The sequence below is a fragment of the Arachis hypogaea genome, chromosome 10 (assembly GCF_003086295.3).
Source record: "Arachis hypogaea cultivar Tifrunner chromosome 10, arahy.Tifrunner.gnm2.J5K5, whole genome shotgun sequence".
NCBI lineage: Eukaryota > Viridiplantae > Streptophyta > Magnoliopsida > Fabales > Fabaceae > Arachis > Arachis hypogaea.
In genome coordinates, this window is record NC_092045.1 from 21,653,247 (window position 1) to 21,725,335 (window position 72,089).

Here is a 72,089-nt window from a genome sequence, read left to right on the forward strand (position 1 = left end):
TATATGTACGATCCAATTGTGAAGTACGACAAGTTTTGATGATCGTGGAGTCCGAACCGATGATTAGTCGAAGCCTACTAGTTGTAGAGACAGAGCGATACTTAGCTAACTTAGATGAATGGCTGGGTTCTTGAAAGATAGGGATCCGAATAATGAGGTGGAAGCCGGGTGAATTATATCTAAGGAATTGGAACCGTTGAGAGCTATGCAGAGTTATCGTTTGAAATCCAGTGACGTTAAGATTTCAAGGAGAAAGGAATAGAGCGAGTTCAACCTTTAGTTGTAAATTGATCACGAGACAAGTGGAGGTGAGACTGAATTCCTATACGAGAGAGTTTCCAAGACCGTTCTTGAAAATGTACCATAATTTCCACCTTAGAGAGAGCGTGAGTTTGTCATAGACGTAGTGTCAAGAATTGGATCAGTGTTGATTGCACCACAAGTGAAGATATTATTAGAATCAGTAGAGTTCAAGACCGAGTTAAAGAGAATACTGGGAGAGAAGATCATCCAACTAGGTGTTTCTTTGTGAGAGCGTGCCAACTAATCTTCACGACTTAATCTAACCTTTCTCTTGTAGCCTACATTCAAAGTCCTACCTTGATCCTTCTTTTGTAAAAACCCATTGTTCTTTCGATCGTGTTCCCTACTCGTACAAGATCGTCTCTTTTGAATTTAACTTGAATTCATCCTGATATAATCACGTAATTTTTGAATCCTGGTGATCTGCGGTGCGTGAAATTGCTCCCTTGTGGGAACTCGCATTCCTTTCAAGCCAACTAGAACCTATACAATCCAACATGCCTTATTCTTTCTATTTAAGCTTTGATTCGAACTTCTTTTCTGAAATGCAACTAGGTTTCTCTTCTTGTGCATCCCATTGATTCTGTACAACTCCGGTTAACTGTACATAAGACTTTTTTTAATCCTTATGAACACCGTTCATGCTATTCGTTCATTCCCTTGAACATAATTTTTCCTTGAAAAATAAACTCGTATTGGATTTTGCGTCACGCATAACCCTTAGATGCAATTATTAGAGTGTCAATCCTTTAAAGCAAGACTTTGGAACATGAAATTAAACCAACGACATTACGAGGGAATTCAAAACTTTAATCCTCACCGATCGTATCGCTCGTGACTGAATAGATGCAACGAGATGCACCGTGTGAATAAAATACCAGGATACGCTGGAAGTCTTCAAGCCATGGAAAGAAGATTGATCTTTATGCCAATGCTTGTATTACTTAAGCATAAAGGACCATTTAAGAAATTACTACCATGCATTATTGGGGGACTTGAGAAGCGTGCTGATGTGACATCATGAGGTTGTAGTAGACGCCCTAAGCAAGAAGTTTATAAGGGATTCTTGGACGTTAATTTCAAAGGAGAAAATGTTAGATGAGTTGAAGTTCTAAGTTGGAGAATGAGAGTGTAGAGTGAAAATATCGGACTAAGTCCATTACCAGTTTACAACATGGTATCGACGAGATGCGGGACACATAGCGAGACAATAAGGAGCCGCTAAAGATATCAAGTCTCGGTAAACAAAGGAGAATTAAAAAGAGATTTATATGCCTAATGCAAATGCTGAAATAGAGATCATAGGATTAAGGGCTTAGGGAGCGCAATAGTAGTGATAAGGAGCTACTAGAAGTACTAAAACCTGTTGAATCAAGAAGATACCGAGAAGGATGTTAAGTGTTTAAATCAGAAGTTAAGACGAGGAATTATTGTCTGAAGCTCATGAGAAAGGATTTTCGAAGTTACCATGAAGCTGCCAAGACGTACCATGAATCAAAGAAGATATTTTTGGGTTATTAGAAATAAAGAATAAAGTGGCAATATATTTAATGGCATTTTAAAGCATGAAGAAGTAAAGGAGGACCACTAGAAAACTATTCGAAATCCTGCAACCATTGAAGATTTTACATCTGAAGTAAGGAAGAGTAATTATCGGTTTCGTATTAGATTGTCAAGGACTAGCGGAGAAGATGGAGCTTCACAGAGTGCTAAATACTACCGCATTGATAAAAACTAGAGCATCAAATACCTTAGTTCCCGAATTTAATAGCCGAGGTAGCAGAGAAGAGTTATGCAAATTTGAGTTAACAATCTTACTATAAAAAGCCGACAAAAGGATTACATGAACCAAGGAAGTCCTAAACTTGAGAAGGTTATTTTAACAAGTTGAAATCAGTGAGTGAGTCAAGATGAAGGTATTAAAACCAAAGTGTTTTGGGATCTAGGGTAATGGCAAGGACGGACTTGTCAGATTCTGAAGAGAATTAAACCAGTGACATATCAGATAACCATATCCTATATCTTCCAAACTGGTACCATGTAACACATCTCAACTTTAGGAGTACACTTCTAATATCAATCACATATTAGAACTTGAATCAATGCAACTGAGAAAGGATCTCACGCTTCGAGTAACCTCGGTTAGGATATATAATAAGATACCATGGCCAAGCAGCCAGGCAGAGTAGAAGTTATATACTAGAGAATGTAAAAAGTGAAGCTGGAAGTGGGTAACGTACTCAAGAAACTCCGAATATGCCGAAGGACTACCCACACCTCTTTTAAGATAACTGAAGCTGAATTTTGAGGGCAAAATTCCTAATTAGGTGAGTAGGATGTAAACCCCGCTAAAATCGGTAATTAATTAGTTAATAAATTGCATTTTAATTAGGAAAGCTAAAAATGTAAAACTAATATTAAAATAGGATAGAGCTCGTCAAAACGAGAATTTTGATATCAATTTCGAAAATTTGGTTCAAAATCAGACCCGAAGGGCCAAACCGGTTGAATCGGGGCCCAAACTGAGCCCGTGGGTCCAACCGGACCCATAATATAAAGGAAACGGCAGCCTTCTTCTTCCTCATTAGTTTCTGCAATGCCAAAACAGAATTGAAGGAAAGGGAGAGAAGCTCTCAAACCCTAACCCTTTGATCCACCATAACTCCTCCGTCTGGTCTCCGATCGCCGCACCATTTGCGGCCACGCACTCAACGCGTCGAGCTCCACCTTTCTATCCGAACAATTTCACTGGTAAGCCTCCTATTAAGTTCAGAATCCCTATCCCTCTTTCTTTGGTAAACTTGGAAACCTATGGTGAATCTTGTCCAATTTCTATGTTCTAGGTTCAAGTTAGCTTCTGGAACTTGTGGGCTCAAGCTATTGAGCATATGGGTATGGTAAGAACACCTTAACTCTAGCTCAATCTTATTTTTGGTAATAGAAAATGGAATTGGAACATATATATGTGTATTAGGTGTAGTTTAATAGGGTGTTTATGCATTGGACTTGAATTTGGATTACTTGGAGCTTTGTTGGTGACAAGGCTTGCTTTGGGGCTGTTTGATTGAGCTTGGAGGGGCTGTGATTTTGTGTTGAGAGGCTGCCTTGGGTGAATTAAGTGATTGGCCAAGGTATGGTTTAAGTTTCGCACGTTTAATATTTACGGTGTTGTGAAAACTTAGGTTAGAGGAACAATATGATAAGTTGAATTGTTTGTTGTATTTAATGATTAGCCTTGTAATGTTGTTAGAATAGATTTGTTGGTGGATTTATATATTGGAATTATGAGGTGTGGAAGTTATTAATGGTGTGCTTTTATATTTATTTATGATGGATTAGGATTGGTGTTTGTTAATAAGGATGTAGAGTTATGTTGTGGTGGTATTGCATATGCTGTAACTAGTTATGTAATGATCGGAATTGTATGAGACCAAGTTTGGGATAAACTTGGGAATATAAGAAACTAAACTGAAAAATTTGGGACCTTTTTGTTAAATATATAATTTATGGCAAATTTTTAAAAATTAGGTTGTTAAATCTGTCCTGCAACAGAAAAGGTCAAACAGGGCAGCAACTTGTTTGTCTTGCTGCGACTTCTACGAGTTGAGTTTTGGAGCGAAACTAATTTTTTTTATAAAATTTGATTAACTTGCTTTATTTTTCTAAAACTTTAGAATTTTAAGAGTTGAGGATTGGGAGTTGTGAATTTTTGAATATTGGTGGTCGAAGCTGAAAAGAAACAGATTTCAGCAAGCTATGTATCAACTTCCAATACTTGTAACTCTTAGAATTGAATAGCAATTGGGTTGCAATCAAGACACACTTATCTCTAGATGAGCTAGGAGTTTCCAAATCAAAATTCAGCTTAATTGTTTTGTGATAAAAGTTATTCAAATTGAAAGGTACTAAGCTTGTTGGTTTTAAAAACAGATTTTGACTCATTTTTACTTAACTTCAAGGTAATGTAAATTCTTCATTAAAAATGGTATTAACTCAGAACCAATTGAGAAAGAAACTTAGATGAGTAAAGTTTAACTACATTATTTTTTAAAGTCATTGTATTTAACTTGGATTTTATATTGAATTTTGAATATCACATGCTGCTGCTATTTTTCTGGTTTTATGCACTGCAGCGCAGTCACGATTTTTCCTTTATTCTTGAGGCTAGAGAAATCAGAAAATTATGATCTTTGGTTTGTTAGAAAGCTTATTTCAAGACGAACGCCTGGACATAACGTGTTTTCACCATTTCGAGTTTATTTGTTATATTAAAAACAGAAAAGAAAATAGAGTGTCGAGGATGTCTTAGTGATAGTCATGGGTTCGAGAAGTTAAAGTTTAATCTTCGTGTCATGTGATTGAGTTAATGTTAGAGTTGGGTTGATTTTAAGATTATTCGATATTAAGAAGGATGAGAAGAGTTTGATAAATAGTTTGGTCAGGACCCGGAAAGGGTAATCAAGATGAATTATAAGAGAATGATGATTAAAAATGTGGAAGGGAGGTTGTTAATAAAAGGAGTTAACATGCCATGGCTTGATGAATGATTAAATAATGATTGTGACTATGAAATGGCTTATGAATGATGATATCTAAGATACGAGTTTCCCTGGGTAAAAATCGTGGCTCGCCACCACGTGTTCCAGGTTGATTCTCGATACTCTGTTAACCCTACGTCGTAAGGGTGACCGGTCACGTATAAATTTCCAGGTATGGATAACCCCCATTGAGTGATTTATATGATGATTGAATGTGAACTCTATGCATAGACTCTTGGGGATGCGTGACGGGGGACAGTCTAAGGTTTTCGGACTTGCCGGGTTGGTTGGATAACCGACAGATGGGCCCCATCAGCCATAGGACAGACATGCATCATATGCATTTGTTTGTTTTGATTGCTATGTATTTCCAGGGTTTGCCTAATTGATATATATCACCTGCTATCTGTTATACTTGCTATTTGTACTTTCTGCTCATTACTTGTGTGTGACCCTGTTTGGTTGCTTGTTTCTGTTGCATTGTGGATGATGGAGGGATGGAGGAAATGGAGAAATGGTTTGGTGTTAGATTAGGATTGAAATTGAGTAAGTTAGGTAGATTTAGAATACCTACCCCCTATTTATAGCTTCTAATTAGTAATTAAGTTGGATAATTGTATAACGGAGTTCTAGGATTGCCTATGGCATTCTCAAGACCTTATTTATTATACGCGTGGTACTTTTACCATGTTGAGAACCTCCAGTTCTCATTCCATATTGTATTGTTGTTTTTCAGATGCAGGTCGAGAGGCTCCTCGCTAGGCGTCTGGATCTTGGAAAGCGAAGTAGTCCTTGGGTGTATTTTGATTTCTATTTGTATATATGTATATATATGTGTAGCTTACACTCCAAGTAACTTATGTACGCTGCTCCTCTTAGAGGTTGAGAGAGAGATAGGAGTTCACTCTGATATTTTGGTATATTTTGGGGACACTTATGTATGTTTATATTTATATATATATCCTCTGGCCAGCCTTAGCTTCGCAGGCTGAGTCAGGGGCTAGTTATGCTGTTCCTTAGCTTTTCTTTATCCTTTCATTTATTGTTTTATCATGTTCCTATTAGGTTTCTTAGCACGCAAGTAATCCTTTCCTGAGCGTTGCGTTTTTTATTTTGCGATTTTGTTTTACTCGTTTTTCAAGGCTCCTAGTTGAATAACTTTTTCTTTTTTATTATTATATATATTACTATTCTTAGAGGTCGTAATACCTTACTATCTCAGTCTTATGACTTAAGCATAATACTAAGTATGGTAGAGTGTTACACTAACTAAACTAAAATGCCTCAAAATTATTTTGTTTTTATTCTGATCTATTTAACTTAAAATTATTGTAATATAACTAAACAATAAAAAATATTTTTTATTAAATAAACTCAAAATATAACACCAATCCCAAAAATTCAATGTCTCGATGATGTGTTACATCTCGTTTAGTCAGTTGATATTTCTATATCTTCATAGTCCTAATTATACATTACAAGTGAAATCGAAATCTGGTCAATTTTAAAGCTTATTTATTTCAGATGCATATCACCTAAAATTTATATATTTATTATGCATAATCAATGTATTCAAGAATTATATATATTGGTAAATAAATATTTATTTTATTTATATAAAATATTTTAAATTTTAACGTGTATGCATTTTTTATAGTATACATTATTTTGATATTAATATTTTGTGATAATTATTACACGAACTCTTTTTATTTTACTAAAACATAATTAGTTAATAATAATCTTATTTTAACATAAATATCAAAAGTATTTTTTATAAGAATAATATTATTATTTTGTTTTTATATTTTTCTTAAGTTACTTCCATTTATTTTTTCAGCCTTTTTAAGACGAAATGAAAAATCAAAACTTTTAATAAAAATAAAAATTGATTAATACTAATTTAAATATAAAATAAATAAAAATATTAATTTTAAAAATAGACTATGGTTTAAGACTAATAACAATTATAAAGTTACCGTTTAATAAAAAAAATTAGTAACTTACTAATAGAGACACACACTAATCTCTTGACACATGGTACTTCAAAAAACCACAAATTAAAATATTTGTAAATATATATTATTTGCATCTTTATCATAACACTCTCTCCTTCCAAAGAATAAACAAATTTGGAAAACCCAGTAATCAAACATACTAAATACATGGATGATCCATTCCAACCAATTCTTTCATGCCTAGCACACTTTTTTCTCAAAGCCAATTGTAATCATCATCAACACATCCTGATCCAAATCATCATCATCATCATAATCTAATCTCACTTAGCCTTTGAAACAAGACTTTGTTGTTAGCTTCATCATATTCATATCATAAATAAGAAGATCAATTCATATATTATTATTAACTAAGATCAATTTCACCACTCTCCTTCACCTCTTGGATTCTATTGACAGCTTCTTTGACATCCAATCTCTTTTCAACATTAGCTTCACAACAAGCCAATGCAATCCTTAATAGCTTTGCCATCTCAACCTCATTTTCTTTGCTTGCACCCATTTCTTTATCAAAAACCTCACACTCCACTCTTCAGGAACAACTGAATCAACTCAATTTGCTAAGCTCAACTCACTCTCTCTCCCTTGTTGCAAGAATTTTGCTTGGAATTTTCCAGTTAGGATCTCCAAGATTAAGATCCAAAGGCTCTACACATCAGTCTTCTTTGTAACTCTGCCTTGTTGCAAATACTCTGGTAACTTGTAAATTACCATAATGTATGATGCAAGCTCTTGATTAATCACTGGCACTAAACCATAATCTGTTAGGATTGGTTCATAGTTTTCATTTAGAAGAATATTTGATGATTTCAGATGTCCATGTGGTGATATACTGCTATTAGCCTTGGCATCTCTTTGTGTAGATATTCAAGACCTTGTGCTATGCCTTTCTTTTTCTTTAATCTTGTTGGCCAATCAAGGCTTGGTTGCCCTAATGCTTGGTGTCCTGAATTTTTTTTAATAAATAAATAACTATTCTATATACAATCATGTTATGTATATGCAAAAAATCAATTACCAAATTAAATTAATCATTCATATAGAATACATATTAAAATACAAAATATATTTTTAAAATAAACTAAATAACATCTCTTTTATATATAAAAGGAGAGCAGTAGATGGTTCTTTACTCGACAAGTGTCTAACCTGTCTGAACGACACATGGCACACTAAAGAGTAAGTGTATCAAAGTAAATATATATCTAGAATGACAAAATTTGGACATTTAGCGGCAACCTTTTTCATAGGCTACTGCATTTCAAAATTCAAAAACTCATATCTCTCTCTATCATTCTCTTTGCCTGCCGGTACAGAAGCTCAGCACCGTCTCCGGAGTAAACGCAAGAACTTTGCTTGCAATGCAAACAAAGAAATCGCCGTTAGAGACTTTTCATTGGTTTCCAAAAACCAAGGCTCGATCCCTTTGCAGTTACTTAGCAAAGATGGCTATCGTGGCTTATGGCCATCACCGGGGAAGCAATCAGCGATTGGACTCATCATCGTCGAGCAGCAGAGATGAAGAATAACAATCCAGAAGTGATGATGGCTGTTGATGCAGCAGCGAGAAGAAAGAACAGCAGCAGCGGCGAGTGGTGTTCCTGCCAACAGTGAAGAAGGAGTAACTAGAAGCAAGTTGATGACACAGTGAAGAGAACGAGAGCTCTAAGATCCTACTATCGACGGTGTTGCAGAGGTAATTTTTTAAGTAGAAATTTATTTTATATTTTCTTAACACGATGTGATTCACCCTTATTCACAGATCTGACTTTTACCATCGTTAGCTTTGTGTAGTGTCTTTTAATTTTTTTTAATTGATGCGCTTGGTGCACGAAATTGTGATCATCAACAATGGCGCCAAAAACTTGGTAGCGCTCTCAAACGTGAATCACACTTTGTCACAACTTCACACAACTAACCAGCAAGTGCACTGGGTCGTCCAAGTAATAAACCTTACGTGAGTAAGGGTCGATTCTATGGCGATTGTTAGTATGAAGCAAGCTATGGTCATCTTGTAAATCTCAGTTAGGTGGATTCAAATGGTTATGGAGTTTTCGAAAATAATAATAAATAAAACATAAAATAAAGATAGAAATACTTATGTAAATCATTGGTGGGAATTTCAGATAAGTGTATGGAGATACTTCGTCCTTGTTGAATCTATGCAACATACTGCTTTCTTAATTTCAATCCTTCATACTCCTTTCCATAGCAAGCTGTATGTAGGGCATCACTGTTGTCAATGGCTACTTCCCATCCTCTCAGTGAAAAAGGTCCAAATGCTCTTGTCACAGCACGGCTAATCATCTGTCGGTTCTCGATCATGTCGGAATAGAATCCATTGATTCTTTTGCGTTTGTCATCACGCCCAACAATTGCGAGTTTAAAGCTCGTCACAGTCATTCAATCTCTGAATCCTACTCGGAATACCACATACAAGGTTTAGACTTTCCAGATTCTCAGGAATGGCCGCTAATAATTCTAGCTTATACCATGAAGATTCTGATCAAGGAATCCAAGAGATATGTGCTCGTTCTAAGGTAGAACGGAAGTGGTTGTCAATCACGCGTTCATGAGGATGGATGATGATGAGTGTCATGGATCATCACATCCATCAGGTTGAAGTGCAACGGATATCTTAGAACAAGAATAAGCTGAATTGAATAGAAAATAGTAGTAATTGCATTAAAACTCGAGGTACAACAGAGCTCCATACCCTTAATCTATGGTGTGTAGAAACTCCACCGTTGAAAATACATAAGTGATGAAGGTCCAGGTATGGCCGAATGGCCAGCCCCCGAATGTGATCAAAGATGTAAAATCTCAGATGTCTAATACAATAGTAAAATGTCCTATTTATACTAGACTAGCTACTAGGGTTTACAAAAATAAGTCTAAGTGCAGAAATCCACTTCCGGGGCCCACTTTGATGTGTGTTTGGGATGAGCTTGAGCTTTACACGTGCAGAGGCTTCTCTTGGAGTTAAATGCCAAGTTGTAATGTGTTTTTGGCGTTTAACTCTGGTTTGTGACGTGTTTCTGGCGTTTTACTCCAGAATGCAGCATGGAACTGGCGTTGAAGGCCAGTTTGCGTCGTATAAGCTCGAACAAAGTATGAACCATTATATATTTCTGGAAAGCTCTGGATGTCTACTTTCCAAACCCGTTGAGATCGCACCATTTGAAGTTCTGTAGCTCCAGAAAATCCATTTCGAGTGCAGGGAGGTCAGAATCCAACAGCATCAGCAGTCCTTTGTCAGCCTCCTTATCAGAGTTTTGCTTAGGTCCCTCAATTTTAGCCAGAAAATACCTGAAATCACAGAAAAATACACAAACTCATAGTGAAGTCTAGAAATGTAAGTTTAACATAAAAATTAATGAAAACATCCCCAAAAGTAGCTAGATCCTACTAAAAACTACCTAAAAACAATGCCAAAAAGCGTATACATTATCCACTTATCAGCGCTCTTTCTAATGATAGAAGCTAAGGAGTGCTAATAAGGAAAATTGGAATCGAGCAGAGTAATGTAAATGCTAAATGGTTTTAGTTTTCTTTGATTTGGTGACTCAATGTTGTTGCATCTAGATTCGGATACCATGAATTAAACTTTGTAGTGCTCTTTTGTTTATCTGACATAATGAATTCATGGAGGGTTTTGTTTTCTTCTACTAAATGGAGCTGGAATTTTGAGCAATTAATCATTAAATTCTGCTACATGTGCAGCCTGCAACTGAACACTGTTGGTAAAAAAATAAGTGTCAATAAAAATATTAACAAAACTTGTTTATCTTTTCACAAGTATTGATAGGAGAAAAATGTCTCTCAATATTTTTATCTACAACTATTAATTATTACAGTTGGGCTACATCTCTAAGTCTTTTTGCATCCAAGTCCAACTAAGCAGGCACAACACCAAAAAACCCATTCTTATTAAAGAGAGTGGTTACACGCGCCAAAAATTCCAAATGTTACCACTTTAATTTGTGCTCTAATATGAAAAATGGTTCGTTCTTCAAACTTAAAATTGCAATAAAGAAATTTCAAATTTCTCTTAAAATCTCTCAAAAATCTTCAAAGTCTCTTCGGAAACTACAGCATTTGAATTCATCAACCAAAAACACAAAAAAACAAGAACAAAGATTCCGTAAGGTACTGAGAAAACTATTGTTATTATGTTCAGTTAATTTCTCGCAAATCTCGCATTTCTACTAGTTTGATTTAAGGTTTAGCAAATCGAGTTTGTTTACTAGATCGAGTTTCTCTGATTCCATTTTTTCTTATTTTTCTCTGTAACTAGGGCATCGAATGAAACTGTGTTCTTAGTTTATTGGTTCTAATAAATAACTCAGTTTATATCTTAGTTTAATTGAGTTCACTTGCATGTAAAAATGACTTCAATGTATTTTTCTTGCTGATTGAATGTTTATGACGTTTTGTTCAAATTTGAACTAAATTCGGTGCATTTGTGAATTGAGTGAGGTTCACTTGATACTACTGTTAAGTATTTACCAAATTTGTTATTCCTTAAAAAATTTAGGTTCATTTCTTAGTTTAATTTACGTTCATTTGGTTTGGTTTAGCTTGAATTTGCTGAACTTATTCATGTGGTTGTTTAATTAGTTTTCGTTCAAATTTAAACCAAATTCGATTCATTTGTTAATTGAGTGAGGTTCACTTGATGCTACTGTTAAGTATTGACCAAATTTGTTATTACTTAAGAAATTTAGGTTCATTTCTTAGTTTGATTTATATTTATTTGGTTTCGTTTTGCTTGAATTTGCTGAACTTGTTCATGTAGGGTTGTTTAGTTAGTTTTTATTCAAATTTGAACCAAATTTGGTTCATTTGTGAATTGAGTGAGGTTCACTTGATGCTACAGTTAAGTATTGACCAAATTTTTATTCGTTACAGCAAAAATGAAAAAGATGACCTGTTAAGTATTAACCAAATTTTTTATTCCTTACAGCAAAAATGAAAAAGATCACCATCTCAAAAAAGGAGAAACCACATTACAATGTAAGCATACACACCTTAAATCAACTTTATTTTTGTATTATAAATATATCATAACATAATATTTCAAATCCTTGCAGAAAACTCACGATTTGAGATGCTCAACGAGATCGATAGCGAGGGTGTTCATCGAATTGAGTGAACGAAAGAAAGCTATCGTTGAAGAAATGAAATTCGGTGCACTGAGACATATTCCAGAATTGAATATCTCGCACAAGCTCTTGAGGGAATTGATTCTTTCCTTTGATCTCTATCATGGATTCTTGGACACTTGCTATGCCAACGTCTACATAACCTCTGCCAAGATAAAAGATGCAATGGCCTAAATTCAGGAGGTATTATGCTTTTCATCTTTTGTATTTGTATTTTTTTTATCTTTTTGTTATTTTTATATTAATTTGTTTATATTAAAATATTTCAGTTCATTCATTCGGTATTGACAAAAATTTTTATTCCTTAAGGTATTGTTTGTTTGGACTGAAAATCAACGGAAAGAAAATAAAAGGAAGGAAGTGAGAGGAAAAACATTTATTTTCTCTTGTTTGTTTGGAATGAAATTTTTAGTGAAAAACTAAAACAATTTAAAATTAAGAATGGGTCCCACTCAAAATTTTTCCTCCCAACTATGGACGGAAAACTGAGAGGAAAATGAAACCCAAGAACATTATCCCACATTTTCCCTTTCATAAATCATATACATAAAATACCATTTTTATAAATACAAGGACAAAAATATCATTTACTACTAATTTATTCTTCTTTCTCCCTAGTTTTCTTTCTAACCAAACAAAAAAATTATTATTTCTTTTCTTTTCTTTCTTTCCATTTTCCTTTCATCCAAACAACTCAAGAGAAAATAAAAATACATTCAAATTCTTTCCTTTCTTTTCTTTCTTTTCTATTTCCTTCCTTTCTATTTCCATCTTCCCATCTAAAAAAGTCCTAAGTAATTTCGATTCATTTCTTAGTTTAATGAGGTTCATTTAGATACAGAAAATGAATTCCATGTGTTCTTGTTAATGTTTGAAACTTTTTGACTACTTGTTTAAATCTGAATTGATTTATTTAATTGTTTATATTAAAATATTGTAGGGGATCATTTTCCTGAAAAAGTTGCGTACAACAAACTGAATGAGCAGCAGAAGGAGATTATTGACAACTTCAAAGGTGCTACTTTGGTATCTTTGACAAAATCTATGATTGATATGAGTGTTGAAGGGGAGGAAAACTTGCTGAAATTCAAGACAACTTTCATCGTCTTCATTCATAAATGTTTCTTGTTGCCGACAACAGTAAGTGATAAACCACTATTTTATGGTTTATATTGTGTTTAATTGAGTGGTTTTTATCAAATTCTTGCCCACTTATTCATATGATTTGCATGATTTTACAATTCCTTCCTAGTTTAGTTCTATGGTTGAAAACTTGCTTCCTAGAGATCTTTAAATTACGTATTTTAATTCTCCTTTATACCATTCGATGCTGTGATTTGTGTGTTAAGTATTTTCAGGTTTCATAGGGCAGGAATGGCTTAGAGAATGAAGAGGAAGCTTGCAAAAATGGAAGAAACACAAGAAACTAAGGAGATGACCAGCGAACACTGACGCGGACGCATGGCACACGCGACCGCGCGAAATGGAGAAAATCGCAGTGACGCGTTCGCGTGCCTGACGCGAACGCGTGGATTGGAGTCTGCACAAATGACGCGAACGCGTAGACAACGCGTACGCGTGGCAAGAAAAAAAATGCTGAATGACGCGCACGCGTGAATGACGCGTACGCGTGGCATGCGCGATCTGCAGAATTAACAGAACACACTGGGGCAAGTTCGGGCCGCGTTTTGACCCAGTTTTCGGCCCAGAAACACATAATAAAGCCAGAGAACATGTAGAGACTCAGGATACGGAGAATAAGCAGATAATTCACAATTTTAGGATTAGATGTAGTTTCTAGAGAGAGAGAGAGGCTCTCTCCTCTCTCTTAGGTTTTAGGATTTTAGGATTAGCTTTTCTTATTTAGTTTTCTCGTATACTTTTAATTCTTCTAGTACTTTACTTTATTTACTTTCCCTTGTTGATTACTTTATGTTACTATTTGGTTTATGAATTCTCATATTTAATTTGATTTCTCTATTTATTGCAATTTGAGGTACTTCGTATTTATGATTTTAATTTAGCTTTTTACACTCTTAGCTTTGGTTGAGTAATTGGTGACTCTTGAGTTATCAAACTCAGCTGATAATTGAAAATTGGAATTCTTTGCTGATTGATTTGAATTCCCCTAACTCTAGTCTTTTCTTAGGAATTGACTAGGACTTCAGGAATCAAATTGATTTATCCACTTAACATACCTTCATAGTTAGAGGTTGACCAAGTTGGAGCAAAAGCCAATTCTCATCACAATTGATAAGGATAACTAGGATAGGACTTCCAGTTTTCATACCTTGCCAAGAGCTTTATTAGTTATTAATTTAATTTCTTGCAATTTACTTTTCTTGTTCAACCTATTTAAAAACCCCAAAAAAGATACTTTTTCCATAACCAATAATAAGAACACCTCTCTGCAATTCCTTGAGAAAATGACCCGAGGTTTGAATACTTCGTTTATCAATTTTATTAGGGGTTTGTTACTTGTGACAACCAAAACTTTTGCACGAAAGGATTCTCTGTTGGTTTAGAAACTATACTTACAACGCGATTATATTTGTGAATTTCTTTACCGATAGAAATCCGCTCGTCAAAATGGCACCGTTGCCGGGGAATTGCATACGTGTGCCTTATTATTGGTTATTGTAAATAGTTTTTTTGCTTGTTTATTTATTTTTGTTTTTAATTTTTATTAGCTACTATGAATTCTCACCCCTGTCGTTATGAGTGTGGTTCCAATGTTGTTTTAGGGAATGGACACTATAAGGAGAACATGCATCAAGGATGGAACAATCAAAGATGGGAGGAGCCACAAGAATTTGATCAATCCTCTTGGTAACAACCACCTCCAATGGACTATCAACAACCATTCTGTGATGCATATCAAGGCAATGGCTATGGTGAGCACTCTTTTGATTATCAACAACCACCACCATATGCTTATGAACCACCTCCCCAACCTACCTTTAAACCACCATACTCACAAGCCTCCTACAACCAAACACTCCCATATGACCCTAATCCTTATCCACCATATCAACCACCCTATGAGCCATATGAGCCATACATAGATCCACCCCAATTCCAACCCAATTACTCCCAAGGAGCACCACCTCCATATACACCACATCCATATCCATCAATCCAAGAGCCTTATGACCCTACTTATGATATCCGAGCAGAACAAGAGTCAAGGGATCGTTGACGTTAGGATTTTTGCTAGTAAAGAATTTTACAAAAATAGTCGCGTTGTAGATATAGATTCTAAACCAACTGAAATCCATTCGTACAAACATTTTGGTTGTCACAAGTAACAAACCCCTTTGAAATTGATAACCGAGTATTAAAACCTCGGGTCATCTTCTCAAGGAATTGTAGGGAGGTATGTTCTTATTATTGGTTATGGAAAAACAGTGTTTGGGGTTGAAAAAGGTTTCAAGCAAGAGAAATAGATTACAAAATTGATAAATTAATAACTAATAAAACTTTTGACAAGGTATTAGAACTGGAAGTCCTATCCTTATCAATTGTGATGAGAATTGGATTTTAATCCCACTTAGTTAACCTTTACTAAAGTAAAGGAAAGTCAAGTGAAATAATTAATTTGATCCTCAAGTCCTAGTCAATCCCTGTGGGAAGACTAGCTTTAGAGCGATCTGCCAATTTCAACCATTGCTTTATTTGATAATTCAAGAGTTACCAATTATTTAACTCAAGCCAAGAGGGAAAATTCTAAATTAAATTGAAGACATCATAAATATAATAAAGCAATCATAAATCTAAAAATACCTCAAATTATATTGAATAGAAATATCAAATGTAACATGGAAAAGTTCATAGACAAATAAAAGAGAAAGTAAATAAAAAGAAACATTGAACCTGGGATCGAGAGTCACTCCTAAAACTAAGAGAAGTCCTAAATCCCTATCCTAAGAGAGAGAGGAGAGAACCTCTCTCCAAACTAAACCTAAATCATGGAAAGTAATTAAAATGCGAGCTCTCCCCGAATGGATGCATTTCCCCACTTCATAACCTCTGGTCTATGCCTTCTGAACTTGGATTTGGGCCAAAAAGGGCTTCAGAATTTGCTCTGAGTGTTTTCTGCAATTTCTGGTGCGTGGCCTCTGTCACGCATCCGCGTGGGTCACGCGGTCACGTCGATTAGAGTTTTCCTTATCGCGCGATCGCGTCAGTCATGCGGCCGCGTCATAGGTGTTCTTCTTTAGGTGCGCGGTCGCGTCAGTCATGCGGTCACGTCACTACTTCTTCGCGCTTGGCATGCGGCCGCGTCGTCCATGCGATCGCGTGGAAGCCAGTTTCTCCAAAACTCCGTTTTACGCTTTTCTTCCATTTTTGTATGTTTCCTTTTCCATCCTTTAAGTCATTCCTGCCTTAGAAGATCTGAAACTACTCAACACACTAATCATGGCATCGAATGGAAATAAAGGTAATTAAAATAATTAATTCTAAATCATAGAAAACATGTTTTTCACATACATCACTAGTGCACGAAATTGCAATCACACTTTTGCAATCCCGCACAACTAACCAGCAAGTGTACTGGGTCGTCCAAGTAATACCTTGCGTGAGCAAGGGTCGATCCCACAGAGATTGTCGGCTTGAAGCAAGCTATGGTTATCTTGTAAATCTTAGTCAGGATATCAGAAATTATCAGGATTGATTGTGAAAAGCAAAAGAACATGAAATGATTACTTGTTTTGTAGTAATGGAGAATAGGTTGAGGTTTGGAGATGCTCCATCTTCTGAATCTCTACTTTCCTACTGTCTTCTTCTTCAAACACGCAAGTCTCCTTCCATGGCAAGCTATATGTAGGGTTTCACCGTTGTCAATGGCTACCTCCCATCCTCTCAGTGAAAGCGATTGCATATGCTCTGTCACAGCATAGCGGAATTCATCTGTCGGTTCTCAATCAGGCCGGAATAGAATCCAGTGATTCTTTTGCGTCTGTCACTAACGCCCCGCCTTCAGGAGTTTGAAGCATGTCACAGTCATTCAATCATTGAATCCTACTCAGAATACCACAGACAAGGTTTAGACCTTCCGGATTCTCTTGAATGCCGCCATCAGTTCTAGCTTATACCACGAAGATTCCGGTTAAAGAACCCAAGAGATAACTACTTAATCTAAGATAGAACGGAGGTGGTTGTCAGGCACACGTTCATAGTTGAGAATGATGATGATTGTCACGGATCATCACATTCATCCGGATTAAGAACAAGTATTATCTTAGAATGGAAGCAAGCATGATTGAATGAGAAACAGTAGTAATTGCATTAATCCATCAAGACACAGCAGAGCTCCTCACCCCCAACCATGGGGTTTAGAGACTCATGCCGTGGAAAGTACACAAAGAAAACGTGTAAAGTGTCATGAGGTCATAAGGTCATGATACAATGTCAAAAGATCCTATTAATAGTAAACTAGTAGCCTAGGGTGTACAGAAATGAGTAAATGACGTAAAAATCCACTTCTGGGTCCACTTGGTGTGTGCTTGGGCTGAGCAATGAAGCTTTTATGTGTAGAGACGTTTTCTGGAGTTAAACGCCAGTTCTCATGCCAGTTTGGGCGTTTAACTCCAAGTTTTATGCCAGTTCCGGCGTTTAACGCTGGAATTTCTGAGGGAGACTTTGAGCGCCGGTTTGGGCCATCAAATCTTGGGCAAAGTATAGACTATCATATATTGCTGGAAAGCCCAGGATGTCTACTTTCCAATGCCGTTGAGAGCGCGCCAATTGGGCTTCTGTAGCTCCAGAAAATCCGCTTCGAATGTAGGGAGGTCAGAATCCAACAGCATCTGCAGTCCTTTTTGGTCTCGGAATCAGATTTTTGCTCAGGACCCTTAATTTCAGCCAGAAAATACCTGAAATTACAGAAAAATACACAAACTCATAGTAAAGTCCAGAAAAGTGAATTTTAGCTAAAAACTAATAGAAATATACTAAAAACTAACTAGATTATACTAAAAACATACTGAAAACAATGCCAAAAAGCATACAAATTATCCGCTCATCACAACACCAAACTTAAATTGTTGCTTGTCCCCAAGCAACTGAAAATCAAAATAGGATAAAAAGAAGAGAATATACTATAGACTCCAAAATATCAAGGAAACATAGCTCCAATTAGATGAGCGGGACTAGTAGCTTTTTGCCTCCGAACAGTTTTGGCATCTCACTCTATCCCTTGAAGTTCAGAATGATTGGCATCTATAAGAACTCAAAACTCAGATAGTGTTATTGATTCTCTTAGTTGAGCATAATGATTCTTGAACATAGCTAGTGTATGAGTCTTGGCTGTGGCCCAAAGCACTCTGTCTTCCAGTATTACCACCGGATACATACATGCCACAGACACATAATTGGGTGAACCCTTTCAGATTGTGACTCAGCTTTGCTAAAGTCCCCAATTAGAGGTGTCCAAGGTTCTTAAGCACACTCTTGTTGCCTTGGATCACAACTTTATTTCTTTCTTTTTCTCCCTTTTTTTCGAATTTTTTTTTGTTCACTACTTTTTCTTGCTTCAAGAATCAATCTAATGATTTTTAGATCCTCAATAACAGTTCTCTTTTTCTTCCTTCTTTCAAGAGCCAACAATTTTTTTAACATTCTCAAAACAACAAATTCAAGAGACATATGCACTGTTCAAGCATTCATTCAGAAAGCAAAAAGTATTGTCACCACATCAAACTAATTCAACTAGTTTCAATGATAAATTTCAAAATCCTGTACTTCTTGTTCTTTTGTGATTAAAGCATTTTTCATTTAAGAGAGGTGATGGATTCATAGGACATTCATATCTTTAAGGCATAAAATTTCAATTTTATTAATTATGAATTAAAACAAGACTAAAAAATAGATATAAAATGAGACTAGAAAAACGAAAAATAAAAACAAAACAAAGGAAAAAAAACGCAAACATAGGCTCCTAATGATAGAGGTTTTCACAGAGTTAGGACTCAACAACCTTGATTTTGAGAAGTGGATGCTCCCTCAGCTTGAGAGGAGAACTTTTGGCGTTTCAATTCTTGGAGTTCACGCCCCTGCTTCTCTTGTTCCTTCAGCAATTTGCAGAGCATGCAGTTCTGATTCTGCTGTTCTTCCTTCAGTTGCTCCATAGTCTCTTGCAGCTTGGAGATAGATGCTTCTAGGCTGGTCCAGTAGTCAATTCTTGGGAATTCAGGGAGGAATTCCTGCGCCCTCCTCTTGATAGAGTTGTCTTGCACTTGTCCTTCCATTGACTTCTTGGTGATTGGGTGTTCAATGGGTATGAACTCATCTACTCCCATCTTCACCCCAGCCTCTTTACAGAGCAAGGAGATCAAGCTTGGGTAAGCCAATTTGGCTTCAGTGGAATTCTTATTTGCAATTGTATAGATCTCACAAGCAATCACATAATGGACCTCCACTTCTTTTCCAAGCATAATGCAATGAATCATCACTGCTCTCTTGATGGTGACCTCAGAACGGTTGCTAGTGGGCAATATGGAACGCCCAATAAAGTCTAGCCAACCTCTTGCAATTGGTTTGAGGTCTCCCCTCTTGAGTTGGTTTGGGACACCCTTTGAATTGGTTATCCACTTAGTTCCAGGGAGGCATATGTCCTCTAGAACTTGATCCAACCCTTTATCTACTCTCACCATCCTCCTATTGAAGGAATCAGGATCATCTTGTAGTTGAGGTAGTTTGAAGATTTCTCTTATTTTGTCCAGATGGAAGTACATAACTTTCCCTCTGACCATGGTTCTGTAGGTATGGTAAGCAGTTCCAGTCATTCTTTGCTTATCTGTTAGCCACAGATTAGAGTAGAATTCCTGAATCATGTTCCTTCTAACCTTTATTTCAGAATTGGTCAGAACTTCCCAACCTCTGTTTCAAATTTGCTCTTGGATCTCCGGATATTCATCTTCTTTCAGATCAAATTTAACTTCCGGGATCACTGACCTCAGACCCATTATTTTGTGATAATGGTCTTCATGTTCTTTGGTTAAGAACTTCTCTTGATTCCAAAGATTCGTTGGATTAGTCTCTTTCTTTCCTCTTAAATTGGTTTGTTTTCCCTTAGGAGCCATGATCTTGATGAATCTTGGCTTAGTGATCACGGAAAAGCACACCAAACTTAGAGGTTTGCTTGTCCTCAAGCAAAAAGAAAAGAAAGAAGAGAAGAGAGAGAGAGGAAGAGGAAATTCGAATGGTGTGGTGGGAGGAGAGGGCCAAACGTATATTTATAAGGTGGGGAGGGGGAGTTTTTTCGAAAAACAAGGAGAGATTTGAAGGAGATTTGAGAAGATGCGGAAAGAAATTGAGAAAAGGGTGATTTTTTTGAACAAAATTTGGGAATGATTTGAGAGATTTGAAGAGTGATTTTAGATATTTGAAAATTTGAAAGTGAATAATGAGAGATTGAAATGTATTTTTATAGAAAAATATGGGTGAGAAAAGGAAAGTTTGAAAAAATCTGATTTGAAAACAAAATTGTGGTCCCCCCACCTTTCTGGCGTTAAACGCCCAGAATGGCACTCATTCTGGCGTTTAATGCCCAATTGGCACCCCTTTTGGGCGTTTAACGCCCAGCCAGGTGCCCTGGCTGGCGTTAAACGCCAGAAATCCTTTAGCACTGGGCGTTTTTCTGAACGCCCAGGATGCTGCACACCTGGCGTTAAACGCCCAGAATGGTGCCCATTCTGGCGTTTAACGCCCAAAATGGCACCATTCCTGGCGTTAAACGCCCAGAATGGCACCCATTCTGGCGTTTAACGCCCAAAATGCCCCTTACTGGCATTTTTTCGCCAGTAAGCTCTTTTTCTCTGCTTTTTGAGCTGAATCCTTCTGTAACTCTGTGAATTCCTTCATTTTTGATACTTGCCTCTGTAAGAACAATTCATACAACTTCCTAATGACTGGGTTGCCTCCCAGCAAGCGCTTCTTTACTGTCTTTAGCTGGACCTTCACTGAGAATCACTCAAGTCTCAGTTTTGAGCATTCCTGCTCAAAGTTTCCTTCAAGATAGTGCTTGATTCTCTGTCCATTAACAATGAACCTTTTGTCGGAATCAGTATCCTGAAGCTCAACATATCCATATAGTGACACTCCTGTAATCACATACGGACCCCTCCACCGGGATTTGAGTTTTCCTGGAAACAGTCTGAGCCTAGAGTTGAAGAGCAGAACTTTTTGTCCTGGCTCAAAGACTCTGGTTGACAATTTCTTGTCATGCCATTTCTTTGCCTTTTCCTTATAAATTTTTGCATTTTCAAAGGCATTGAGTCTGAACTCCTCTAGCTCATTTAGCTGGAGCAATCTTTTTTCACCAGCTAACTGTGCATCCATGTTTAGGAATCTGGTTGCCCAGTAGGCTTTATGTTCCAGTTCCACAGGCAAATGACAGGCCTTCCCATACACCAGTTGGTATGGGGAGGTTCCTATAGGAGTCTTGAATGCTGTTCTGTATGCCCACAGAGCATCATCCAAGCTCTTTGCCCAATCCTTTCTTCGGGCTATCACAGTCCGTTCTAGGATTCTTTTTAGTTCTCTGTTAGAGACTTCAGCTTGCCCATTTGTCTGTGGATGATACGGAGTTGCCACTTTGTGGCTAATTCCATATCTAACCATAGCAAGGTGTAGCTGTTTATTGCAGAAATGAGTGCCCCCGTCACTGATTAGCACTCTGGGAACGCCAAACCTGCTGAAAATGTTTTTCTGGAGGAATTTCAGTACGGTCTTGGTATCATTAGTGGGTGTAGCAATCGCTTCTACCCACTTAGATACATAATCCACTGCCACCAGAATGTAAGTGTTTGAGTATGATGGTGGGAATGGCCCCATGAAGTCAATTCCCCGTACATCAAACAATTCTATCTCTAATATCCCTTGTTGAGGCATGGCATATCCATGAGGTAGGTTGCCAGCTCTTTGGCAACTGTCACAGTTACACACAAACTCTCGGGAATCTTTATAAAGAGTAGGCCAGTAGAAGCCACATTGGAGGACTTTAGTGGCTGTTCGCTCACTTCCAAAATGTCTTCCATACTGTGATCCATGGCAGTGCCATAGGATCCTTTGTGCTTCCTCTCTGGGTACACATCTGCGGATCACTCCGTCAGCACATCTCTTAAAGAGATATGGTTCATCCCAGAGGTAGTACTTGGCATCTGAAATTAATTTCTTTCTCTGCACGTAGCTGTACTCTTTGGGAATGAACCTCACAGCTTTAAAATTTGCAATATCTGCAAACCATGGAGCTTCCTGAATGGCAAATAGTTGCTCATCTGGGAAAGTCTCAGAAATCTCAGTAGAAGGGAGGGACGCCCCAGCTACTGGTTCTATTCGGGACAGATGATCAGCTACTTGGTTCTCTGTCCCTTTTCTGTCTCTTATTTCTATATCAAACTCTTGCAGAAGCAATACCCATCTTATAAGCCTGGGTTTTGAATCCTGCTTTGTTAGTAAGTATTTAAGAGCAGCATGGTCAGTGTACACAACCACTTTGGATCCCACTAGATAGGACCTAAACTTGTCAATGGCATAGATCACTGCAAGTAACTCTTTTTCTGTGGTTGTGTAGTTCTTCTGTGCGTCATTTAGAACACGGCTGGCATAGTAAATGATGTGCAGAAGCTTGTTATGCCTCTGTCCCAACACTGCACCAATGGCATGGTCACTGGCATCACACATTAGTTCAAATGGCAATGTCCAATCTGGTGCAGAGATAACTGGTGCTGTGACCAGCTTAGCTTTCAGGGTCTCAAATGCCTGCAGACACTGTGTGTCAAACACAAATGGTGTGTCTGCAGCTAACAGGTTACTCAGAGGTTTTGCAATTTTCGAAAAATCCTTTATAAACCTTCTGTAGAATCCTGCATGCCCCAGAAAACTTCTGATTGCCTTAACATTGGCAGGTGGTGGTAATTTTTCAATTACCTCTACCTTTGCCTTATCCACCTCTATTCCCTTGCTTGAAATTTGTGCCCAAGGACAATTCCTTCAGTCACCATAAAGTGACATTTCTCCCAGTTTAAAACCAGATTAGTCTCTTGGCATCTTTTCAAGACAAGTGCTAGGTGATTAAGACAGGAGCTAAATGAGTCTCCATATACTGAAAAGTCATCCATGAAGACTTCCAGAAATTTTTCTACCATATCTGAGAAGATAGAGAGCATGCACCTCTGAAAGGTTGCAATTGCATTGCACAGACCAAAAGGCATCCTCCTGTAGGCAAACACGCCAGAAGGGCAAGTGAATGCTGTTTTCTCTTGGTCCTGAGGGTCTACTGCAATTTGGTTGTAGCCTGAATAGCCATCCAAAAAGCAGTAATAATCATGGCTAGCTAGTCTTTCTAGCATTTGGTCTATGAATGGTAAAGGAAAATGATCCTTTCTGGTGGCTGTATTGAGCCTTCTGTAGTCAATACACATGCGCCACCCTGTGACTGTCCTTGTAGGAACCAGTTCATTTTTTTCATTATGAACCACTGTCATGCCTCCCTTTTTGGGAACAACTTGGACAGGGCTCACCCAGGGGCTATCAGAAATTGGATAAATAATCCCAGCCTCCAGTAATTTAGTGACCTCTTTCTGCACCACCTCCTTCATGGCAGGATTTAGCCTCCTCTGTGGTTGGACCACTGATTTGGCATTATCCTCCAATAGGATCTTGTGCATGCATCTAGCTGGGCTAATACCCTTAAGATCACTTATGGACCACCCAAGAGCTGTCTTGTGTGTCCTTAGCACTTGAATCAGTGCTTCCTCTTCCTGTGAATTTAAAGCAGAGCTTATAATCACTGGAAAAGTTTCACCCCCTCCCAGAAATGCATATTTCAGGGATGGTGGTAGTGGTTTGAGTTCAGGTTTGGGAGGCTTGTCCTCCTCCTGAGGAATTTTCGAAAATTCCTTTGCCTCCTCTAGTTTTTCTTGATCAGGTTGAGCATCTTTGAAGATGTCCTCAAGCTCTGATTCTAGGCTTTCAGCCATATTGATCTCTTCTACCAGAGAGTCAATAATGTCAGCGCCCATGCAGTCATTTGGTGTGTCTGGATGCTGCATAGCTTTTACAGCATTCAACTTGAACTCATCCTCATTGACTCTCAAGGTCACTTCCCCTTTTTGTACATCAATGAGAGTTCGTCCAGTTGCTAGGAAGGGTCTTCCTAGAATGAGGGTTGCACTCTTGTGCTCCTCCATTTCCAGCACCACAAAGTCAGTTGGAAAGGCGAATGGCCCAACCTTGACAATCATGTCCTCAATTATGCCTGATGGGTATTTAATGGAGCCATCAGCAAGTTGGAGGCATATCCGGGTTGGTTTGACTTCTCCAGTCAACCCAAGCTTTCTGATAGTGGATGCAGGTATTAGATTTATGCTTGCTCCAAGATCACATAGGGCTGTCTTGGTGCAGGCACCTTCTAATGTGCATGGTATCATAAAGCTTCCTGGATCTTGAAGCTTTTCTGGTAAGCTTTTTAATATGACTGCACTGCATTCTTCAGTGAGAAACACTTTTTCAGTTTCTCTCCAATCCTTCTTATGGCTTAAGATTTCTTTCATGAACTTAGCATAAGAAGGTATTTGCTCAAGTGCCTCTGCAAACGGAATCTTTATTTCAAGAGTCCTTAGATAGTCTGCAAAGCGGGCAAATTGCTTATCCTGTTCCGCTTGGCGGAGTTTTTGAGGATAAGGCATCTTGGCTTTATATTCTTCAACCTTAGATGCTGCAGGTTTATTCCTTACAGAAGTGGTTGAAGAAGCCTTGTTAGAGGGATTACTGTCAGCACTCTCAGGTGTCTGATTCTCCCTAGGCGTCTGAACGCCAGGATTGGGAGGAAATTGGGCGTTTAACGCCAACTTTTCCCCCTTTTCTGGCGTTTGAACGCCAGAACTGGGCAAGGAATGGGCGTTTAACGCCAGCTTTCCTTCCCTTTCTGGCGTTTGAACGCCAACAACATTCCTCTCTGGGCTCTTACTGTCCTCAGAGGGATTTTGAACAGTAGTTTGGTTGTCCTCTGTCAATTGTTCCTTGTTTGGCTTTTTACTTTTTTGAGCAGTGTTATTCAGGGTCTTCCCACTCCTCAATTGAACTGCTTGACATTCCTCTGTTATCTGTTTAGATATTTGCTGTTTTGCTTGATTCAACTGCAGTTCTATGCTCTTGTTAGCAACTTTAGTTTCATAGAGCATCTCTTTAAAGTCTGCTAACTGTTCTGTCATCAGGAGCAATTGTTGATTAAGCTCAATTATCTGTTCTTGAGGACTAGGGTCAGTGACTACAGCCATGACTTCCTTTTTTGGAGAGAGCTCATTGCTAGAGTACAAATATTGGTTTCTAGCAACAGTGTCTATAAGCTCTTGAGCTTCTTCAATTGTCTTCCTCATGTGTATAGATCCACCAGCTGAGTGGTCTAAAGACATCTGAGCTTTTTCTGTAAGCCCATAGTAGAAAATGTCTAACTGTACCCACTCTGAAAACATTTCAGAGGGACATTTCCTTAGCATACCTCTATACCTCTCCCAGGCATTATAAAGGGATTCATTATCCTCTTGTTTAAAGCCTTGGATGTCCAGCCTTAGCTGTGTCATCCTCTTAGGAGGGTAAAAATGATTCAGGAATTTGTCTGACAACTGTTTCCATGTCTTTATGCTTGCTGTAGGTTGGTTATTCAACCACCTTTTTGCTTGATCTTTTACAGCAAATGGAAACAATAATAGTCTGTAGACATCCTGATCTACCTCTTTATCATGTACTGTGTCAGCAATTTGTAAAAACTGTGCCAGAAACTCAGTAGGTTCTTCCTGTGGAAGACCGGAATACTGGCAATTTTGCTGCACTATGATAATGAGTTGAGGATTTAGTTCAAAGCTGCTTGCTTTGATGGGAGGTGTACAGATGCTACTCCCATATGCAGCTGTAATGGGGTTAGCATATGACCCCAGAGTCCTTTTGGACTGATTAATCCCACTTAAGTCCATAATGGACAAAAGGGAAATGATAATGATTGCAAGGATATAAATTTTGTGTTTTTTTTTTGAATTTACGAAAAAAAATAGAATAAAATAAAATAAAATAAAAATTTGAAAATCAAAAAGAAAATAAGATCAAAGCAAATTGAAAACTGAATCAATGAGTTAATTAAAAAGATTTTGAAAATAGCAATTAGAAAGATATGATTGAAAAAATTTTTATGAAAAAGATTTGATTTTGAAAAGAGGAAAGAGAAAAACACAAAAAGACACCAAACTTAAAATTTTTAGAAAATCAAACACACAGTTTTCGAAAATTTTTAAGGGAAAAAAACACAAAGAGGACACCAAACTTAGAATTTTTATAAATCAAAAAGGGACTAAGAACATGCAAAAATCGAAAATTAAAAGAAAAACAAAAGCATGCAATTGACACCAAACTTAGAATATGAAACTTAGACTCAACTAAAAGACTCTAAACCAACAAAAATAAAACAGTCCTAATCTAAGCAACAAGATAAGCCGTCAGTTGTCCAAACTCAACAATCCCCGGCAACGGCGCCAAAAACTTGGTGCACGAAATTGCAATCACACTTTTGCAATCCCGCACAACTAACCAGCAAGTGTACTGGGTCGTCCAAGTAATACCTTGCGTGAGCAAGGGTCGATCCCACAGAGATTGTCGGCTTGAAGCAAGCTATGGTTATCTTGTAAATCTTAGTCAGGATATCAGAAATTATCAGGATTGATTGTGAAAAGCAAAAGAACATGAAATGATTACTTGTTTTGCAGTAATGGAGAATAGGTTGAGGTTTGGATATGCTCCATCTTCTGAATCTCTGCTTTCCTACTGTCTTCTTCTTCAAACACGCAAGTCTCCTTCCATGGCAAGCTATATGTAGGGTTTCACCGTTGTCAATGGCTACCTCCCATCCTCTCAGTGAAAGCGATTGCATATGCTCTGTCACAGCATAGCGGAATTCATCTGTCGGTTCTCAATCAGGCCGGAATAAAATCTAGTGATTCTTTTGCGTCTGTCACTAACGCCCTGCCTTCAGGAGTTTGAAGCATGTCACAGTCATTCAATCATTGAATCCTACTCAGAATACCACAGACAAGGTTTAGACCTTCCGGATTCTCTTGAATGCCGCCATCAGTTCTAGCTTATACCACGAAGATTCCGGTTAAAGAACCCAAGAGATAACTACTTAATCTAAGGTAGAACGGAGGTGGTTGTCAGGCACACGTTCATAGTTGAGAATGATGATGATTGTCACGGATCATCACATTCATCCGGATTAAGAACAAGTATTATCTTAGAATGGAAGCAAGCATGATTGAATGAGAAACAGTAGTAATTGCATTAATCCATCAAGACACAGCAGAGCTCCTCACCCCCAACCATGGGGTTTAGAGACTCATGCCGTGGAAAGTACACAAAGAAAACGTGTAAAGTGTCATGAGGTCATAAGGTCATGATACAATGTCAAAAGATCCTATTAATAGTAAACTAGTAGCCTAGGGTGTACAGAAATGAGTAAATGACATAAAAATCCACTTCTGGGTCCACTTGGTGTGTGCTTGGGCTGAACAATGAAGCTTTTATGTGTAGAGACGTTTTCTAGAGTTAAACGCCAGTTCTCATGCCAGTTTGGGCGTTTAACTCCAAGTTTTATGCCAGTTCCGGCGTTTAACGCTGGAATTTCTGAGGGAGACTTTGAGCGCCGGTTTGGGCCATCAAATCTTGGGCAAAGTATGGACTATCATATATTGATGGAAAGCCCAGGATGTCTACTTTCCAATGCCGTTGAGAGCGCGCCAATTGGGCTTCTATAGCTCCAGAAAATCTGCTTCGAATGCAGGGAGGTCAGAATCCAACAGCATCTGCAGTCCTTTTTGGTCTCGGAATCAGATTTTTGCTCAGGACCCTTAATTTCAGCCAGAAAATACCTGAAATCACAGAAAAACACACAAACTCATAGTAAAGTCCAGAAAAGTGAATTTTAGCTAAAAACTAATAGAAATATACTAAAAACTAACTAGATTATACTAAAAACATACTGAAAACAATGCCAAAAAGCATACAAATTATCCGCTCATCAATCACATAATAAGGAAAGGAAAGTAAAACCATGCAATTAATATGAATAAGTGGGTGAAGGATTGAATAAATCACTCAAACTAAGCACAAAATATATCATAAAATATGGGTTTATCAACCTCCCTACACTTAAACAATAGCATGTCCTCATGCTATATCCAAGGTAAAAAGTAAGGTTAAAGTGGTGGAATGCCATGCAATGCAACCTATGAATGTGAATGCAACTAGATGCAGAGATGATTCTACCTACTTGGTGAAAGAGTAAATAAATCTTTCAAGAACAAATATGAACTGGATTTCACTAATTCAAATCACAGAATATAATATGAATAACTTGCAAGAAGAAGATAGCTTATGAAAGCAGGGAACATAGAATTGAGCGCTAAACCCTTACTGGTAGTGTATATCACTCTAACTCTCAAGTGTCTAGGGTCAATTCTCTCAATTCTCTATTAATCTTGCTTTCTATGGCTTGCTCTTCATCTAACAATCAACAAAAAAATTAATGCACCAATACACAAATCAAGAGGTCTTTTAAGGGTTGTAATGGGGTTAGGGTCACGGTAGGATTGTATTTGGCGAAGTGGACTAAAATCTGAATCCTTAATTAACATAAACTTTCCACCTAACTTAAGACAATCCATTTAATTAAAATGCAAACTCTAACTTTCCATTAACTGTGCTTTCCACATGTTCATGCATCCTAAAATTGAGTTTAGTACATATGCATTGATACTAACACTTACTTTGGGGCATTTTGTCCCCTTTTTATTATTTGCTCTTTTCTTTTTCTTTTTCACTTTTTTTTTTTAATTTTTTTATTTTTTCTCAATGCATATGATTAAAGTATTGAATGCAATAATATGTGCTCAACTATTATTTTGCACATTTTCACTAAAATATACAATACCCAATTATTCAAACAAAATAATTTCAAACCCAACTTCTCCACACTTAAATCATGAACACTTTTACTAGTCTAAGCTAACCAAAGATTCAAATTAAGGACATTATTGTTTTCCGCTTAGAGTTAGTAATGAGCTAAAGTAAAGAACAAATGGGTATATTAGGCTCAAATTGGTTTGCAAAAGATAATGAAAGGGTAAGGCCATATGGGTATGTGAGCTTAGTGAAACAAGGGCCTCAATCATATCAGTGCATGCATACATCAAACAATGAAAATATAGAATTAAGCAAGACAAAGATCACAATTTTAGAGAGAAAAACACACACTAAAATTAAAATATTGGTTGATAAAATGCAACCAATCGAATAGGCTCAAAATCTCACTAGTTTTGTGTGTTCGAGCTCTAAACTATGTTCCAAAATAATATTTCTTCAAACAAGTTTTTCAAAAAGTTTTATTCAAATTAGTGAAATACTATAAAAATTTCTTGAAAAATAAAATACTACTTTAACCAAGTGGTAAAATATGCACACAAAAATAAACATGCAATCAAACATGCAAATGCAACAATGAAAAACAAAAATTGGTGTTGAGAAGGGGCTAACTAACCCGTGGAGATCGGTATCGACCTCCCCACACTTAAAGATTGCACCGTCCTCGGTGCTTGCTGAGATGTGCAGGTGGACGGGTGGTTCCAACTGATGCTTTTCTTCAAGGATTGTGCAGATGGACTTGTTTGTCTTCCCTTTTAGAAGTTCCTCTCTTTTCCCGTCTTCGGTGGCCAGCCTGGAAGAAGAGAAAAAGAAGAACAATAACCTATAGATAAGGATAAGAACATAAATAAAATATGGGTGTTAACGCCAAATAATAAAGGTCTCAATTACATGGTAGCTACAACATGCAAGTGAGGAAACAATAGAAGCACATGGCATACTAGTGGTGCAAAATTTTGCAACAATTAGGGAGAGTGTGGGTAAGGAGAGGTAATGTAAATTCATGTCAATGCAAAATTAATACAGGTATAAAAGATAGGCATTGATTTAAATAATATTACCTAACCAAAATAAAACAAGTCACTAAGCACCCAAAATAATTCAAGAGAAGATGCAACAGCTAAATAAGAAAATTTTAACACCAAAGGAAAAATAATGAAATTAGAAAAGAAAAGAAAAATATGCACTAAAAAAATGCAATGAATGAAATATGCAAATAAATTAAGTAAAATAAAATGAAAGAAAAAAAAGAATGAGAAGAGAAACAAGAGAAGAGGAAGTAAAGAAGAGAGGAGGAAGATAGAATAAGAAATGATAGAAAAAATTAATTTATGCATGAAAAATGCAGAATGCAATGCTAATATGAATGTTATGCAAAACTCCAGGTTCAATATAATAAGATAAAATAAGACTCGAAAACAAATAAAACTAGATAAAAATGAAAAAGAAACGATCATAACATGGTGGGTTGTCTCCCACCTAGCACTTTTAGTTAAAGTCCTTAAGTTGGACATTTGAGGAGCTTCCTGTTATGGCGGCTTGTGCTTGAACTCATTCAGAAATCTCCACCAATGTTTGGAGTTCCAGTAGCCTCCGGGGTCCCAAACAAGGCATAGAAAGCCTTCAAGCAAGTTAAAGCAAGTGACAAGGCCCCAAGAGTGTTGATTTCTAGAGTAAATTCCGAGGTCCCAGATCTTGCTTTTGCACCCGTCTTCTTGTTGAGCAATATTGTTCCATCCGGGTGGCAAACAGTCTGAATTCTCACTGAAGCAGCCAGACAACTTCCTAGACCCATTTAGTTGAGCTCTAAACCAACCTTTGCGTTTAAATGTTGAGCACATAACCATGTTGAACCTTGCAGGATAAATCTTATCACTGACCATCTTCCTCTTACTCTTAATGCCACAAAGAGCTCTAAGTTGACCATCTGTCTCCAGTAGCCCATATTCAAGTGGGGTTAGAAAGCTAAGGGATATGAATTTTACCCACTTGAATGTTGTGAAGGATGATGGCAACTTAGGGGGAGGGGTCTCCAATAACTTTGGCAAGGTGATTTCAAGCTCCACTCCCTTGTGCTCTTTGACAACTTCCACCTCTTTGCAAACTTCTTTGATTTCAACCTCTTCCTCTTGGTAGCTATCTTCTAATTCAAACTCTTCTTCATTAATTACTAAGGGCATGAGAGGTTGTGCTTCTTCTTCTTTAATCGCCAACTCTTGATTAACCTCTTCCAACTCTTTTATTATGACATGCCTTGGAGGTTGTACACCCTCCTTAACATCAATTTCAAATACCTTGAAAGGAGGTTTTATGACTTGAATTTCCATTGGAGGTTCTGCATCTCCTAAGTCTGTAACCGCTTCTTCTTCTTCAACAATTATGGCTTCCTCCACTTGTTCCAGTACAAAGTCATGCTCCTTACTGTCCACTGGAGTTTCTAGTGTCTCCTTCATGCTACGTTCTTCATTGGATTCTCCACATGAAGTCATGCGGGTCCCTTGAGTGTCCGAACGTCCGGAAGGTAATTGACTTATTGCTTGCTCCAATTGATGAAGGGTTGCATGAAATTGATCTACTGTTTCCTTGAAATGATCCATTGACTCTTGCTCTATTTCAATAGCATAACTGGGATCATCTTGCTCTTGGATTGATGGATGTGGGTGCTCTTCCATGGATGGTGGTGATGGGATGGGTGGTGATGGAATGGGTGGATCATTATATGGTTGAAAAGGAAGTGCACTAGAGCTTGAGAGTTGATTGTTGAAGGTATTCGGTGGTCCAATTTAGGTGACCAGAGCTTGTATAGTAGAGTTTAAATCGGCAAATACTTTTTCCATGGCGGTTTGGGGTGGGTAGGAGGGTTCATTTTGATAAGGATAAGGAGATGGTGTATATTGCGGTGGTGGTTCTATGTATGGTTCATTTGGCTCATAAGGTGGTTGGTATGGTGGATATGGATTAGGGTCATATGGAGGTGTTTGGTGGAAAGGAGCTTGTGAGTATGGTGGTTCGAAATTATATTGAGGAGGAGGGGGTTCATAGGCATATGGTGGGTCTTGTTGGTAGTCAAAAGAGTGCTCACCATAGCCATTGCCTTGATATGCATCACAGAATGGTTGTTGATAGTTCATTGGAGGTGGTTGTTGCCATGAGGGTTGATCAAATCCTTGTGGCTCCTCCCATCTTTGATTGTTCCAACCATGGTGCATGTTGTCATTATAATCTCCTCTTCCTGCAACATAATTATAACCAGACTCATAGCCAAAGGGGTGAGAGTTCATAGTAGTGAGAGATAATAAAAACAAAAACTAACAAAAAAGAAATTTTTTTTTTGAAAAATATTTACAATAACCAATAATAAGGCACACGTTTGCAATTCCCCAGCAACGGCGCCATTTTGACGTTAGGATTTTTGCTAGTAAAGAATTTTACAAAAATAGTCGCGTTGTAGATATAGATTCTAAACCAACAGAAATCCTTCGTACAAACGTTTTGGTTGTCACAAGTAACAAACCCCTTTGAAATTGATAACCGAGTATTCAAACCTCGGGTCGTCTTCTCAAGGAATTGCAGGGAGGTATGTTCTTATTATTGGTTATGGAAAAACAGTGTTTGGGGTTGAAAAAGGTTTCAAGCAAGAGAAATAGATTACAGAATTGATAAATTAATAACTAATAAAACATTTGGCAAGGTATTAGAACAGGAAGTCCTATCCTTATCAATTGTGATGAGAATTGGATTTTAATCCCACTTAGTTACCCTTTACTAAAGCAAAGGAAAGTCAAGTGAAATAATTAATTTGATCCTCAAGTCCTAGTCAATCCCTGTGGGAAGACTAGCTTTAGAGTGATCTGCCAATTTCAACCACTGCTTTATTTGATAATTCAAGAGTTACCAATTATTTAACTCAAGCCAAGAGGGAAAATTCTAAATTAAATTAAAGACATCATAAATATAATAAAGCAATCATAAATCTAAAATCCTCAAATTATATTGAATAGAAATATCAAATGTAACATGGAAAAGTTCATAGACAAATAAAAGAGAAAGAAAATAAAAAGAAACATTGAACCTGGGATCGAGAGTCACTCCTAAAACTAAGAGAAGTCCTAAATCCCTATCCTAAGAGAGAGAGGAGAGAACCTCTCTCCAAACTAAACCTAAATCATGGAAAGTAACTAAAATGCGAGCTCTCCCCAAATGGATTCATTTCCCCACTTCATAACCTCTGGTCTATGCCTTCTGGACTTGGATTTGGGCCAAAAAGGGCTTCAGAATTTGCTATGAGCATTTTCTGCAATTTCTGGTGCGTGGCCTCTGTCACGCGTCCGCATGGGTCACACGGTCGCGTCGATTGGAGTTTTTCCTTATCGCGCGGTCGCGTAAGTCATGCGGCCGCATCATAGGTGTTCTTCTTTAGGTGCGCGGTCGCGTCAGTCATGCGGCTGCGTCCTGCTTCTTCGCGCTTGGCATGCGGCGGCGTCGTCCATGCGATCGCGTGGATGCTAGTTTCTCCAAAACTCCGTTTTATGCTTTCCTTCCATTTTTGTATGTTTCCTTTTCCATCCTTTAAGTCATTCCTACCTTAGAAGATCTGAAACTACTCAACACACTAATCATGGCATCGAATAAAAATAAAGGTAATTAAAATAATTAATTCTAAAGCATAGAAAACATGTTTTTCACATACATCACATAATAAAGAAGGGAAAGTAAAACCATGCAATTAATATGAATAAGTGGGTGAAGGATTAAATAAATCACTCAAACTAAGCACAAAATATATCATAAAATATGGGTTTATCAATCGTCTCAAAGAAACAATGGATCAATTTCAAGCAACCCTGCGTCAGTTGGACTGAGCGATAAACTGAATAGTACCCGAAGCTTTCATGAATAAAGAATCTCAAATTGAGAACTATGAATTAAAGCGTGCTGTGCAACAAGTGGAAAAGATGGAGAGTGATGAACCACCACATTCTTATTATGATGAACCACCCTCTTATCATAAACCTTTTTCTCCCAATTAATGAGCCCTCACATCCACCTCAACCTTTAATGCATGACACTATTGGTGTTCTTCTTCAAGGGCAAAGAGAGATGAAATGGGGAGTACTAGAATTCGCGACTGCCTTGACCGAGGTAGTAAACCGATTAGCTTTCCAACATTTGAACACTCAAAGTACTCCCATGGCTACATGTGAAGAATTAAAAGAAGAGCGTAGCATGAAGGAGACACTAGAAACTCCGATGGACAATGAGGAAGATGGCTTTGTATTGGAACAAGTGGAGGAAGCCATAATAGTTGAAGAAGAAGAAGTGGTTGAAGATTTAGGAGATGCTGAACCTCCATGTGAATCTAGAATTGTAGAGCACCCCTCCAGTAAGATTGAAATTGATTTCAAGAAGGCCAGTGCACAACCTCCATGGCATATTCCTTATGAAGACTTGGATGGGATAGATCAAGAAGTAAGTTCCCTTGGTAATAAGGATCATGCATCAAGTCCTCCCAGTAATAAAACTACATCCGCAATTGAACTTCTTGAATATGAAGACTCTTCTCTGATTGAGTCTGAGAATGATGTAGAAGCGGAAATCCTTAGAAAAGGGTGGATGGGAGTTGAGTACGCTTTGTCAAGAACATTGGAAACTTCTCCACCTAGGTTGCCGTCTATTCCTTCACTTGAGTGGGTAAAACTTATCTCTGTTTTTTTCCTATCCCACTTGAGTACGGTATTCTTGAAATGGATGGCCAACTCAGGATGCTTTGTGGCATAAAGCGTAAGAGGAGATTGTTCAGTGGTTGGAGTTTTAAATCAAGACTCATCAAGGTTGATATTTCAAGAGTCAGATGTAAGGACTCAACTGGTGATAATTTGGTTAGATCCAAAAGAAGAGTTTGGTACTCCGTAGAGAATTCAAAGTGCTTGCCACCCGGATGCAACCATGATTATCAACTTGAAGACGGGTGTAGAATCAAGATTTGGGATCCCGGCATACAAGAAGATCAAATTTGGGAGCTCAAAACTTGTGAAGAACTCCATCAAAGCTTGAGAAATTTACTTGGTATTGATAGAGCTTATTGGAAGTCCAAGCATTGGTGGAAGTTTCAGGATGAGTTCAAGCACAAGCCACCATGACAAGGAGCTCGCCAAATGTCCAACTTAAGGACTATAACTAAAAGTGCTAGGTGGGAGACAACCCACCATGGTATGATCGTTCCTTTTTCAATTATAATTTTTATTTAGTTTTATTTGTTTTTGAATTTTATTTTATTTTATTTCATTAAACCTGGAATTATTCATAACATCCGCATTAGCATTGCATTTTGCATACTGCATTAAGAAAAAGAGGGGAAGCACGCGACGCGCCAGCGTCGCTGACGCGTCCGCGTCATAGGTGCGTTTTAAAGAAAAGAGAATTGAACAGAAAGTCACGCGAAAGTGTGACTGGATAAGCCTCAATTGGCTGGATAACCCAAGCAATCGCGTCACTCACGCGGCCGCATCAATTGGCAAATAAGCCTCCTACGCGTCCGTGTCACGCACGCGAACGCGTGCCCCAAAAATCGACGTAAAAAGGGGTGTATGGCAGAATGTTAGGCTGGAATAGGGCTGGAACCATGCTAAAAGCACAAGCCCTATCACGCGAACGCGTATCCCACACGTCCGCGTTATTTTTCAAAGTATGGCCATTCACGCGATCGCGTCACCCACGCACACGCGTCACCCTGAATTTTGGCAATATGCGTTTGAGACAGAGAGTTGTGCGAACACGAGGCTGCTCTTGTGCCACTAGCACAAATCAAGTCACGCGAACGCGTGAGCCATGCGTCCACGTCACTTGAAAATAGCGCCAATCACGCGACCGCGTGCTCCACGCGTCCGCGTCAGCTGCGCCGCACATCTTATCCAGATCAGCGCCACGTATCTTATCTTTTCTTTTCTAATCCTAATTTCTTCTATCTTTTTTTCTTTCCTCCTCCTTTCTTACTTTCTTCTTCTTCATCTCTTTAACTTCTCATCCTTCTTCACTTTCATTCTATTTAATTTTTTGCATACTTTCATTTATTGCATTTTTATTTTGTGTATATTTTTCTTTTCTTTTCTAAATTTATTATTTTTTCATTGGTGTTACTTGTTCATATTCAACTGTTATATCTTTTCTGGTATTATTTTGGTGCTTAGTGACTTGTTTTACACTGTTGGGTAATATTATTTAAGTCAATGCTAATCTTTTATGTTACTTATACTCCTTTTGCATTGACATGAATTTATATTTTTTTCATTACCCATTATCTTTTCCCCATTGTTGCAAATTTTTGCACTCTTGATTTGCCATGTGCTTCTACTGTTTTCTCACTTGCATGTTGTAGCTATCATGTAATTGAGACCCTTCTTATTTGGCATTAACACCCAAATTTTATTTATTTTCTTATCTTTATTTTTGGGTTACTTTTCTTCCCTTTTTCTTTCAGGATGGCCACCTGAAAGGAAACCGGAAGACATTTACAAGGGGAGACAGACAAGACCATCTGCACAATCCTCAGAGAAAAGTGCCAATTAGAGCCACCCATCCACTTGTACATCTTAGCATGCACCGAGGACGGTGCAATCTTTAAGTGTGGGGAGATCGGTACCGATCTCCATGGGTTAGTTATTCTCTTCTCAACACCAATGTCCTATTTTCTTTATTAGTTCATTGTTGCATTGCATAATAGATTGCATGTGTAGTTGATTGTTTGCATTTAAGTACGACTTGGTTGAAAAATATGAGTTTCTTTCTAGGACCCTATTTTTGAAAATTTCACTAATTTAAATTATAAACTTTTTGTGTTAAATTTGTTTGAAGTTGTATTTGGAACATGGTTTTTTGAGCCAAAGAACACACAACCTGTGAGATTTTGAGCTTATTTATATGGTTACATTATTTAACCATAAATATTTTATTCTTGTGTGTTTTCTTCTCTATGATTGCAATCTTTACTTTGTTCCATTCTATATGTCCACTATTTAGTGTATTTACATGCTTGCATATTGTTGAGGCCATCATTTGATTATTAGCTCACTTATCCCCAAAAAGCCTACCCTTTCAATCACCTTTGTTAGCCACCTTGAGCATTTTATCCCCATTTGTTTAATATTTTACCACATCACTAGCCTTATGCAGAAAAATAAATTAAATATCCCAATTGAATCTTTGGTTAGCTTAAGATAGAGGTTGTGCATCAATTAAGTGTGGGAAAACTGTGGGAACATGGGTTAATAAGGGAATGTATCATGTTTCTAATTTATTTAAATATTGGAAATTTGGGAACCTACTCATGAAAAACTAAAATAATTAAATAATGAAAAATCCATGTGCATTGATAAGTTATGTTTATTTCTCTACAAAAAAAAATCCAAAAATATTCAATAAATAAGTAAATAAATAAGGGGACAAAAATACCCTAATGTTAAGCTTTAATAGAAAGATCAATGCACATGTGATAAAGAAATATAAAAAATTTGGTACATGAGTATGTGATACAAAAGTGGGAATTATGGGTAGCTAGGTGTGATTTTTAGAATTACATAGAGTATGTGTGTGTGTTAGGTAAGAGCTTAGGTTAGTCAAAGATTCATATTATAGCTCACTTGGCCATACATATATCCTTACATTCACCTCAGCCCCATTACAACCCTGAAAAGACCTCATGATGTTTGCATTGATATGCTAAATATTTGTTGATTGGTTAGATGAAGAACAAGGTTGAGAAAGCATGACTAGGGAAGAGTAGAGTGATTGACCCTAGACACTTGAGAGTTAGAGTGATATACACTACCAGTAAGGGTTCAGTGCTTGATTCTATGTTCCCTGCTTTCTTGAGCTATCTTCTTACAAGTTTACTTGCTTTTTATTGTACGATTTGAATTAGTGGAATTTGGTTTGTATTTGTCTTGGAGAACTTGTTTGTTTTTAACCAAGTAGATAGAAACATCTTAGCATGTAGTTACATTCACATTCATAGGTTGCATTGCATGAGTCTTGCTTTTCCCTACTCATTTGTTTTATCTCCTTAAGCTAAGCATGAGGACATGCTAATGTTTAAGTGTGGGGAGGTTGATAAACCACTATTTTATGGTTTATATTGTGTTTAATTGAGTGGTTTTTATCAAATTCTTGCCCACTTATTCATATGATTTGCATGATTTTACAATTCCTTCCTAGTTTAGTTCTATGGTTGAAAACTTGCTTCCTAGAGATCTTTTAATTACGTATTTTAAATCTCCTTTATACCATTCGATGCCGTGATTTGTGTGTTAAGTATTTTCAGGTTTTATAGGGCAGGAATGGCTTAGAGAATGGAGAGGAAGCTTGCAAAAATGGAAGGAACACAAGAAACTAAGGAGATGACCAGCGAACACCGACGCGGACACATGGCACACGCGACCGTACGAAATGGAGAAAATCGCAGTGACGCGTTCGCGTGCCTGACGCGAACGCGTGGATTGGAGTATGCACAAATGACGCGAACGCGTGGACGACATATACGCATGGCAAGAAAAAAAACGCTGAATGACGCACACGCGTGGATGACGCATACGCGTGACATGCGCGATCTGCAGAATTAACAGAACACGCTGAGGGCAAGTTCGGGCCGCGTTTTGACCCCGTTTTTGGCCCAAAAACACAGAATAAATCCAACAAACATGCAGAGACTTAGGATACGGAGAATAAGCGGATAATTAACAATTAAAGGATTAGATGTAGTTTCTAGAGAGAGAGAGAGGCTCTCTCATCTCTCTTAGGTTTTGGGATTTTAGGATTAGCTTTTCTTATTTAGTTTTCTCTTCTACTTTTAATTCTTCTAGTACTCTAGTTTATTTACTTTCCCTTGTTGATTACTTTATGTTGCTATTTAGTTTATGAATTCTCATGTTTAATTTGATTTCTCTATTTAGTGCAATTTGAGGTACTTCATATTTATGATTTTAATTTAGCTTTTTACACTCTTAGCTTTGGTTGAGTAATTGGTGACTCTTGAGTTATCAAACTTAGCTGATGATTAAAAATTAGAATTCTTTGCTAATTGATTTGAATTCCCCTAACTCTAGTCTTTTCTTAGGAATTGACTAGGACTTGAGGAATCAAATTGATTTATCCACTTAACATACCTTCATAGTTAGAGGTTGACCAAGTGGGAGCAAAAGCCAATTCTCATCACAATTGATAAGGATAACTAGGATAGAACTTCCAGTTCTCATACCTTGCCAAGAGCTTTATTAGTTATTAATTTAATTTCTTGCAATTTACTTTTCTTGTTCAACTTATTTAAAAATCCCAAAAAAGATACTTTTTCCATAACCAATAATAAGAACACATCTCTGCAATTCCTTGAGAAGACGACCCGAGGTTTAAATACTTCGGTTATCAATTTTATTAGGAGTTTGTTACTTGTAACAACCAAAACTTTTGCACGAAAGGATTCTCTGTTGGTTTAGAAACTATACTTACAATGCGATTATATTTGTGAATTTCTTTACCGATAGAAATCCGCTCGTCAGTAAGCATAGTCTCCCCGGTCCATAAGCCACATGTGGAGATAGTCCGACAATGGAATTTGGCGTCTCATGTGCTGAGCTTCCTAATCAAGGAGATCAAAGCCCAGAGAGCAGGACACAAAATTTCAGTTGATGGCTGCGTCTTTGTGTTAGTGTTCATATATTTTAATGAAATGAAGTTTTCTCATCCAAAAGCATATGACACTCCCGGACTACCATAAGTGGCGTACTGGACACAGAGGAGACTAGTGGACCGGATTGCCCTTGAAACATATAATGAAATGGTAAATAAAAAAATTAATTTTCTTGAAATTTTGGTTCAGATATTTCTAAATTATTGTGCTAACTAAATAAGTTTTGTATTAGAAAATTGTGAAAAGAGAAAAATTGAGGGGGGAGAGATAGAAGAAAAGAAGGGGGAAACGAAGGAAAAGTAGAAAGAAAAAAAGAAACTTGTCATTTTGCATTCGTCTTCGAAAAAAGAAATTTTTTCTGAATCTGAGTATACTTCTTACCCTCACTTATTGAAAATAATCTATTTATTTAAAATTTTATATTGTTATTTCAACAAAAATTTTGGTATGTACTACAGAGAAGAAGAAGAAATGGAGAAAGCACCGCCAAAAAAAGAAAAAAACAACCACAAATAAAGAGTGGCAACAAAACAAAGCAAAAAAAAAGAAGATTGTTTTGACATATTCGGAAAGCGAAACTGAATTCAAAGACGAGTAAGATTCAAAAATGATGATTTGTAGTTATAAATATATATTTTGTTTTTATTGATTGAGTCTTTTTGACTACTTGTTCAAATCTGAAATAATTTTAGTTTATTTATGAACTAATTGAGGTTCACTTGATGATGTGATAAGTATTGATAATTTCGGTTCATTTTTAAATTTATTTGAAGTTAATTTGGTTTAGTTTTACTTGGATTTGCTGAACTTTTTTATGTGTGCTTGTTAAGTATCGAGTCTATTTCACTGCTTGTTCAAATCTTAAAATAATTTTGGTTCATTTATTTTTTTAATTAAGTTTCATCCTGATTTTAAATCAAAATTTTTTGTATGAATTGTCAAAAGTGAAGAAGTAGAGGAGACGAGTGCTGAAAAAAGAAAATAGAATGAAGAGAAAAAATGACGGTGTTGAAAAAACAAATGTTGCTCCGGATGACTGTGACTTGACGGACGTGCGATATGATTTATCGCAGACGTAAGATTAAGTTTCTTATATAGAGTTCTTTTTCTTTCTCTGCTAAGTTTTTCTAAAACCTCATGTAATTTCTTTGATTTTACTGAATAATATTTATTTTTTCTGCTTAGACTGCCAACTATAAATTTGGGCAGCAAAAGTGAATCTATGTTACAAACACAGACAAGTTTGGCACGGTCTGTAAATACACCGAGCAATATCAAGTAATTTTTTTAACATTTATTTACTTCTTCTTTTAATTAGAATATCTTGGTTGATAATTTTAATTTCGTATCTTTTTTATTAGAAAAAATATCCCTAAATTTTCGATTGCAATTTTTAGAAGAAAAAGATGGCATGAAAAAAAAAAGGAAAAAACAGAGTTTACAACCTCCAACTATGTAAGTTGAAATACTTACGTTGGTCTTTTAGGCTGCATTTGTTTACAGAGACAGGACACTGAGATAGGGACACAGAGACACAAAATTGTGTTTGACAGAAAAGACATGGATATAAACAATGTGTTCAGAGACATTGAATTAATGTATTTTGTGTCCATCCGGACAAGAAGGACACAGAGATATTAATAAGAGATACAACTTATTTTTTATTTTTTCTTTCATTAATCTTGTTAATTTTTCATAATTATATTTTTATTATTATATTTTTTGACTCAAATTTTTTGAATGGAAAAAAATGAGAATAAATTGAATTTTCATAATTTATTCTAGTTTATTGCCAAATTTAATACAAGAACATAAAATTTTGTGTCTCTGTCCTTTATGTCTTGTTCTCAATGTCTTGTCTTGTCTTGTTCTCAGAAACAAACACAGCCTTAAATTTAGGTAATAATATTTGTTTAATTATTGACACAAAATTTTTGTTTTATTATCAGTAGCCCAACACCTGATCCTCAAGAACAAATCTTTGTGGTTCGAGAAGAAATTCAGTCTCAACTTATGAACATGTGAGTTTTTCAATTTTACTTTCCTATTCTAATCAATGTGCAGCTTTCACTTGGTGCAGATTTCTATTTTACTTTCCTATTCTGATAATTCAATATTAATTCCTTTCTTGTTTACCTTCATTAGAGTTCTTATTACAATTGCTCTTCCAAGTTCTCTTGTGGAAGAGATAAAACAACAAAAAATTTTTACCTCTGTCCTTTCGAAAACTCAAACAAAAGAAATATCTGTTAATGAGCAAGTTCTACTTAAAATTCTTTTTATTAGTTTTGATTGTATATAATAAGAATTTCGGTTCATTATTGAACACTTTTCTATTTAATCCATCTGCCTTCTGGAACCCCAACAGCAAGCCTGCGAAGAAACTTCGGCAAGACAATCGGAGCAAGAAGCTCCTCTTAATGTATAAGTTTTACTTAAAATCTTTTTTATTAGTTATCATGGTATATAATAATAATTTTGGTTCATTATTGAACACTTTTCTGTTTAATCCAACTGCCCTCTGAAATTCCAACAACAACCTGCAAAGAAACTTCGGCAAGGCAATCCGAGTGATGTGAGAATTTATGTCGGTCTATAATTTCTCAATATAATTTCATTAAAAGTATAGTCTAAGCCAACAATTAACTCTTACAATCAAAGTTTAATTTTTTTCACAATGCAAACCAATAAAAACCAGGAGTTTTAAGTTTCGGATCATCTCTCAAAGGAATTGCAGTGAGGTATGCATATAATTGGCTATGAAAAATCGGGGGTGGGATAGCAATTGACACAAAATTAAATAGCAAGAAAGTAAATGATAATTAACTAATAAAGTAAAGGGAATTCAAATGCTAAGGAACCTCTTGGGAAGGGTTGAGAATTAAGGTTTTCTATTCTAGCCACTGACCACATACATGAACAATTATGAAGAGTTAATCTCATTTAGTCAGCCTTCACATCGAGAATAAGTCAAATAGGCATAATTGATCTCAATTCACAAATCCTAGCCAACTCACTAATTAGCTTAGTGAAAGACTAGCATTAGTGAAAACCAAATCAACTCACAACTCTAAATTATCAATGAGTATTGGACATCAATGACTCAAGGTCACATAAGTATTCAATTCCAAGCCAAGAGTATGAAAAACTACTCATAAGTAAAGAAGTATTTTATCAAACACTTGACATGCATAAAAGAAAAAACATGGTAAATTATATGAATAATAAAATCTATAACTACCAATTCTAAGAAAACAATAATAACAACTCAATTAAGCAACAATAAACATAAAAACATTAAATTGCATTAATGGAAATTCAATATTCAAAGGTTCAATATTCATAAACTAAGAAAACAAAACAAGTTAACTACCACTAAATTTTAAGAGAATTAGGGTGCAAGAATATAAATTCAAGTATCAAGACTATAATTAAATAAGACTAAAACTTAAAACTAATGAGAAAATAAAGTAAAACCTAAGGCATTCTAGAGAGAAGTTAATCCTTCTAAAATCTAAGAAAAAATGTAAAATCTAAGTGTATGTGTGTGTTCCTCCTCCACTCCTTTGGCACTCAAAATACATTAGAATATAGCAATTTGGGATCTTTTGGAAGCCTAAAACAAAGATGCACATATTTCACTAAACCAAGCACGTGAAGGATTTTTGCGCACACGAAATTTTTTCGCTCAAGCAAGAAACTCGCCCACGTGAGGAATGCTCACCCAATCTAGAAACTCGCTCATGCGAGATATTTTCACCTACACGAGACTTCAACAAACTCCAATCCAAGTTGCTTCCTGAATTCGCTTCTTCACTCCATTCTTTTTTATCCTTTGAAGCCATTGAAGCACCTTAACCTTGAAATATTTAAACAAAATTGATTACGGCATCGAATGACATAAAAAGAAATTAAAAATCAATAATTAAGAGCATATAAAGCATATTTTTCACTCATGAGTTTATTGGAAGCAATAAATAAAAAACTCCATGAATTAAGCTAAAAATTGTATAATTTGGTTTATAAACTCTATACTTTTCAATACAATTTATAACAATAAAATGAAATTTATCAATTTTTTCACACTTAAACACTAGCATGTCCTCATGCTATAATACTAATAAAGAGGATGAAGGAAGTTTACTATGCAAACCATTCACACTTATTATATACAATTATCTAATTCTACCTACTATTTACATGCTTGGTTAGAATCAAATAATTTTCAAGATGCAACAAGCAAAGTAGGTAAAGATGTATCATCAAATAATTCAATCCCATTAATCAACCGAGTTCTTAAAAGATAATTATATACTTGCAAGGTCCTATAATAGTTGAAACAGAGAACTGAGTAATTGAATCCTCACCGGATGTGTTTAAACTCTTGTCGCTCTAGTGTATAGGTTTAATCGCTCAATTCTCTTTCAACCTTACTTTCTAAAACTTGTTCTTCTTCTAACAATCAACAAATATTCAGGCATGCACACAGTTATCAAGAGGACTTTAGAGGGTTGTAACTGAAGCTAGGGACAAGATAAGGATGTTTATGGTCAAGTGGATTTAAAATTTGAATCTTTGATTAGCTTAAACATCTACCTAACCTATAACAACCTATTTAATATGATGCAATCTAACCACCAATTATTCACTTTTTCCTACACATTCATGCATTCTTTCCCATTCACATCACATATGTAACACCCTACCATACAGAGTCTTATGCTTAAGTCATAATTCAGAGATGGCAAGGTATTACGACCTCTAAAATAAAAATTTAATACATATAGTAGTAGGAATGATTGATTATAACTAGGAGCCTTTGTAGAAAAAGGGGTGAACAAAAACCATCGCAACTCTAAAGCGCAACACTCCGATCGACAACGTAACGAACAAGGATAACCAACGCGAGATTATATATATACAAAGGAGTGTCAAAAACAGGAATATCAAGACTCAAGATCCGGCTGCGAAGATAACCGGTCCGAGCATAGCAATATATACATATGATAAAAAAAATAAGGAAAACCCCAAAGGAAACCCAAAGGGACACAAATACATAAAACCTATTCTCCAAAATTCTCCCAAAAGAGGAGTCATCACAGTTTGTATTATTTAATGGAGATAAAAGTATCTAAACAAAACATATAAACCAAAACATAGCCCCGAGAACAAAGGATCTTCGCAAATCTAGAAGTCTCCAGCATGCATCAGCGGGGCACCTCACGTCCTGCATCTGAAAACCACAAAATCCGCATGGGTGAGAACCAGAGGTCCCCAGCATGGTAACAGCTTCCACATATATAATACATAATAATAGAGGAAAGCCGAAGGCAATCCTAGAACTTCCTCCAGATAATATCAAAGCTTATAATCAAGCTAAACCATAAAGGACATCTGACTAAAGATACTTCAGTCTAACTAATACTTCCCTTTCCAATTCCTTCAAACCTCCCAACCACCAGCAGGAGTATAATGTAGCAAACACAGTTATATCAAGCAAGAAATATGCAATTAGGAACAAGTAAGGCATTTAGACAATTAGCAAGTAATATGCAGTCAAATAGGCAATCTCAAACAATTCATATAGTATGCATATGATGAATGACTGTCCCTAGTGGCTGATGATATCATCTGTCGGTTATAGAGCCAACCCGACAAGTCCTGGTAGCTAACCATTGGACTGTCCCTCTGTCACGCATCCCCAACTCGAGTTATACTCGTTATAAACTTGATCATAACCATGATCAGTATCCATCACCCTCACTGGTGAATATTTACGGGGGCGAGCTCATCCGGGTCACAGTGCCCGGCCACACTTATGACATAGGGTCAAAAGAGTATCAAGTCTCAACCTGGAGCATGTGGTGGCTAGCTACTGCTACTACCCAGGGAAACTCGTATCTCCGATAGTGGAAGTGCAAATCACAATTATCAATAATTCAGCATAAACATGCATGAATTCTCATCCATGGATCAACATCCATATCAGCCATTCCGGCTCACGGTTAAATCCATAACCAGCCAATATTCATAGCATACACAGCTATTCCGGCTCATAGTTCAGTCCAGAACCAGCCAATATTCATAGCATACACAGCTATTCCGGCTCACGGTTCAATCCAGAACCAGCCAATATATAAACAATTACGGCCCTTCGGCCAATGGCATAACCAGCACTTCCACCACCATCCTCCGCATCTCACATAATCATGCTTGATCCCCAATGATCATTCATTTTTCCCTTGCTTCACTCGCAAGTTACCTCATTCTCTAGCCCCTTTTTAATAGCTAGGCATGTCATATTGATTTAAGATATAAGTGGTGAGATCGGAGGCTTAGAAGTATGAAATTTGGCTTTTAAAACTCAAAAATCAACTTTGGGATGAAGACAGGTCCACGCGTACGTGCACTCCACGCGCACGCGTGGATGGCCTCAAAAACTCATCGACGTGCAAGCGTCATGCACGCTAACACGTGGATTAAAAATTTGCCAATCGACGCGTACGCGTCAACCACGCGTACGCGTGGGCGTTCTCGTGCCCCAGACACAACACTGGCACAGTTCTGGCATAACTCTCTGGAAAATGGCTGGGCATTGGGTGCAGCACAATCGGCGCGCCCCCGCACATCACGCTCACGCGTGGATGGCATTTTCGGGAAGAACGGCGCGCACGCGCCAAGTGCGCCCACGCGCAAGGGGTCATTCTGCTAAAAATTTTCTAAGTTAAAAGCTGCAGAATTCACCAATTTAAACCCCAATCTTCCAACGGACATAACTTTCTCATTTTAAATCGTTTTTCACCCGTTCTTCGAACGGCATGGACACCCCGGATCCAATTTCATTTCTAAATAGATTTGGCACAAAACAGAGATCCGTAGTCCAAGTTATGTCCCATTAAAGTATGCCCAAAAACCAGATTTTTCATAAAAACCACAAAGTGCCATTTTCAAACAAGCCATTTCCAACTCTTTTCAAAATCAATCAAAACATGCCATTTTCATCCCTTTTCTTTGAAATCAATCAAAATATATCAAATTCAACATCAAGCCTCCTCAACTCACACATTGAGACTTTACCACAAATTACAGAATCACTATCTCATCATTTTAACCCACTTCACCCAAGTGGCTCAAACTCAAACATATTGACATATCATATACTCTTTCTCATGCCAATTATCAACAACACCAATTCCACTAAATCATCATTGTACACAATCAATATCATACTCACCATAAACATGGTTCAACCCACAATTCAACCATAACTAATCACCATGCATATATCACAACATGCATATTTCTCATACCTCATACCACCAAGGCATCATTAATCATCATTACATATATGACCAAATCATATATATCAATAATTCAACAACATCAACCATTCAATGCCTATCTTTGGGCCTCTAGCCTAAGTATTTCCTACCACATTACATATTAGATATGGGAAACCGAACCATACCTTAGCCGATTTTCTCAAGCTCCACCGGAGCACTTCCAAACCACTTATCCACAAGCTCTCAAGGCCTCAACACCTCCAAGAACAGATTTTTCACCACCAAACCCTTTCCAAGCTTTTCAAAATCACCAATCAAGCTCCAATATCCACACACACACAACCTAAGCCACAACCATCATACCCATACACAACATCTCAAAACCCAAACATCATAAAATCACAAATCACACTAGGGTTGAGAATCTTACCACACCCAAGGTCCAAGGAGACAGGATTAACCTTCTCCTTCAAGAGAGTTGGGTCCTATAACATCAAAGAATCCAAAATCTCAACATTTCACCCATGAAACTCGAAAATAGGGCTGGAATTTCGAACAGCAAAATGTGGCTTACCTCAATATTAATTGTATGGATTTTGTAGAGCTCTCCGCAGTGAACGCGTGGCCGCAAACGGAGCGGCAATCGGAGCTCTAGATCAAAAGTTATGGTGGTTTGAAGATCAACCAAGGGAGAGAACTTGAGAGAGTGTTCTTCCTCCCTTTCTCTCTAATTTCAGCGTGTTTGAGTGTGTTGTGAGGAGAGAGAGTGCTGAAAACTAGGGTTTTGGTTTAGTCATGTTGGGCCAAGGGCCCACTTTGGGTCCGTTTAGCCCGGTTTGGCCCGTTTGGTCCAATCTTGGTCCGAATTCTATAAAATTGGTACCAAAATTCTCGTCTCAATATCCTCTATCACATTTAGCCACAAAAATCACATTTTGGGCTTTCTAGAATAAATTCTCATTTATGGGTTAATTAGCCGTTAATTAACCGGGTTTTACATTCTACCCACCTAATTGGGAATTTTGCCCACAAAATTCAAATGCAATTACCTGAGAATAAATGCGGATAATCCGTTCGCATCTCCGACTCAAGTTCCCAAGTGTGTTCCTCAACACCGCCTCGACTCCATGCCACTTTGACTAATGAAAGCTCTTTTCCACGCAACCGTTTGATACTAGTGTCATCAATTCTGACCGGAGCCACTGGAAGCGTCAAATCTTCCCTCAACTGAACCGACTCAGGTTCCAACACATGGCTAGCATCAGGAGTGTACTTCCGAAGCTGCGACACGTGAAACACGTCGTGCAGGTACGAAAGATGAGGTGGTAGAGCCATCCGATACGCCACCGGTCCAATCCTCTCCAGGATCTGAAATGGACCAATGTATCGAGGATTCAACTTCTTTGCCTTAATCGCCCTACCTACTCCCGTGGTCGGAGTAACCTTAAGGAAAGCATGATCTCCTTCCTCAAATTCTAAGGGCTTTCGCCTCTGATCGGCGTAACTCTTTTGACGACTCTGCGCCGTAAGCATCCTATCACGGATTTTCTTGACTTGTTCAGTAGTTTCAGCTATCATTTCCGGCCCTAACAAGCTTTTCTCTCCAGCTTCATACCAACATAGCGGAGATTGACATTTCCTCCCATACAAGGCCTCATACGGAGCCATTCCAATGCTCGCATGATAGCTATTATTGTATGCAAACTCCACTAATGGCATATACCGATCCCAACTTGCCGGTTGGTCCAAAACACACGCTCTCAACATATCCTCTAGTGTTTGGATCGTCCTCTCGGATTGACCATCTGTTTGAGGATGGTAAGCCGTGCTCAAGCTTAATCGGGTTCCAAAAGCTTTCTGAAATGCACCCCAAAACCTTGAAGTGAAACGAGGATCTCTATCAGAGATTATAGTAGCAGGTACACCATGAAGTCTCACAATCTCCTTTATGTATAACCGTGCTAGCTCCTCAAGGGTGTAGGTCATCCGAATGGGTAAAAAGTGAGCTGACTTCGTCAGTCGGTCCACAATCACCCAAATAGCATCAAAACCAGCCCTAGTCCTTGGCAATCCAGACACAAAGTCCATTGCAATACTTTCCCACTTCCATTGTGGAATCTCTAAAGGTTGTAACATCCCGGAAGGTCTTTGATGTTCAATCTTTACCTTTTGACAAGTTAAGCACTTTGATACATATTCCGCCACATCATTCTTCATACCCGGCCACCAGAACATTGCCTTTAAATCATGGTACATCTTAGTACTTCCCGGGTGAATGGAGAATCCGCTTTTGTGTGCCTCCTTTAAAATATCTTGCCTCAAAGTGCCAACATCCGGCACAATGATCCTACCTTTGAATCTCCATAACCCATCTTTTTCTTCTGACACTCTCCACCGTTTTCCTTGCTCAATAGCCGGTAACACCTTCCATAACGCTTCATCATTTTGATGAGCCTTTAGGAGTTCGGACTTAAAATCACTTGAGATCTCTAATTGGCTCAAACACAAAGTTCCGGATACTTCTTGAGCACCAATTTTCAGACTCTCAAATCCCTTGAGCAACTTCTCCTCTTGAAGCATCATCCAAGTCGCATATAACGACTTCCGACTTAACGCATCTGCCACTACGTTCGCCTTTCCCGGATGGTAATGCAACTCAAAGTCGTAGTCCTTCAACAATTCCATCCAGCTTTTCTGTCTCATATTAAGCTCTTTCTGATCAAAGAGGTACTTCAAGCTCTTATGATCAGAGAAAACTTGGAACTTAACCCTATAGAGGTAATGCCTCCACACCTTCAAGGCAAACACAACTGCAGCGAGTTTCAAATCGTGCGTAGGGTAACTAACTTCATGAGGTCTCAACTGTCGTGAGGCATACGCCACCACATTATGATGCTGCATCAGCACGCACCCTAGACCCTTCAATGAGGCATCACAATACACCTCAAATGGCTCATTCGGCTCGGGTAACACTAACACAGGTGCAGTGGTCAACTTTTTCTTCAATGTCTGAAAGCTCTCCTCGCACTCAGGAGTCCAAACAAACGGAGTGTCTTTGCAGGTTAACTTTGTCATTGGCAAAGCTATCTGTGAAAAGCCCTTGATAAACCTTCGGTAATAGCCAGCTAAACCCAGAAAACTCCTTATCTCCATCACGGTGGTTGGTTGCTTCCAATCCATCACAGCCTCCACCTTAGTTGGATCTACGGCTATTCCCTTCTTACTCACCACATGGCCCAAAAACTTCACCTCACTCTTCCAAAACTCGCACTTAGACAGTTTTGCATAAAGTTTCTTCTCCTTTAGAATCTGCAACACGGTCCTCAAGTGTTCCGCATGCTCTTCTTCAGTCTTGGAGTAAATCAGTATGTCATCAATGAAGACAACAACGAATTTATCCAAAAACGGACGGAAAACTCTATTCATGTAGTCCATAAACACTGCAGGAGCGTTAGTCAACCCGAAAGACATTACAGTGTACTCGTAATGACCATAACGAGTCCTGAAAGCGGTCTTAGGGATATCCTCACCCCTCACCCTTATCTGGTGATAACCGGATCGCAAATCGATCTTGGAGAAAACTCGAGCTCCTTGTAACTGATCCATGAGATCATCAATTCTCGGCAATGGGTACTTATTCTTTATTGTAACCTTGTTCAGCTGCCTGTAATCCACACAGAGCCGCATACTCCCATCCTTCTTCTTCACCAGTAACACTGGAGCACCCCACGGAGAGACACTTGGTCGTATAAAATTCTTTCCCAACAAATCCTCTAACTGAGACTTTAGCTCGTTCATCTCTAACGGTGACATCCTATAAGGAGCACTTGAGATTGGTCCCGCCCCGGGCACCAATTCAATAGCAAACTCAACCTCTCGGTTAGGTGGAAACTCATCAATATCATCAGGAAACACTTCCGGAAACTCACACACAACCGGAATCTGCTCCAACCTTTGATCATCACCCGAAACACCCGCGATTAACAACAGGATACCCTGACATTCAACACCAGAACAGTTCACCATCATCGAATTCAAATAATAATTATTCACCACGACCGGCCCTTCAGTATCTTCCGGCATAAAGTACACCGACTTTGTAGAACAATCTAGCAGAACATGGTTCTTAGATAACCAGTCCAATCCCAAGATAAGATCAAGACCAATCATCGATAAGCAGACTAAATTATGAACAAAATCACGCTGCTTGAACCTAAAGGAAACTTCTGGGCATCCTAGCCTAGTTACCATGGCTTCATGGGTAGCATTGTACACTCTTAGATCGTAACCTAAAGTTACAATCTTCAATCATAACTCATGGGCTTTCTCAAATGCAATGAATGAATGTGATGCTCCCGAATCAAATAAAGCATTTAAAGTTTGACCAACTATCTCACAGTTACCTCGAATGAGTGTCTCAGATCTCTCAGCTCCTACAGCTGAAGTGGTGAACACCCGACCAGTCTGTTGTGCTTTTCCAGCACCTTGTTTCTGCTTCTCAGGACAATTTACGGCTTTATGCCCCGCCTTTCCACAAGTGTAGCACAAACCCCATCCGGCCTTGCATGGTGCTCCCGGATGGTGACTTCCACACCTAGTACAAGCTTGATCATTCTGAGGTTGCTTCCCAAACTTCTTCCCTTGGAAATTGTTGTTGTTGCTGGGCCTCCTGAAAGAGCTTCCCCTCTTGAAAGACGGGCCTCTAGGTGAAAAGCTCTTCCTTCGATTCTGTGGGAATGAACCTTTGTGAATTCCTTTCTCAGCGGTTGCCCTTTTCACACACTCTTCAGCAACCCTACACTTGTTTACCAACTCGGAGAAAGTCCTAATCTCCATTGGTCCCACTGAACTGAAAATATCACTCCGGAGTCCTCCTTCATACTTAACACACTTCCATTCCTCATATTCCACCGGAGTCCCTTGGCACATACGAGAGAACCTGAACAGCTCCTCAAACTTGTCAGTATAGTCTGATATGGACATGGTACCCTGCTTCAGCTGTAACAATTCAAGTTCCTTAGCCGTCCTAGCAGAAGTCGGAAAGTACATCTTATAGAACTCTTCTTGGAAGACATTCCAGGTGATATAATCATCACCCTGCTGCAGAAGACGTCGGATACCTTGCCACCAATGCGACGCTTCACCGACAAGCATATAGGTAGCAAACTCGACACGCTGTCCTTCAGGCACCACTTGCGCTTGCAGCGCTCGCTCTATAGCCTGAAACCATGTATCAGCCTCAGTCGGGCTAGCAGTTCCCTTGAACTTAGGTGGATTAACCTTCAAAAAGTTTGCCAGTGTCATCGGGCCCTGAACTCCACCTTCATCATTACCATGGTTGTTCATCTGTTGACCAAGAGCCTCAGCAGTGGCTTGCATAGCAGCAGCCATGTTCTCCAACGCAGTCATAAAGTTCACCGGGTCATTAGGGTTATTCTCTGGTGCACGAGCGTTAGTACGACCTCTCGCACTACCTCTACCGCGTCCACAAGGCGCCATCTGGTTCCTATACACACTAAACAATCGATATTAAGTTGATCAGTCTCAATATCGGAAGTCTAGTGCTTCAAAGTCCCAAATGCATGCTCATGAACGTTTATGCCAATTATATCAAGCAGATATACTAATAGAACATAACACACACACACAGAGAATGCACAGAAGCATAATCAGTCCATTCCTCAGGCTCTACAGGAATGAACTGCTCTGATACCAAAATGTAATACCCTACCATACAGAGTCTTATGCTTAAGTCATAATTCAGAGATGGCAAGGTATTACGACCTCTAAAATAAAAATTTAATACATATAGTAGTAGGAATGATTGATTATAACTAGGAGCCTTTATAGAAAAAGGGGTGAACAAAAACCATCGCAACTCTAAAGCGCAACACTCCGATCGACAACGTAACGAACAAGGATAACCAACGCGAGATTATATATATACAAAGGAGTGTCAAAAACAGGAATATCAAGACTCAAGATCCGGCTGCGAAGATAACCGGTCCGAGCATAGCAATATATACATATGATAAAAAAAATAAGGAAAACCCCAAAGGAAACCCAAAGGGACACAAATACATAAAACCTATTCTCCAAAATTCTCCCAAAAGAGGAGTCATCACAGTTTGTATTATTTAATGAAGATAAAAGTATCTAAACAAAACATATAAACCAAAACATAGCCCCGAGAACAAAGGATCTTCGCAAATCTAGAAGTCACCAGCATGCATCAGCGGGGCACCTCACGTCCTGCATCTGAAAACCACAAAATCCGCATGGGTGAGAACCAGAGGTCCCCAGCATGGTAACAGCTTCCACATATATAATACATAATAATAGAGGAAAGCTGAAGGCAATCCTAGAACTTCCTCCAGATAATATCAAAGCTTATAATCAAGCTAAACCATAAAGGGCATCTGACTAAAGATACTTCAGTCTAACTAATACTTCCCTTTCCAATTCCTTCAAACCTCCCAACCACCAGCAGGAGTATAATGTAGCAAACACAGTTATATCAAGCAAGAAATATGCAATTAGGAACAAGTAAGGCATTTAGACAATTAGCAAGTAATATGCAGTCAAATAGGCAATCTCAAACAATTCATATAGTATGCATATGATGAATGACTGTCCCTAGTGGCTGATGATATCATCTGTCGGTTATAGAGCCAACCCGACAGGTCCTGGTAGCTAACCATTGGACTGTCCCTCTGTCACGTATCCCCAACTCGAGTTATACTCGTTATAAACTTGATCATAACCATAATCTGTATCCATCACCCTCACTGGTGAATATTTACGGGGGCGAGCTCATCCGGGTCTTTCACAGTGCCCGGCCACACTTATGACATAGGGTCAAAAGAGTATCAAGTCTCAACCTGGAGCACGTGGTGGCTAGCCACTATTACTACCCAGGGAAACTCGTATCTCCGATAGTGGAAGTGCAAATCACAATTATCAATAATTCAGCATAAACATGCATGAATTCTCATCTATGGATCAACATCCATATCAGCCATTCCGGCTCACGGTTAAATCCATAACCAGCCAATATTCAAAGCATACACAGCTATTCCGGCTCATGGTTCAGTCCAGAACCAGCCAATATTCATAGCATACACAGCTATTCCGGCTCACGGTTCAATCCAGAACCAGCCAATATATAAACAATTACGGCCCTTTGGCCAATGGCATAACCAGCACTTCCACCACCATCCTCCGCATCTCACATAATCATGCTTGATCCCCAATGATCATTCATTTTTCCCTTGCTTCACTCGCAAGTTACCTCATTTTCTAGCCCCTTTTTAATAGCTAGGCATGTCATATTGATTTAAGATATAAGTGGTGAGATCGGAGGCTCACGCGTGGATGGCATTTTCGGGAAGAACGGCGCGCACGCGCCAAGTGCGCCCACGCGCAAGGGGTCATTCTGCTAAAAACTTTCTAAGTTAAAAGCTGCAGAATTCACCAATTTAAACCCCAATCTTCCAACGGACATAACTTTCTCATTTTAAATCGTTTTTCACCCGTTCTTCGAACGGCATGGACACCCCAGATCCAATTTCATTTCTAAACAGATTTGGCATAAAACAGAGATCCGTAGTCCAAGTTATGTCCCATTAAAGTATGCCCAAAAACCAGATTTTTCATAAAAACCACAAAGTGCCATTTTCAAACAAGCCATTTCCAACTCTTTTCAAAATCAATCAAAACATGCCATTTTCATCCCTTTTCTTTGAAATCAATCAAAATATATCAAATTCAACATCAAGCCTCCTCAACTCACACATTGAGACTTTACCACAAATTACAGAATCACTATCTCATCATTTTAACCCACTTCACCCAAGTGGCTCAAACTCAAACATATTGACATATCATATACTCTTTCTCATGCCAATTATCAACAACACCAATTCCACTAAATCATCATTGTACACAATCAATATCATACTCACCATAAACATGGTTCAACCCACAATTCAACCATAACTAATCACCAAGCATATATCACAACATGCATATTTCTCATACCTCATACCACCAAGGCATCATTAATCATCATTACATATATGACCACATCATATATATCAATAATTCAACAACATCAACCATTCAATGCCTATCTTAGGGCCTCTAGCCTATCTTAGGGCCTCTAGCCTAAGCATTTCCTACCACATTACATATTAGATACGGGAAACCGAAACCATACCTTAGCCGATTTTCCCAAGCTCCACCGGAGCACTTCCAAACCACTTATCCACAAGCTCTCAAGGCCTCAACACCTCCAAGAACAGATTTTTCACCACCAAACCCTTTCCAAGCTTTTCAAAATCACCAATCAAGCTCCAATATCCACACACACACAACCTAAGCCACAACCATCATACCCATACACAACATCTCAAAACCCAAACATCATAAAATCATAAATCACACTAGGGTTGAGAATCTTACCACACCCAAGGTCCAAGGAGACAAGATTAACCTTCTCCTTCAAGAGAGTTGGGTCCTATAACATCAAAGAACCCAAAATCTCAACATTTCACCCATGAAACTCGAAAATAAGGGCTGGAATTTCGAACAGCAACATGTGGCTTACCTCAAGATTAATTGTATGGGTTTTGTAGAGCTCTCTGCGGTGAACGCGTGGCCGCAAACGGAGCGGCAATCGGAGCTCTAGATCAAAAGTTATGGTGGTTTGAAGATCAACCAAGGGAGAGAACTTGAGAGAGTGTTCTTCCTCCCTTTCTCTCTAATTTCAGCGTGTTTGAGTGTGTTGTGAGGAGAGAGAGTGCTGAAAACTAGGGTTTTGGTTTAGTCATGTTGGGCCAAGGACCCACTTTGGGTCCGTTTAGCCCGGTTTGGCCCGTTTGGTCCAATTTTGGTCCGAATTCTATAAAATTGGTACCAAAATTCTCGTCTCAATATCCTCTATCACATTTAGCCACAAAAATCACATTTTGGGCTTTCTAGAATAAATTCTCATTTATGGGTTAATTAGCCGTTAATTAACCGGGTTTTACAACATATTTATTCATTGTTCATTTTTTTTTGTTGGGGTAACCTTTGTCCCTTTTCTATTATTTTTCTCTTTTTTTTTTCTTTTTGAAACATAACGTATACAAAAAGAAAAATTCTCAACAGATAAATCATATAGTTTAAATAATTAACACATGAATATGTATCTACCTTCTAAAATTTTCAATGAATATCCAAAATAAACCTTTTTCTTTTACTGATGTTTTCAAAAACTTTCCACACTTAAATGATACACACTCATTAGCCTAAGCTAATCAAAGTTTCAAATCAAGGATTTTTTTTCGCTTAGAGGCTAGTATTGTGCTAAAATTTAGAATAAAGGGTTCAAAAGACTCAAAATTTGGTAACAATGGTAAATACAGAATAAGGTTATTTGGATAAGTGAACTCATGAAAAGATGGCATCAATCATATAAATGCATGCATAAATAAAACATTGGATATAAAGAATCAAACAAGTTAGAAATTGGAATTATGAAAAGAGAATAACACACAAGAATAAAGTAGTGGTTAAAATGATGCAACTATACATTAAGGTTACATTTATTTTTGAAGATATGACAGAACATGAGACTGAGACAGAGACAATAGAATAGAGACATTAAAAATTATTTTTTGTGTATTATGTTTGGATACAATGTACAAGACACTAATGTAATGCCAAGTATTATGTTTGGATACACATGAACAAGACTAAAATAGCCATGTGATTCCAAATTTTTTGCATCAAATACAAACTAATTTAATAGAGAATGAGAGTACGTAGGAGTACAGGAGATTACAAGAAAAACTGGTCTAATAAACCAACAAGGTAAAAATGGTATTGAAGTAAGAACGATAAGAAGGAAGAAATTATCCAGCCAAATAAATAAGAAATTCTACACGAAGAGAGTACCTGAACAAAAGAAAGAAGAACGTAGAAATAGAAAAAAGGAAAAAATAGTACCTCTTTGAGAACAAAGAGAAGAAGCTCAAATTAGAGAAAATAAAAAGAGACAATAGTGGAATAATAAAAATATCTATGAACAAAAAGGAAAAAATTTTTCATAAAAAAATCCATGTTCACGTTCTCAAATCCATCGTTGTCCTTCGTAAAAGAGTGGACACAAAAATATAAAAGACTATTCCAGAGACAATGTGCATTCGTTGTCTATGTCTTTGTGTTCTATCTCCGAAAATAAACGCTACCTAAAAGCCAAATTCTCACTTGGTTGTGTTCTACTCAAATTTATGTTACACAATCTTCAATTTCCAAGCAAATTCAAAAGAATTGGTTTAACTCATGATAATGGGATGCCTTGAAACAGTTTTTTTGAAAATTAGTTATTCTACCCAAGTAGCCTAAATCAGTTTTCATCATTTATTTTTTTCAAAAAAGGCCTTCGATGAAAATTAAAAATTCTAGGTTCTTTCCCTTGTAATCTCCTATTCCAATCAACACATGCATAAACGAAAAAAACCTAAGTCCTATTACCCATATTCATCCATACACAAAGAAAGGTAAAAGAATATATACAGACCAAATCGAAAGAGAAGGTGCAACTAAACTAGATTAAAGTTTTAAGTTATATACAAAACTGACAAAAAGCGCAAATAAACTAAAAAGGTAGAAATAACAGTTATCCAGCAAATTCAAAAAGAAACAAAACTAAAGAACTAAAGACAGAATAAACAAATATGAAAATATTCAGAATACTTGACCCATTTTTTGTCTTTATGCTGTAGAGACCCCCCCCCCCCCAAAAAAAAAAAAAAAAAAAAAACACACTGGAATTCAGCATGGTCTTCTGTGCTGCATGAGGTTACAAAGTGTGGAATGAGTCCTCCTCGACTTCGTCCTCGCCCATTGCCGATTCTCCTTATTCCTCTCCGCTCTCATGGTCTGTAGGCTGCTCAACCTCCTCCTCGGGTGTGTCTGGCTCCTCCGGACCTGGATCCTGTCCCTTAGCCATCACCATGAGTTGCCCATATCGCTGCTTGTTGCGGTGCTCATTGCTTGCCAGACGGTTCATGGTTCGAGTTTCTATCTCCGTGAGCCTTTGCCAAACAGCTGCCATCGGGTTCAAAGAGGAGCCCTCGGTGGTAGAATGGCGGCGCCAAGGTCTTGATGATTCCGCAGCTTCACCCTTGAACTTTATCCCATGTGGAATGACTTTGGCATGCTCGGAGGTTTCAATCATCAACTCGCCTTCATCCGGGTGGATTCCATTCTCCTCAGCCAATCTCATAACAAGACTCGGAAATGGAAGTAAGCGAGATTTGAAGGTATCCTTCATCTTGTTATGGATAAGCTTGTGGAGATCCACCTGCTTGTCGTCTAAGATGCAGTACAGTAGAGTGGCTACATCTAATGTAATGTCAGTGAAGTGCGATTTCGGCTCGATGTAGCTGAAGATCAAGTAAAGCCATGTAGTAGTGGCTTCCTTTGTGAGCTGGTTTGCTCTCAATCTGATGGGAGCCATTTTTCCATTGTAAGTCCAATCTGAACCTGGCTCACATTCTCTGTAGAATTTCATCCCATGGTTTCTTGGGAGCTGGCAGGGACTTCAGTTTCTCATAAGCATCCTTTCCTCGAGCGGGCCGCGGAATATTGAGGAGAGTTCTGATATTGTCCGGTTTCACAGGAATTGTTCGACCTCGAAGAAACACTTCCTCCATGTCCTTCTCATAAAAGTTGGCATAGAATTCAGTGACTATACGAGGCAGATTCTTTCTACCGGTCCATGTACAAGAAAATTCCAGCCCCACTTCCCCACGGACCGTTGACGTATTGATGGATTTCATCATCTTCTGCCAACAGTCCTTCAAAGTGGAGCTTCTTCTTACGGTATGTGCTATCAAACAATACCTCCGCAAATCTATCCTTGAAGCGCGCAGGGTCATTGGCGAGTCGTCCTTTCTCTGCTTCATCCAAGGAGGCTTTAGCCTGTTGACGACTCATCCTGAAAGGAAAAGTTTGCGGAGACAATATGTCAAACTCTAAGAGAATTAAAACAATACAAGCAGAGTTCAAGACATTCAAGCAATGAAGAGCTAGTATAAGCAAACAATACCCTATGGGCAACAATTGAGGAAGTACGAATCCTAACAAAATGAGGTTAAAAGCACTAAAATGTAGTGAATTAATGATGTTGTGACATAGAAGAAAGCAAGGTCACAATAGTCAAAAGGATATGTAATTCACTCATTTTAGAGCGGTTGGATACTTTAAAGAGAACTTGTGAGTTGAGATAAACAAACAAGCATCGAAGAAGCTTAAAAGCACTCAAGCAATCATCAAGTAAGTGTGAAATAGACGATGAGTTAAAGTTGGTTGATGTGCTAGTTGAGGTCAACGAATCAAATGAAATATCAACTCGCACATCAATCAGTTTCAATGTAACATGCCTAAGGAATCACCTAATCAATGTGAAATACAAACAATCAAGAATTTAGGTTCAAGGATTTCAACAAGGCACAAATGCACAACCGGATAATCAAAGTAGTAAACAATATAAACAAGCATTACCAAGTAACCAACTGCATCATATAAAGGCACATCATCACTCATTAAAAATTTGCCCTGTCATGGTGAAAGAATTTAAATCACATGGTGGTCAAAACATGCAATTCAAAAAATTTATAAGGCTTTGAAGGCAATTCATAACATTGAATCATGTAAAATTGATGTATGCAATTACCAATATACAAGCTATTATCAAAATAGACACTGAACAAGTGAAGGCTGTTTGAATCGGGCATCAATCAAGCAAAATACAAACAAGCTCAGCATCACAATTTATCAAAATTGGCAGTGCAACAGTGAATGTCACACAATCAGACAATTGTCAGATAAATACTTAGCACAATTCTAGCAAAACAGGAGCAAATCAGCACAAAATGTCAACAATTTAGTCAAGTAGTTTCCAAACAAAATCAGCAGCAAATCAGTCAATCCAGTCCAAACCAAATGAAATTCAAACTCAAAAAGTATAATAGCATGATTAATTATCTATGAACTAACACCAATCCTACTCTAAAGCAACCTAACAGCAGCAAATTTTTAGCAAAAACAACCTTAACGCAGTGAAGTAACAAGTATCCAAATAATCAAAACAATTTCAGACAATCAAACATGCAACAATCACACGTTATCCCGTCAATTTCAGCCTCAAAAGTCATCAAAACCAGCAGTAAAACAGCGAATCTCCACAATCTCCACACAATTGGAAAAAAAATCAACCAATCTTGAATACAGCACAAAACAATCAGGAAATACAATTAACCATTTCCAAATAATTCCAGCAGCAGTTATAGCAAATCAACAATTTCAACGCTTTCAGCCCAAATGAATTCAGCAGCACCGTCCAGCAGTTCAATTCAAACCAAACACTTTTCAGCATTCTCAGTACCTAATAACCTAAGCTAATCCTATCATACCCACCTAAAATCCACTAACAGAAAATAAAAAAAAACTAAGATGAACTAATCATGAAACTGATTGAAAATTGAAACTAAAATTCTAATTAAACCTAAGTTAAATTAACGAAAATTAGAGGAACTGAAAGTAGGTTGGTTCATGAACCTGTAATGAAGAACAAAGCAAAAAGGAATCAGGGGAGAGGTGGATGTTGCAGCTGCTAGAGGCGGCTGAGTCGATCGCCGGTGGTGGTTCGGCCATGGGTCAGTGGACAGATGAGAAGGGAAAAGACGAGAGGAAGAAGAAAAGAGAAAGGGATGCGGCGGTGGTCTGAGGCAGGGAAGGAGAGTGTTGTGGCGCTAGGGTACCGCGAAGAGGAGGGTCTCTGACGCCGTGGGATCTGGTTTGAGGCACGAAACAGGGGAAAGGCTTCGGTGGTTTTATGATGGTGGGCCGAGGGGAGAGGGTCGTGGTGTCTCTGGGTTTCGACGGCGGCGCTGCGAAGAGATGAAGATGGTCGTGGTGGTTGAAGATGGCGCTGCAAATAGATGCTGCGTGGTGGCTGCTGCGCCAGACAGAGAAGAAGAAAAGGGGTGGTGGTGCGGCGTTTCCAACAGCGACGATGGTGGTGGTTGAAGGCGGCAGTAGCTGGAGGCTACAGACAGGGGGGAAAGGGATGAAATTTTCCCTCTGGTTCTCCAGCAACAACAACCACCAGTGGATGAAATTTTCCTCCAATCTTCTTGCGAAGCCACGGAGTCCGGTCCTCGTTGGAGGTGCGTCCTCGCGCTTTGCAACGTCGGCTCGTCATGGCTGATGGAGGTCGTGGACGGTACTAATGGTTGGTGAATTGAAGTTACTGTGGGTGATGGAGGTCGCGCCACAATGCTTCAAGGAGTCTAGCAAGTTCAAGGCTTTTAGAGGTAGAGATATGGTTTGCTTCTTGACGAAGCAGGAAGTGGGAGGGCATTAGAGGTCTTGGGAGGTGGAGGGAAAGGTGTAGTAGTGCTAATTGTGGCTTTCTTGGCTGTTGCGGTAGCCTTGGGAAGGCCGGCGGCGGAAGTCCATTGTAATGACGGGTGGGAATGAGAAAATGGAGAATGAAAAAAATATATATATATATATACTCATTTTGGTCTTCACAAAATTTTAGACTGGACACTTTAGTCTTTAACTAAAATTAATTACTCGATTGGTCCTAACAATTAATTCCGTCAGTCATTTAAGTCTTTTATTCCGTTAACTCTAACGGAGGACAAAATAGTCCCTGACAACTCTAACAGGAGACAAAATGGTTCCTGGTCTCCTTTGTTCGTAAACGACACTGTTCTCTCCCAATTTCCACTATATCTCACATAACACTAGCAGTCTAACACTATAACTTCAAACTACACAATACACACTCTATAAATTTAATGTTCACAAGAAAAAAATCCTTAACTTGTTCTCAACCAATTCATACTCAGGAAACTAATGCCTATATCTCTCAACTTGTTATCGTCTTCGATGGATCCCCTGAATCTAGACAACAAGTCTGGTTTCTTAAGACCCGCCGTCGTTGTTGCCATCTCCCTCCTCCTCTGCCCTATCATCTCTATGACCACATTGTCCATCACTCTGATCGCTTCCTTTAGTTTCTTCTCCGAACCAATGTTTAGGAATCGCTTCAGTTTTCATATGAGCGGCAACGATGACATTGCTCGTTGTACTGATAGCTTGGATGCGAGGTCAAAACTGTCTGCCAACTTGGACTCTAGAAAAGAAGGAATGAATCACTCGGTGTCTATTTCAAATGAGAATTTGCATATGATGTCGAAGGATAATCTTCTCATAATGTTCTAATGTCCAACAATCTATATTGCTTGTCAGAGAGTGGAGAAAGGCGTGCCCTTGGAGTAGTTGTGAAACTTGGTCTTGAGGATGTTGTGGACGTGTTGGGGTTGGAGGTGATGTTATCGAAGACGTGGAAGTGGATGCTTTTGGTGGGTGAAGTGCAGAGGAGGTGGATGTACCAGTCACAAAGATTTAGGAAGTGTGTGGTCCATGACATGTTGAGGTAGGTGCGACACGTGTGACAATTACACCATGCTTAATTGTGGAGTTAAAGAGGAGGAAGGAAAAGATGGAAAAGAAGACTGTGAAGGTGAAGAATGAGAGTATGAATGTTAGGGTTATGCAAGATATGATAAAAATTGGGGAAGAACAGTGTCATTTTCGAATAAAGGGGTCAGTGATCATTTTGTCCCTTGTTAGAGTTGTCAGGAACTATTTTGTCCCCTGTTAAAGTTGTCAAGGACTATTTTGTCCTCCGTTAGAGTTAACGGAGTAAAGGACCTAAGTGATTGACGGAATTAATTGTTAGGGACCAATCGAGTAATTAATTTTAGTTGGGGACTAAAGTGTCCAATCTGAAATTCTTTGAGAACCAAAATGGGTATATACTCAAAAAAAAGAGAATGTGAAGAGAAAGAGAGAGAGAGAGAGAAAGAGAGAGAGAGAGAGAGAGAGAGAGAGAGAGAGAGAGAGGAGATGATGACAGTACCGGTGAAGACGAGGATAATTTGGGATTTTTTAGGTAATTTTGAACTTCACTTTAGAGAGTAAAGTATGATCTTTTACCATTGAATAGTTTCTCTTTCATATTTATTCTTGGTCCCACTTATGAAATAAATGGTGAGAGATCACACTTTATTCTCTAAAGTAAAATTCAAACTTTAGAGGATCCAAATCCATGTTTCATGTATACAAATGATAATTTTTTTTTATTGGTAGATATGTCAGTGTTTTCAACTTTTGTAAATAGAAATGGTAGTTCGTAATAAAAAATAAGAATCAAATTAAAAAAAACTATAAACAAGAGATTTTTTAAAAAAACAAATTAAACACTAAATTAACAATATTTTTAATTTCTAAAATTATTTTAACCGTTTAAACATGTATTTTAAAATAAAAATCTACCAAATCAAGCTAACATAGAAAAAAATTTGTACAAGAATAATAAAAAGAGATAAAGTTTAGAAGATTTTACTATGGTGGGGTATCTCCCACCTAACACTTTTATTTATTGTCCTTAAGTTGGACTTGGATGAAGCCTTGTCATCGGATTGTGCTTGAACTTATCCTAGAATTGTCACCAATGTTTGAACTTCCAATAGTCTCCGGGATCCCAAATTATGCGCACCAAGTTCTCAAAAAATACCAAACAAGTAGTAAGACATCGAGATTGTTGATTGTTGAAGTGAATTTCGAGGTCCCAAATTTTGTTTGTAAACATCATTTCTTGTTGATCTTCAAGCTTCCAATTGGGTGACTAAACTCTTAAATTCTCATCAAGATTTCAAATCATCCTTTGAAATTCATTCAATTGCGCCTTGCACCACCTTTAGGCCCCAAATCTTGATTTGCCGTTTTTATGAACCTTAAACCTTTTTTCCAACCAACATTCAATGTTCCACCATTTAGCATTCCAAAAAGAATGATAAGTTGGTAATCCGCCTCCAAGAGAGCATATTAATTTGAGTCGATGAAGTTCACGGAAGAGATTTTTACTCACTCAATTTGCACTTGGAACGGTGTCATTCACATTGATTCTTGCACGGCAACCTCCACCTCTTGATTGTCAACTTCTTCCATACACTCTTCAATTTTCAAAGCATGTTTTGGAGGTTGTTCGCATTCCTCTTCAATATTGCTTTCATACCTAATGGAGGAAGGTTCAACAAGTTCAATGACGTCATTGGGTGGTGTGAGAGTGTCTTCAGTAGTAGAATTCGTCTCTTGCTCAACTTCTCCTAAAACCTCAACTACTTCTTCCAATTCAATGCTTGTATCCTCTACTTTTAGCAACTCATGCTTCAACTCTTCTTCTTTTACTTGAGATTCCAAGCTTTTTATCATCCTGCACTCTTCAATTGAGGTTGATTCCTCACATCTATCCACGAAATTACTTTGGTTGTGATATAAACATAAGTCTAAGCGGGTTAAGATTTCGGCCAAGGTTGTCATGACAGTGTCATGACGCTTGATTGATTCTTGTTGTTCAGTATCATCCAAGGGAGGTTGTGGTGGAAAGGAAGATTCATCATGTGGAATAAAGTTTTCATATATGAGAGGTGGTTCATAAGGGTGAGAATATTGAGGTGGTGTATATGAAGGTAGTTGGTCAAGAAAATTATGGGAGTAGTGATGTTGGAATGATGGTGGTTCATAAGGTGGGTTGTGAGATGGACATGTAATTTGATCCCATAGAGATATTTGGTGGTGAAATGGGACTTGAGGATATTGTGGTTGAAAATAATGTTGAGGATAGGGTTCATAGGAATATAGTGGTTGAAGTTGATAATCATTGCAAGGGATACCATAGTCAATTGGTTGGTATGCACTATAGGATGAGTTATGATCATAGTGGCACGGAGGAGGAGATTGCTATGAGGATTGTTCATATGAATACGGCTCCTCCCTCAAGTGATAATTCAACCCTTGATGCACAACATTATTAAGATTGCCATTTTCTACAATTCCATAATCATATCCAAAACCATAAGGATGAGAGTTCGTAGAGAAAAGAGGAAATAAAAACAAAAGCTATTACGAAACAAATAAAAACACACTTCTAACTACTAACAAAAATCAAGAAATAATCAAAAAGCAAACTATTCACATATTCACATATTAACAATAGCCAATAACATGACACACATTGCAACTTCTCGGCAACGGCGCCAAAAAGTTAATGTGAGAATTTATGTCGGTCTAGAATTTCTCAATATAATTTTACTCCAAGCATAGTCTAAACCAACAATTAACTCTCATAATCAAAGTTTAATTTGTTTGTCACAATGCAAACTAATAAAAATCAGGAGTTTTAAGTCCCGAATCGTCTCTTAAAAGAATTGCAGTGAGGTATGCATATCATTGGCTATGAAAAATTGGGGGTGGGATAGCAATTGACACAAAATTAAATAGCAAAAAAGTAAATGACAATTAACTAATAAAATAAAGGAAATTCAAATGCTAAGGAACCTTTTGGCAAGAGTTGAGAATTAAGATTTCCTATCCTAACCATTGATCACAAACATGGACAATTATGAAGAGTTAATCCCACTTAGTCAATCCTAACATCGAGGACAAGTCAAATACGTATAATTGATATCAATCCAAAAATCCTAGCCAACTCACTAATTAGCTTAGTGAAAAACTAGCGTTAGTGGAAACCAAATCAACTAATAATCCCAAATTACTAATCAATATTGGACATCAATGACTCAAGGTCATCTAAGTCCTCAATCCCAATCCAAGAGTGTGAAAAACTACTCAATAACTAAAAGAGACATTTTATCAAACACTTAGCATTCATAAAAGAAAAAACATGGTAAATTACATGAATAATAAAATCTATAACTACCAATTACAAAAAACAATAATAACAACTCAATTAAGCAACAATAAACATAAAAATATTAAATTGTATTAATGAAAATTCAAGATTCAAAGGTTCAATATTCATAAACTAAGAAAAGAAGACAAGCTAAATACCACTAAATTCTAAGAGAATTAGGGTGTAAGAATATAAATTCAAGTATCAAGACTATAATTAAATAAGACGAAAACTTAAAACTAGTGAGAAAATAAAGTAAAACCTAAGGCATTCTAGAGAGTAGTTGGAGCTTCACTCTTTAGAATCCTTTTAAAACCTAAGAAAAAATGTAAAATCTAAGTGTATGTGTGTGTGTTCCTCCTCCACCCCTTTAGCATTCAAAATACATCAGAATATAGCAATTGGGGGCCTTTTGGAAATCGAAAATAAAGATGCACGTGTTTCACTAAACCAAGCACGTGGAAACTTTTTGCGCACGCAGAATTTTATTGCTCAAGTGAGAAGTTCGCGCACACAATGTCTAGAAGCGCAGCCGCGGAACTTGCCCACGCAAATGATGCTTGCCCACACAAGAAACACGTGCTTGCGAGATTTTGGGGCCCAGGCGAGAAATGCGCCCACTCGAGGAATCCTCGTGTTATCAGAAAACTAGCTCATGCGAGATATTTCCGCCTACGCGAGACTTCATCAAACTCCAATCCAAATTGCTTCCCGAATTCTCTTCTTCTCTCCATTCTTTTTTATCCTTTAAAGCCATTGAAGCATCTCAACATTGAAATAACAAAAGTGATCACGACGTCGAATGGCATAAAAAGAAATAAAAAATCAATGATTAAGAGCATATAAAGCATATTTTTCACTCATGAGTTTATTGGAAGCAATAAATGAAAAAATCCTTGGATTAAGCTAAAATTGTGTAATTTAGTTGATAAACTCTATACTTTTCAATACAATTTATAGCAATAAAATGGAACTTATCACTGAACAAGAAGCTCCTCTGAATGTGTAAGTTTTACTTAAAATCATTCTTCTTAGTTTTGATAACTTTCCTCTGTCATCTTGTAGTTCTCCCCGTCATCGATATTGGAAAGATGATGCACATTTGTTCAGCCTTGGCATAAGTCGCCCGACCTCTTAACCAATAGAAAAAAAACTTGAAGAGTTGGTAGAGGTAGTAACAGATGTTGGGGTGATAGCAACATTGCAATATGTTGAAAAAACCAATACGGAGCCGAGTTTGAGCACTTCTAAAGGGTACAAGATTCCGGTGAAAGAAAAAGAAATAATAGAGGAGCTGAGGGAGAAATGTTATCAGTGGACGACGCAAATAAAGGTTAACAAAGAAGGGGCAACCAATGAGTATGAAACCATATTCATGTTGGACCACAAAGCGCATTTAGAGGGGGGTAGATGCCACTTCTTGTCTGTAACACCCGATCAAGACGTAGAACATACGGTAAATTCTTTGGCTATTACATTAACATTAATAATTTTTCTAAAAAGTTATATTACCATATATCTAATAAATTTTTGTACTATAGATGGTCTCTGTAATGTGTATGGTTCTCAACAACAGAAAATGTCACAGATTTTATGAAGAAATATACTCCATCCTACCAGAGATTTTGGTAAGCCAAAGTTTTTATTCCTTAATTAATTTCGATTCATTTCTTGGTTTAATGAGGTTCATTTAAATTCAGAAATGAATTCGATGTGTTTTTATTGATTATTATGTCTTTTTCACTGCTTGTTCATATCTAAATTAATTTCAATTCATTTGTGTGTTAATTGACGTTCACTTGATATTGTTGATAAGTATTGACCAAATTTGTTATTCTTTAAGTAATTTGGTTCATTTATGAGTTTATTTCGGTTAGCCTTCCAAACTAACGATGCGGGTTCGATTCTTGCTACCTGCTTTTATCTTATTTCTATATTAGATTAGAACTTTCTTTTCTTTTAGAGTAGATGTGAAATAAAATATACATTTTTTAGTTAATTTTTTTTATCATTTTTGTATTTTATTTTTAGTTATTTTATTCAATTCTATTGCAGAATTTCATGTTGGAAAAGCATAAGAGCGACTACATTGATCCAAAAACTAAGAAGGCCTACCATATCATTGAATTTGAGGACTACCTGCCTTTTCTTGACAAAAAAATTGGCATCCCATCAATTTGTAAGTTGTGATTTCTAAAACTTTTAATTTTGTCGTTTACTATTATTTAGACTGAAATATTCTATCATTTTCTCAAACTTCAATTGTTTGCACCAGTTTGCCATGGAGGCCATTGGTGGTTGTGGATTGGTGATGTTCACAACAAGATCTTCCAGGTGCTTGACCCCATAAAAAAAAAGATATACTTGAGGAAAGAATAGTTTTGAATAAATTTGTTGTAAGTTATTTACATAATGTATATTTTTGTTGTAAGTTATCATATTAATCACTCTTTATGCCTGATTGAGTATTGTTTGTGGACTTGGTTTCATTCAATTATTACTGAATTGAAGTGCACTTTTTGTATCCCAAATGAGGGTCTATGTTGGGGCAGAACCTTTAGTGGACAACAAAGAGGACGTTGAAGCACCATATATTACAATTAGCGGTCAATAAACATCATATGAAACTTTCTATTATTCTTTCTTTGCTATAGTACTATTATTAATATGTTTTATAGTGCTTTTTTATGTCTGTCCTATTAATCATATTTTACTTTCTTATTTCTTTCTTAGTTATGATTGCGGAATATATATAATAAAATGAATGGAAACAATTGATCCCACAAAGATAAAAAAAGGGAAATACAAATGAAAAAACTAGAAACATGTAAGTATCATTAAACATAGTTGATCTTCTACTTCTAAATTAATAAATTTCGGTTCATTTCTTAGTTCATCTGGGTTCATATTAAGTAATTTTTTTCAATTGAATTTAAGAAGTAGATGCTTTCATCAGGAGGAAATATGGTCCAACCATTCTCTTGGATAAGGTAAATAAATTGACAGACAAAGTCATTGAGACATATGAAGTCATAAGAATCCCAAAGCCATCTGCTGCCTTCTTAAGTCCTTTTTGTAAATTCTCATCTGAGGATATAAAAAGTAAATAGGTTGAATATGCAAAATTGTAATTAACACTAATTTGTAAGGAATTGTAAAGAGGCAAACACTTCTTTGACTCGTTGTAAATGTTAATATATATTCAAAAATCTTTTCTTAAATTATTTTTGATTTATTTGTTAGAAATGTCTAGACTGTATTGAGATCACATTAATTTGAATGAATCTAGGTTCACAGTGAATGGTTTGAATGCATTTATCAAACCTCAAGAGTGTCAAAAACAAAAATGAACCAAAATTTATACACGAAATGAACCTAAATGATTGTTATAATTATCTAAACTGTTTGCCACAACACAATTGCAAAAGCCAACTTGAAAAATAAAAAAGTTACTATTCAATAAAATATAACACAAATCAGAAACTAACCCTCATTTTCATCAAAGAGGAAAACATTATATGCTAGAACTCAAATGAACCGAAATTTAGTCATGCATGAATCGAAATGTATTCTAATAAACACCTAAAACTGTTTACCATAACACAATTATAAAAGCTAATTTGAAAAATAAAAAAGTGACTATTCAATAAAACATAACACAAATCAGAAGTTAATCCCCATTTTCATGAAAGGGGGAAACATAATATGACTAGAACTTGAATAAACCGAAATTTAGTCATACATGAATCAAAATTTATATTAATAAAATTGAAACTTCTATCATCCTCTCCAGGATAATTCATATTTTGTGCATGATAAAGGCTTGAGCTTGACTAAATCATTGATTCACCATCTAAAAGGATCAACTGCAAAAGAAATAAATCATATATTAGCAAAAAATCACAAGCACATTTTTCCCAAATAAAAAGCAAATCAATGTTACCTCGCTTAGAGCTGGCTTTTTTTTTGTTGCATTTTCGATCTATTTTTTCCATATTTGATCCTAGTCTGTTCTTGGGACGTCCTCTTGTTCTAACATTTGGGGGGCTTTGAAGGTCGTTAACATCATTCAACGTAGCATCTTTGTGAGATAACAAATATTTACATTTACTTTTCGTTTGATATTCTTACATCTCAGCCATGACATTATCAAAAGTCCGGTGCAGAATTTTTCAGTCAACTCCTCGGATTCTGTGAGCGAAACACCAAAATGACGATCTTCGTATAGCTTTGCAAAATAGGACACAATTCAAAAATCATACACAAAAATAAACCGAAAGTTATACCCCGCTCAAAGTGAAAAATAACAAAATCAATTAAATCGAATGAAATCGCAGTTATCTGAAAGCACTTATTGCCTCCAACACCATACTTTGTGAGAAAATCATTCTAATTTCTGTTAAATGCATCTTTTGTAAACGAGTTCCAAACAACATGACTCATCTCTTGTTCGATTTCTTCGTGTCACTTGTAGCCATTTAATTTGCTTGAGATCTTCTTCATGATATGCCAAATGCACCACCAATGAATTGTTATTGGCATACAGGTCTCAATAGCCCTTTGCATTGATGCACATTGATCGATAAGAATCCCTTTGGTGTATTTTCTCTCATGCAACGAAGCCAACATTCAAATAACCATTTGAATGATGGATATTCTCATTTTTCATCAAAGCACATCCGAGAAGTGTCGACTGACCGTGGTGATTCACACTCATAAAAGAACCAAAAACCAGATTGTACCTTCAAAATGGACACCAACAAACAGTTATGAAGCGAAACTCATTAGCCGTATCAACCGAATATTATTTCACAGTGAACCGAATACCTGTTTGTGTTGTAAGTGGTATCAAATGAAATAATATCTCCAAAATACTGGTATGCAGTCCTGCTTCTTGCATCGACTTAAAATGTATTTTTGATAGAGTGAACAACTTCAAAGTTAAGCTCAAAAAAAGAAATTTTGATTCTTCTCTTTCATTCTTAATAAGTACTTACCAAATTCTTTGGCATCATCTTGTTTGGAAATATTCCATACTTCTCTTGTAATGTAATTCCTCACATCTTTTTTAATAAAAACTTAGCTCATGATGACCTCTTGATGCTGCTACAAATGACTGATATGTTTTACTCGGTATGATTCTGGCTTCCTTGTTATTTTCAATGGTATGACGCACAAACATGCTTAGCTCCCTGTATTTTTTAAGAATCTCTGCTCAATCTGGACAACAAGAGTATAAATGATTCAGAATAACTTTAGAAATTATCTAAAGACTAATGTCCTTTAATATATGTACATAAATTCTGGCTGGACAGTTTATTCTTGCTGAGAGGTTTGCCTTCAGAATTGGAGATAATTTCCACTTCCCCTCTCAACTACATGTAATTAATTGATTCTTAATTTCATCTCCCTTCTGAGTGGTGTTCCTTATTTTTCGTAGAAAAACCAGCAAGTTTGAAATAATCTTTGTAAAACTTTTCAGCTTCTTCAAGTGTCTTGAAAGTCATCACAACCTTTGGGACAAATTATTCATCAGCAATACACCTGGACTGCAAAATAAATCGAAATATTCTCATAACAAGACCATTGTGTAATAACAAATGAACTAAAATATGTGTATTCTGTAAATTCAAAAACTCCTGCATTATATCCAAATTCTATTTATTATCATTTTATTCAATCGCATTCCATTCCATTCAATTCAAAATTGTTGACAAATGAATCAAAAAATGTACATTATATAAATTCGAATTCAAAAACACCTACGTTCTAGAATGAACCGAAAATATTATCAAAATGAAATCATTGTATAATATCAAATGAACCGAAAATTGTGTTCATAAACAATACTGGATTTAGCAATTGTATTCCATTCCATTCAATTCAAAATTGAATAATCCAAACGTCGTTTGCTTGATTCAATTTAAAAGAATAATTCAAATTGATCTCATTCAACTGATTTGAACTTTAATCATTCATTGTTTTGATACGCTATTCAAATGCATATCGAAATCTGAAAATAACGAAAACAAAGTTTTACATTGAAGAAAATAAAGAAGAAAACAAAGAAGAAAATAAGAGAAATCAGAGAAGAAGAGAAGTTTTATGTTGAAGAGGAACGAAAAATGAAGCTTTACTTTGAAGAGGAAGCTTTACGTTGAAGAGGTTTTAATTGAAAATCTGTTAAGAAAGCATGAGAAAAAAGTGGCACAGTGCGTGAAGCAAAATAATTCAGTTGGACTTGGTTAGGGAAGTTACATGGATGCAGAACATTATTATTATTATTATTATTATTATTATTATTATTATTATT

General features: G+C 37.3%; 1 protein-coding gene and 1 long non-coding RNA gene across 2 annotated transcripts; one reads left to right on the forward strand and one right to left on the reverse strand.

The window, feature by feature from the left end:
• The first annotated feature begins 3,145 nt into the window (after positions 1–3,145).
• LOC140175474 (uncharacterized) lies at positions 3,146–5,725 on the forward strand. Its single transcript, XR_011866285.1, has 3 exons — positions 3,146–3,200; positions 3,278–3,434; positions 5,578–5,725. It is a non-coding gene; the product is annotated as an uncharacterized lncRNA (long non-coding RNA).
• A 51,801-nt stretch (positions 5,726–57,526) lies between these two features.
• On the reverse strand, positions 57,527–61,494 carry LOC112715360 (uncharacterized). Its single transcript, XM_025767121.3, has 2 exons — positions 60,565–61,494; positions 57,527–58,942 (listed from the first exon to the last, which is right to left on the reverse strand). The coding sequence occupies exon 2, from the start codon at positions 58,514–58,516 to the stop codon at positions 57,860–57,862; it is 657 nt and encodes a 218-aa protein (XP_025622906.1). The 5' UTR covers positions 58,517–58,942; positions 60,565–61,494; the 3' UTR covers positions 57,527–57,859.
• Between the last annotated feature and the right edge of the window lie 10,595 nt (positions 61,495–72,089).

Excerpts from the sequence above, each read along its gene's own strand:
- LOC112715360 (XM_025767121.3), bottom strand. The coding sequence starts at position 58,516 with ATGAAATTCTACAGAGAATGTGAGCCAGGTTCAGATTGGACTTACAAT.